The sequence below is a fragment of the Rhinichthys klamathensis genome, unplaced genomic scaffold (assembly GCF_029890125.1).
Source record: "Rhinichthys klamathensis goyatoka isolate OS25496 unplaced genomic scaffold, OSU_Roscu_1.1 h1tg000070l_1, whole genome shotgun sequence".
Classification (NCBI taxonomy): domain Eukaryota; kingdom Metazoa; phylum Chordata; class Actinopteri; order Cypriniformes; family Leuciscidae; genus Rhinichthys; species Rhinichthys klamathensis.
Window position 1 is genome coordinate 967,045 of NW_026606613.1, and position 60,948 is coordinate 1,027,992.

The 60,948-nt window shown below is 39.9% G+C and overlaps 1 protein-coding gene across 1 annotated transcript; it reads left to right on the forward strand.

Annotated features, from left to right (window-relative positions):
• The first annotated feature begins 11,247 nt into the window (after positions 1 to 11,247).
• On the forward strand, positions 11,248 to 60,698 carry LOC130084978 (uncharacterized). Its single transcript, XM_056250519.1, has 14 exons — positions 11,248 to 11,306; positions 11,462 to 11,595; positions 12,113 to 12,157; positions 19,391 to 19,497; positions 29,156 to 29,328; positions 29,481 to 29,605; positions 45,114 to 45,324; positions 48,745 to 48,900; positions 49,002 to 49,282; positions 55,952 to 56,089; positions 56,321 to 56,521; positions 57,176 to 57,322; positions 60,038 to 60,148; positions 60,486 to 60,698. The coding sequence occupies exons 1-14, from the start codon at positions 11,252 to 11,254 to the stop codon at positions 60,696 to 60,698; spliced, it is 2,097 nt and encodes a 698-aa protein (XP_056106494.1). The 5' UTR covers positions 11,248 to 11,251.
• Positions 60,699 to 60,948: the final 250 nt, after the last annotated feature.

Sequence of the window (60,948 nt, forward strand, 5' to 3'; positions counted from 1 at the left end):
TCTATACATGACTCACAGACTCCCCGTCAACCAATCTGCTACTTACCAGCTTCCCGATAGGGCTGGGCGATATATCGCACGATATTGTTATGCGCGTCTCTTCAGTAAAGCCGGTTCTTTGATTAGTAGTAAATCGCCTTCACCTGCTTTCAGATGGAAGATATGACGCAGATATGAGTGTTAAATTAACACTCAAGAGTGTTAAAGTTAATGAGATAATTAAGTGATTAATTTAGTGATGAATGAGCATTATTGAAGACACCTGATGATAACGAGCAGAATCACTGAAGGAGAAAATCTAAAATTGTAAGCCACCGTTATGGCGATCAGTGTTTGCTTTAGTTGGGCTCTTGATCCTTATACTTTAAGTTTAAATTTTGTTTGTCTGCTGTTATTGATTTATTATAGTCAAATGAACAAAGACAAGTGTGATCTGATAGTGTTGGTTATGTTTTGACATAATCATGCTGTGATCTGAAAAATGAAACTCATTCAGATGATCTTGTTTAACATGATAGCAACAGTTAAGTGGTCCTACAGCATAATTGTATGTTTCTTATATTCCAAATAGAGTTGTGACGTTCGCGAACGAACCGATTCTTTTGAACGGCTCATAAACATGAACGATGGGAGCCGAGTCGCGGCTGGAGGGGAGCCGTTCTTTCTGTCGTTCTTTTTTCATGCGTGTTTCACACAGATGCACACAAATTAGCTCCTCAGTTATAGGGTAAGGGGCACACCCAGCGCAGGGGTGCTACTGCCTTTACAGCATGATGATAGTTGTGTACGCGCGCGCATCCTTTACGTGAGTACTCCAGTGGGAAAAAACCCTACGTGCTGTCATTGGGTAGGAGCAGAGCCAATGACTTATGCCGTCACATGGTTACTCCAGTTAAAAAAACAAAACAAAAAACACTAAAGTAACACTAAGTTCCTTTGTAAATAAATACAAAGGAACTGCTTTGTATTTATTTACATTGCATTTTGTGTTCATGTTATTGTATCTACAGTATATATTTACAACTTTAAATAGTTTTTGTTTTTTATCAAAATGTTCTTGTGGTATTGTATGAATAACATAAGTCAACATAGCTTTACACATACACATACTTTGTACTAAAGGTAAATCCAAAATAGTGATATCACTTTCTAAGCAGAGGGATGTTGTGCAACCCTATGGAATATAGTCCACACATGACAAATGAGGTAATAATCAATATTTCAGAATAATTCAAACTCAGATATTGGTGTGTGATATCTGAGTTTTAATTAATTGACTACAAATCTCACCTCATCATTCCTCCCAGTGATTATTTCCAGGATAAACTGAGATGCCCCCAAGCTGGCTTCTTAAAACTGACTAAATATTTAAAAAGAGCCAAAAGAGCCGTTCTTTTGAACGGCTCTTTGAAAGGAACGGATCGCAAAGATCCGGATCTCCTCAAAGAGCCATAAATCCCATCTCTAATTCCAAACCATTTTATAAAAATTGTTCTGATTAAATCACTTTCAAATGCATCTATTTAGAAACACAGACATCAATAGTCAGCCTGTGAATCTCAACCGTGGTGACAATAATAATCCTTGTTGCCACCAATCACAACTCATTAATGGCTCCCATCATGCATTGCGGTATGAATAAATTATGATCTGAATTGTCTATGTAATTTACTTTTCCTAATTTAACATTCTGCTCATCACCATTGTTGAGATGCATTGACTGAATCTTGATATCTGTGTGTGCCTAAAACAAAGATTTTTTTTTTTTTTTCAAGAAATCTTTTATATTATATCACAAATTCTGGACATTTATGCAGAATCTCAGTTATGCTGTAACCAACAGCATTAATCACAAACAATTAGCTCAAATGATGAATGTCATAATATAATCAATACCATTAGATCATTGTTTTTCTTTGTTCATCTGGCAGGTATAACTCAGATACAACAGCTGAACAAAAAATAAAGTTATTAATATAAGGGTCAAGAGCCCAACTAAAGCAAACACTCATCTCCATGATGGTGACCTGAAATTCCTGTTTTCTTCTTCAGTGATTCTGCTTTAGGTGTCTTCAATAATGCTCAATCATCACTCAATTAATCACTTAAATATCTCATTAACTTTAACACTCTTGAGTGTGGACTCATATACACTCCCAGGTGTGTTCATTTAACACTGAGTTTTTGCTGTGTAAAGAGCCGTAGTTAACTGACAAGCTGAGCCATATCGCATTAAATATCGCTGGCGATACGTCCGCGATATTAGTGCGATTTGGCTCAGCTTGTCAGTTAACTACGGCTCTTTGTAGTAAATGCCGCTCCATCTGAAAAACAGGTGAAGGTGATTTACTACTAATCAAGGAACCGGCTTTACTGACGAGATGCGCATAACAATATCGTGCGATATATCGCCCAGCCCTACCATCTATCTTCGGTGTGACTGCATCCTACCCATCTGCAAGAGAGAAAAGGACATTATCCATTCAGCTAAGCCTGTTTAATGTTTCAAAGTCATTTGATCCTTACCTGTTATCTCTGACTGAATATCCATCTGCACACATAAACTTTATAACTTACCATCCAGTCTGTTCCTTCTGTGAGCCCTGACAGAAGACCAGACCAAATATGATGCAGAATCAGCCGGAGCCTGAGGAGGATCTTCCTCTCCGTCAACCACCAGCAGATGCAGCGATCAATCCACCACCATCACTTCCGCAATCACCTGCTGCTTCGTTCACTGCCTCCGCGAGTCCCATGGGCCGGCCAGCGACATTCTCTGGAGAGGCGGAGAACTGCAGTGGGTTTCTATTGCAAGTATCGCTATACATCACTATGAATGAGCATCAGTTCCGTACTGACGAAGCCCGTGTGGCCTTTCTGATTTCATTGCTGTCCGGTCCAGCGCTTCGGTGGGCTAGGTCATTGTTTGATTCTAATTCACCTGTGATAAAGTATTTTAAGGCCTTCAAACAGCACTTCAGAGAGGTATTTGAGCAAGCCGTGTCCGAGTTGTCCATTCATGACCAGCTGTTTAATCTTCGTCAAGGTAATTCATCTGTAAGCGCATATGCTCTGCAGTTTCGCACTCTCGCCGCTTCCTGCGGCTGGAACGAGAGTGCTTTGATCTCCGCCTTCCGTCATGGGTTAAACTCGAAGATGCGCCATCAGCTGGTTGTATATGATGACAGCACGGGTCTGGAAAACCTGATCCAACTAACGCTTAGGATTTCTCAGCGTCTCACTGCCTGCACCCTGAGCGAACCCACTGTCAGTTCTCCGCCTCCAGCTCCATCCGTCACTCCTCCAGCACCCATACCAATGGAAGTGGACTCCACACATCTGTCCGCCGCGGAGAGACAGCGCCGAGTACAACATTCTCTCTGCCTCTACTGCGCCTCCGAGAAGCACCTCATCAGTTCCTGCCCAGTGCATCCACTGCGTCAAGCGGTAAGTGCCATCCAACTTGCTCCGAGGGTAGAACGTTTGACACGCACCAGTGTGCATATTCTGACCCCTTGTGTCTGTCTCCCAGCGCAAGCCCTCGTTGACTCTGGATCAGCGGGGAACTTCATCTCCAGCCTCTTTCAAAAGCTGAACATCCGTCAACGGCGCTTATCCCAAGACCTGCACATCCATACCATACAAGGCAAGCCATTAGGAAGAGGTCGTATTCGCCACTTCACACCCACTCTCATTCTTCGAATCGGATGCTTACACTCGGAGGAGATCTCATTTATGGTGCTGGAGGAGTCCACCGCAGACATCATCCTGGGATGCCCGTGGCTAATCCAACACCAGCCAGTACTCCACTGGGCAACCGGTGAAGTACTCCAGTGGGGTGAGAACTGTCATCATTCCTGTCTCGGTTCCGTTCAGAAAAGCCCTCATTCTCTTCAGTCCATGCCAGTAACGGGCGAATTAGAGATTCCAGTCTGCTCTACATCAGTGGAAAGCCCAGAGGTCCAGAGCCAGGTCGAGATCCCAGTGGAGTACCGGGCGTTCCAGGATGTCTTTAGCAAGCAACTGGCAACCAGATTACCACCACACCGTCCATGGGACTGCGCAATCGACTTGCTACCCGGAGCTACCCGGAGCAAAGGTCGTATCTACCCTCTGTCCATCCCGGAACAGAAGGCCATGGAGGAGTATGTGGAAGAAGCACTCAACCAACAGTTTATTCGACCATCGACCTCCCCTGCTGCTTCGAGTTTCTTCTTCGTGGCCAAGAAGGACGGAGGCTTGCGGCCGTGCATCGACTATCGTCAACTCAATTCCCAAACCGTCAAATTCAGTTATCCCCTTCCTCTGGTCCCTGCCGCTCTGGAACAGCTACGTGGAGCTCGCATTTTCTCTAAGTTTGACTTAAGAAGTGCATATAACCTGATCCGTATTCGACGAGGTGATGAGTGGAAGACCGCCTTTGTGACCCCTACAGGCCACTACGAATATCAAGTTATGCCCTTCGGATTGGCCAACGCTCCTGCCGTCTTTCAGGGATACATGAATGAAGTCCTCCGTGATTTCCTCAACCGCTTTGTGGTAGTCCATATTGATGACATACTCATCTACTCTTCATCCTTGGCTGAACATCATCAGCATGTCATTCAAGTTCTGGAAAAGTTAAGAGAACATCAGTTGTATTTGAAGTTGGAGAAAAGCGAGTTCCACACCTCCACGGTCCACTTCCTGGGGTACGTGATCTCCCAACACTGGGTACAAATGGACCAGAGGAAGGTGGAATCCATCTAGAACTGGCCACAACCCAACTCCATAAAAGAACTCCAACGCTTCCTTGGTTTCGCGAACTTCTATCGAAGATTTATCCGTAACTACATTCTGATCAGTGCTCCTCTCACCTCTGCTCTCAAAGGCCGGCCCAAGTCTCTGTCCTTGTCCTCAGATGCTGTCGACTTCTGGTTCCATCAGAGCGAGGGGGTATGGGACTCAACTCACGTTAGGGCTGGGCGATATATCGCACGATATTGTTATGCGCATCTCGTCAGTAAAGCCGGTTCCTTGATTAGAAGTAAATCGCCTTCACCTGCTTTCAGATGGAGCGGCATTTACTACAAAGAGCCGTAGTTAACTGACAAGCTGAGCCATATCGCATTAATATCGCGGACGTATCGCCAGCGATATTTAATGCGATATGGCTCAGCTTGTCAGTTAACTACGGCTCTTTGTACACAGCAAAAACTCCAGTGTTAAATTAACACTCCTGGGAGTGTATATGAGTCCACAATCAAGAGTGTTAAAAGTTAATGAGATAATTAAGTGATTAATTGAGTAATGATTGAGCATTATTGAAGACACCTAAAGCAGAATCACTGAAGGAGAAAATCTAAAGTTGTAAGCCACCGTTATGGCGATCATTGTTTGCTTTAGTTGGGCTCTTGACCCTTAGATTAATAACTTTAGACTTTGTTTGGCTGTTGTATCTGAGTTATAACTGCCAGATGAACAAAGAAATAAAAGTATCTAATGGTATTGGTTATATTATGACAATCATCATTTGATCTTTATGTTTGTGATTTATGCTGTTGGTTACAGCATAACTGTGATTCTGCCTAAATATCCAGAATTTTAGATTTAATGTAAAGGATTTTTTGAAAGTTGTTTAAAAAAAATCTTTCTTTTAGGCACACACAAACCTCAAGATGGAGTCAATGCATCTCAACAATGGTGACGAGCAGAATATTCAATTAGGAAAAGTAAATTACATAGACCTGTGGTTCTCAACTCCAGTCCTCGCGACCCACTGCTCTGCATGTTGTGTATGTCTCCCTTATTTAACACACCTGATTCAGATCCTCAGCTCGTTAGGATAGACTCTATGGCTGCATTTACACTTGGCATTAACATGCGATCACCGTGATCCGATCAAGCAGATCGGATCATTAGCCAATCAGGACATGGTGCGTTTATATTTGTTCACATTAAGCAGCCTCTGTGTCTGGATAACCGATCGGATTTCTGTTTCCGCATAATATTTAAATCAGGTCTGTGGCACGACACCAGATTAATAGTAAAGATGATACAAATTAAACAACATCACAATTGCTTTCACTCACTCACTTTACTTTCATATGCAATCTCCATTAATTAGATCAAATTATATTTTTTGAAAGAAGGAATACTTCCAGAGTTGATCTTACAAAAATAACTGGGTTGATCATGTTAAACAAGTCACATCATCGATCATCTGGGTTTAAGGTTGCGTGCAATGACTATATTGACAGAAATGGGAGATTGATAAACATGCTGAAACAATAAAAACATTCAACATTTAAAACATTAAAAAATTCCGATTCCGATTATTCCTCTGGCAAGTGCAGCTCTTCATTAAGATCATGACTGACTGTGAGTGTACAGGCGATCGCCTCGTTCAGATAATGTTGCACAATTAAAATGAGAAATGACACACATAAATAAACTGTTTTAAAGATTGACGTTTATTGTTCAAATAAGTTTAATTTCGTGTCTAAACTGCGTCTGGCCATTACTTTCTGACAGTCACGCGGGGAGACTGGGCGGGGATTTAAATTACGTTCACCTGTGAATGCAGACACGATGGCTGGATTGTGTTTACATTACACTGAGATCCGATCACAATGCCTCCTCGACTACCTCCGAACCGGGACACGCTGATCGGATAACATTCCGATCAGATGTGCGTTTACACTTGTCTTTTCAATGTGTATGTGGACAACATCCAGATACAGGTCGCATGTTAATGCCAAGTGTAAACGCAGCCTATGACAGGGGTCCTCAACTCTGGCCGTGAGATCCACTTTCCTGCAGAGTTTACCTACAACCCTAATCAAACTCACCTGAACAAGCTAATCAATGTCTTCATGATTACTAGTCTACACCTTAAGAAAAGAGAAACCCAACTACAACTGACTTCAGCCAGAGTTTCATCAGTAGATGAAATCAACTGAAGACATTAAATCTCTGAAGATCTCAGCAGAGGAGGATTAAACAACTCCACAAACAGCATTACCAGCTTCACTTATTACTAACCAGACTGACTTTATTTATGTCAGACTTCTACAGAAGTTTTATTGAGAATTAACAGAGGTTTAACTCTTTCATTTGAAGTCACTATAACAGTGATTAGTGTTTCCATTAGTTGGGCTCTTAACTCTTAATGTATCTTTGTCTTTATTTGGCCGTTGTGACAGTGTATTTAGTAAAACACATTTGCAGCAGCAAATAAAGCTAAAGCAAAGTGAGATCAGGTTATAATGGTTACCTGTTGATGGTTTAATAATCATCATGAAATAATTTGATTCACTGAGGTATTTGCTATTTTTTTTAAAACACTGTTCGATGTTTATGAGTCCACACTCAGGGACTGTTAAAGGAACACTGAAGCAGTGCTAAAGTTAATGAGATATTTAAGTGATAATTGAACATTATCGAAGACACCTGATGTTAACATCAGAATCACTGAAGGAGAAAATAGTAATTGGTATGTTACCATTATGGAGATCAGTGTTTGCTTTAGTTGGGCTCTTGACCCTTAAGTCATTAACTTTAGATTTTGTTTGGCTGTTGTACCTGAGTTATAACTGCCAGATGAACAAAGAGAAAAGGTGATATGATGGTGTTGGTTGTGTTTTAACATAATCAGTAGTTGGCCTGAATCACTGAACTCATTGAGGGCATAATTTCAGAGTTAAGTTTTGTAGCTTATGGATTATAGCAGCACTGTTGTTGTAGAGTATGCATTTTCTAGTCTTTTCTATCAAATCCAAATGATCAAATCAATTACAAAAAAAAAAAAACCTTAAAAAGTTTCTAAGGTAGGCACATACAGACATCAAGAATTAGCGTATGAATCTCAACAATGGTGACAAAAAGATGACCTCTGAACATAAGTTCATTATTTATTCATACAGCAATGCATGATGGGAGCCATGAATGAGATTTGATTGGCGGCATCCAGAATACACTGCAAAATGCTTTATAATTGTCACCATTGTTGAGATTCACAGGCTGATTATTGATGTCTAAAAAAAAGTTTTGAATGTGATTAAGTTTATAAGAAATTGTTTGGATTACATTGTGAAAGTTACAAATATTATTATTGTCAAGGACAGTGCTGCTATAATCAATAAAGTAAATTTAACTCAGAAATTGGGCTCTACTTAGGTAAAATGATTGAGAAATAATGATAATGTTAAAACACAGCGAACACCATCAAAAAACCTTTTCTCTTTGTTCAGCTGGCTCTTGTAACTCAGGTACAGCAGCCAAACAAAAATCTGAAGTTAATGACTTAAGGGTCAAGAGCCCAACTAAAGCAAACACTGATCTCCATAATAGTAACATACCAATTACGATTTTCTCCCTCAGTGGTTCTGCTTGTTAATATCAGGTGTATTCGATAATGCTCAATTATCCCTCAATTAATCATCTCATTAACGTCAGTGTTCATTTAACAGTCCCTCAGTGTGGACTCATAAACATTGAACAGTGTTTTAAAAAAAAATAGCAAATACCTCAGTGAAACAAATTATTTCATGAAGATTATTAAACCATCAACAGGTAACCATTATAACCTGATCTCACTTCACTTTAGCTTTATTTGCTGCTGCAAATGTGTTTTACTAAACACACTGTCACAACAGCCAAAAAAAGACAAAGATATATTAAGAGTTAAGAGCCCAACTAATGGGAACACTAATCACTGTTAAGGTGACTTCAAATGAAAGAGTTAAACCTCTGTTAATTCTCAATAAAACCTTCTGTAGAAGTCTGACAGAAATAAAGTCAGTCTGGTTAGTAATAAGTTAAGCTGGTAATGCTGTTTGTGGAGTTGTTTAATCCTCCTCTGCTGAGATCTTCAGAGATTTAATGTCTTCAGTTGATTTCATCTAAGACTCTGGCTGAAGTCAGTTGTAGTTGGGTTTCTCTTTTCTTTAGTCATTCTGCTTGCTAACAGCAGGTTTTCATCATTAATGCTCAATCATCCCTTAATTAATCAGTTAATTATCTCATTAACTTTACCACTTTTAACACTCTTTAGATTGGGACAATATGTACTCTGAGCAGTGTTGATTTAACACTGGGGATTTTGCTGTGTTCCTGTTAGGTGTAGTAATCATGAAGAGATTGATTAGCTTGGTCAGGTGAGTTTGATTAGGGTTGTAGGTAAACTCTGCAGGAAAGTGGATCTCGCGGGCCAGAGTTGAGGACCCCTGGTCTATGTAATTTACTTTTCCTAATTGAATATTCTGCTCGTCACCATTGTTGAGATGCATTGACTGAATCTTGACGTCTGTGTGTGCCTCAGAGAATAAAAAAAAAAAAAAAACTTTTAAGAAATCCTTTATATTATATCTAAAATTCTGGATATTTATGCAAAATCACAGATATGCTGTAACCAACAGCATAAATCACAATCATACAGTTCAAATGATGAATGTCATAATATAACCAACACCATTAAATACTTTTTTTCTTTGTCCATCTGGCAGTAATAACTCAGATACAACAGACAAACTAAATTTAAAGTTAATAATCTAAGGGTCAAGAGCCCAACTAAAGCAAACAATGATCGCCATAACGGTGGCTTACAATTTGAGATTTTCTCCTTCAGTGATTCTGCTTTAGGTGTCTTCAATTATGCTCAATCATCACTCAATTAATCACTTAAATATCTCATTAACTTTAACACTCTTGAGTGTGGACTCATATACACTCCCAGGAGTGTTAATATAACACTGGAGTTTTTGCTGTGTACAAAGAGCCGTAGTTAACTGACAAGCTGAGCCATATCGCATCAATTATCGCTGGCGATATGTCTGCGATATTAATGCGATATGGCTCAGCTTGTCAGTTAACTACGGCTCTTTGTAGTAAATGCCGCTCCATCTGAAAGCAGGTGAAGGTGATTTACTACTAATCAAGGAACGATGCGCATAACAATGTCATGCGATATATCGCCCAGCCCTAGTCCCACTCTACAAAATGTTGAAGTAACACTGAATCATAGTTAAAGTTAATGAGATAATGAAGTGATTAATAAATTCATGATTGAGCATTAGTGATGAACACCTGCTGTTAACAAGCAGAATCAAGGAAATAGAAACACAAGAACTACAACTGACTTCAACCACAGCCTTATATGAAATCAACTGTAAATAAAAGCAGACATTAAATCTCTCAAGATTTCAGCAGAGGAGGGTTAAATAACATTATCAGCTTCACTTATTACTAACCAGATTGACTTTATTTCTTTCAGATGTCTACAGAAGTTATATGTAACGAGTTAGCTCCAATGGAAAATATTAATAATAATTATTTATTTATAATGATTAATTAATAATAATACATAATCATAACTTGGTATGATTAATTATGAATATTTGGGTCAGTTAATTGGATAAACTTGATGTAGCTAAATTAATATTACAATCATTAATCAGTTCGTCCAACGAACTCTTTTGATAATTAATTTATTCTAAGGGGGTTAACTTAGTCATCAATATGATGTAATTGATTAGTTAATGTACTACTCATTTGTCCTGCATTAATTCCCGTAGAGTTACTGATTTTGTTTGAATTGAAAATATAAGATTCTGCATCTGTGCAATCTATATGTAACATGGTTCATCAGACAATTTAAGCATCTTCAGGTAATTAAACCTCTCCTGACTTTTAAAAACAGTTGGGTTTACATACAAGTATGGCTCAGTGATTATTGTCTTTGTTAACACAGGCACATCTAAAAGCTCTGGCAAAACAAAGAGCTTGCAAATGAGGATTACAGACTCTTCTGAATGAGTTTTTTTTTTCAGGAAGCTGCTAATAGATTGGTGTGTTTGGCTGAGAGGAGAATGAAGGCCCTGGAGGTACAGTATCTGACGCTGCACTGAAAACTGCTTTTGTACTCATAGCCCTGAAGCCCTTTCAGGGGCTTATCAGAATCTCAAAAACTAAAGTTTACACAAAATGTGGGCTGAAATTTAATATGAGCTGGCTTAATTTTGTTTGTTTTTCTGTACTTTGACGTAGTATTCAAAGAGCTCCTAGCCTTTAAAAAGACGACTGATGCTTGTTCATATAAAGTGGTGACAGCTGATGTTTGTGACATTTTCGGAGAATTCAATAATTTGTTCACATTGGCAAGGAAAGGTAAAGTTTATCAGTTTCTTAAAATTTTTCTTAAAGATACATACAGTATGCATATAAGAGACGTTTGAATATAATACTTTTTTGTTGTTTGTTTGTAGGTTCTGAAATGGTTCTTCGACACAGGATCACTTTGTTGCTCCTCATCTCTTCATGTCTGATTGGTAATCTAATTCTATTGTAATTTTGACATTATGTGGTTGGTTAAACATTTTACAATTCTTCGATGTGTTGAGGATTCTCAAATGATTTATATAGACTTCTGCAATACCTTTTAAATTTAAAGTAAAGTTTCTAACATGTTTATCTGGTCTAACAGTCTTGACAGATTCATGTAACAATCGATGTCTGGCAAATATAATAATTGCTAAGAAATTGAAGAGCGCACCACAGGGTAATGATTGTTCTGTCAATGTAACCATCACTTCAATGAAGTATGAGACAATGTCTTTTGTAAGTAGCAGATTGTTTTTATTGTTTTATCATTCTAATTTCTGTCTTTTTTTCAAGCTCGAAAAATAATATAACACAAATGCCGCTGTTAATATATGTATATACAGTATATATTGTAACACTTTATTTCAATGGTTTATACTTTAGACATTCTACTAACTATAACTTTGCAAATAAATGTCAACTTATTTTACAAACCTGAATACTAACAGCTAATAACCTAACAGTATACTAATACTCTAATGAGAGTTAGTTGACATGTAGTTGCAAAAATATTTATAGTTAGTACAATGTCTAAAGTGGACCATCGAAATAAAGTGTAACCAATATATTCTATAGACTCAAATGCTTTAAGAATTACTCGCTTTTTTCCATACTACAAAAAAGTTGATTTGACTTATTTTTATTATTATACAATTAAAATAAATTCGAAGTAAATCTTACTATTCATTTTTTTCAATGTAATAATTTTTACATGTTTAAAATGTATAACCTTGTCAGTTGTCACCATGTTTAGGATACAAAAAACATGCAAATGAGCAGCCGTGTCAAGGTGAACATGGTAAGTATATATACATTTTTGATGTTCACTTTCAAAAGAAAAGAAGAAAAAAACGTTTGTATCTCCTCTAAAAACTCATGAAGCAGCAATAGAAGTATATTTGGTTACACTTTATTTCGATGATCCATTAGACAGTCTCCTAACTAAGGCCCTGTTTACACCTGAACTTAACCCAGCTAACAGACTTTTGTTATAAGGATGTTTTCCAAATATTCAGTGTTGGTTCTGGGAACGTAAAAAAATTCCAGTTTTCTTGATGTTGGATGAACGTGTTTTAAAAGGTATAATGTTCCTCAAACGCTTTTTCAACTTAATTTCGATTTAAAAATTCAACATTCTAGGAACGTTGATTTCTAACATTCCAAGAACATAAAAATGTCCAGTTTCCTGTATGTTTCTGGAATGTTATTTAAAGTATGCAATTTATTATTTAGTATGGAATTATGTTCCTGAAACATTCTTTCAATCATTCAAACACCGGCTGTGAACAAGCACTGAAAGAGAGAGATATAAGAACACAAATTACAACTTTCTTCAGCCACAGCCTTCGATAAATTGAAGATAAAATACAATAAGATCTGATAAAACAACTCCACAAACAGCATTACCAGCTTCACTTATTACTAATGAAATGGTTTGTTTGAGGTCACCATCATGGAGATCAGTGTTTGCTTTAGTTGGGCTCTTGACCCTTATCTTTAATTGTCTTGGTGCTTTATGAGCAATTGGAGGTGTTTGTGGAGAATATTTCTGCATTGATAAAGCAGATCAACATGTCTGTTTTAATAGCAGACAAAGGACTGCAATTAAACAACTGCTTTTACTGTAGTTTTCTTACTGTAGTTTTGCTCACTTTTGGAATTTTATTTGAGAAGAAAGTAAAAAACTCAATTAATGTGATCAAAGTCTTTTGTAACACTGAAGAAAGTTGTAGTTTGTGTTCTTATTTCTATTTCTCTCAGTGCTTGTTCACAGCCGGTGTTTGAATGATTGGAAGAATGTTTCAGAAACATTATACTAACCTTTAAATAACATTGGACATTTTTATGTTCTTGGAATGTTAGAAATCGAATCGGTTACCTAACGTAACCTCGGTTCTCTCTAGATGAGGGAACGAGTATTGCGTAAGCTAGCTTACGCTATGGGAAAGAGTCATCTTTTCTGAGAAATTGAAGCCAAAAAATTATCCTATAATTTTGTATCCATTGTCAACGCAGTTCAGCTGCAGCAGACCATGAGCGGGCTAGCTAGCAGCTCATTGGTTCGCTCACAGAGAACTGCTTAAGCCTATGAGGAGACGCGAATGAACTCTCAGCCAATGAGAGTCTGACATGCTCTCATTGCGTCAGAGCCCGCCGAAACGGGCGTGGTCAGAGAGTATAATATTGGCGTCCTAGGCTGTAAACTCTGGTTTTCATAGAATGAAGCGAGAACGCTAGTAGCACAAGCACGGCCAGGAACGCAATACTCGTTCCCTCATCTAGAGAGAACCGAGGTTACGTTAGGTAACCGATTCATTCTCTAACGAGAGGTTCTCTCGTATTGCGTAAGCTAGCTTACGCTACGGGAACACCTGGTCAACGCCGTGCGTGCTAAGCATCCACTATGAGTCCCAGGGGAGACCCCAGGGAACCCTTATGAGTGGGAATAAATATATGTACATGTGACAAAGGCCAGCAGAGCGGGCCGGAGATTGTGTAGTACATAAGCAGATGATAGAGAGGGACAGAGCGAAACCGGTCTGTGTGAATAACTCCCTATAGTGCAGCTCAACCAGAAGAGCTGTAACATACTAGACAGCTAGTAGTTTAGCCTGCAAGGCGGGAACTTCCAGATTGTAAAATCTGACAAAGGTGGAGGGGGAAGCCCATCCCGCTGCCACACAAATGTCATGAATGGAAATTCCGCTGGACCATGCCCACGATGAGGCCATGCCTCTAGTGGAATGAGCCCTGATGCCCAGAGGGCATGGCAGGTCTTTTGATGCGTATGCGGCTGCAATGGCATCAATTATCCACCTGGATAGAGTCTGTTTCGAGGCGGCCAACCTTTTGGTGCGCCCACCGAACGAAACAAAAAACTGCTCGGATCGTCTGACCGGAGCAGTGCGAGTAATGTATAATCTCAGGGCCCTGACCGGACACAGGAGATTAGAGTCAGATTCGCTATCGGATGCAGGCAGAGCCGATAGGGAAATAACTTGTGCCCTGAACGGGGTACCAATCGCTTTTGGGACATAACCATGTCTAGGTTTGAGAACGACTAAGGAGTCATTGGGCCCAAACTCGAGACAGGAAGTGCTAATGGACAGCGCATGAAGGTCTCCCACACGTTTTACTGACGCGAGCGCGAGCAGAAAAACGGTTTTGAGCGAAAGTTATTTGAGGTCCATGGTGTTTAGCGGTTCGAATGGGGGGGCTTTTCATTTCCCAAATCGGCACCGAAGGGGGGCGTGGGGGGTTCATCCTTCTAGCTCCCCTGAGGAAGCGGATGACCAAGCCATCTTTGCCCAGTGACTGGCCGTGCCGGGGTTCAACGAACGCTGCGACGGCTGCCACATACACCTTGAGAGTGGACGGGGACCTGCCCTTGTCCAACATCTCTTGGAGAAAAACTAGCAAGGAAGGAACCTCGCATGACCGTGGGTCCAAATTTCTGTCGGTGCACCATTTTGAGAACACAGACCATTTAGACGCATAGAGCCTTCTAGTAGAAGCCGCTCTAGCCTGCATGATCGTGTTTAACACTCCCTCTGGCAAAGCAACGGGTAGTTGTTGATCACCCACGCATGTAGCGCCCAGCGCTCTGGGTGGGGATGCCAGATCGTGCCGCGAGCTTGGGAGAGGAGATCTGCTCTGACTGGAATGGTCCAAGGGGCTGTCTGAGACAGCTGAGTGAGCTTCGGAAACCAAGTCTGACCCTCCCAACGCGGGGCTATGAGGAGCACCGAGTGGCGTGTTTCCCTGATTCTCTGAAGCACCTGTGGTAGCAGAGAAACCGGAGGGAATGCATAAAGCGGGCGTCTGGGCCAGGTCTGGGCTAGCGCGTCCTCGCTCTTTAAGAAAAATATTGGGCAGTGGGTGTTCTCTTCGGAGGCGAAGAGGTCCGCCTCTGCTCTGCCGAATATTCGCCACAGCTTTTGGACTGTAAGAGTGTGCAGGGACCATTCCCCGGGGGGAATGAGGTTCCTGGACAGACTGTCTGGACCGTCGTTCAGATGGCCCGGCACGTGCGTCGCTCTGAGCAAGAGCAGGTGACACTGAGACCAAACTAAGATGCGTTCTGTCAGCCGGAAGAGATTCCTGGATCTGACTCCGCCCTGACGGCTTAGATAGGAGACCACGGCTATATTGTCCGAACGGATCAGCACGTGGTGACCGTGAATGCGTGGAAGAAAGCGCGTGAGCGCGTTCTCGACCGCCAACATCTCCAAACAGTTGATGTGGAGGAGGCTCTCTTGAGCTGACCAGGGGCCGAAGGCCGGTGAGCCCTCGCAGACCGCACCCCAACCCATGTTGGATGCGTCTGTCGAGATGACTTTTCGGCGAGAAAGGGTCCCCATGGAAACGCCCTGCTGAAACCATTTTGCCAAAGTCCATGGCTGCAGAGCTGTGATACAGGTCTGCGTTACTTTTATCAGCTGGCGGCCCGTGGTCCACGCACGGTGAGACACACGGCTCTTCAACCAGAGCTGAAGCGGGCGCGTGCGCAGTAACCCCAGCTGGAGCACCGCGGAGGCTGAGGCCATGTAACCCAACGCCTTCTGAAAAGTAGTCCGAGTCTAGCTCTATACCCAAGAAGGAGATAGTCTGACTGGGTTGTAGTGCGCTCTTTGTCCAGTTGACAGAGAGGCCCAAAGCTTTCAGATGGTCGAGGAGAACTGTACGATGAGACAGTAGCTCTCTCTGTGATTGTGCCAGAATCAGGCAGTCGTCCAAATAGTTCAGTATTCGCAGCCCCTGACTCCGCAGGGGGGCGAGCGCCGCATCCATGCACTTCGGGTGCTAGGGATAGGCCGAACGGGAGGACGGTGTATTGATAAACCTGGCCTTCGAAGGCGAAACGTAAGAATGGCCTGTGAAGGGGATTTATCTGAATCTGAAAGTAAGCATCTTTCAGATCTAGTGAAATGAACCAGTCCCCCTGGCGCACATGCGCGAGGAGTTTTCTGATAGTGAGCATTTTGAACGGTCTCTTCATGAGAACTTTGTTCAGAAATCTGAGGTCTAAGATTGGTCTGAGGCCGCCGTCTTTCTTGGGAATCAGAAAATAACGGCCGTAAAACCCCGACTCGCTCATAGACAGAGGAACTCTCTCTATAGCCCTTTTGCACAATAGCTTTGCTATCTCTGAACGGAGCAGCGTCACTGCGTCTGGGTTCACAATAGTTTCTAGCCGCGCTCGAAAACGTGGAGGGCGGCGGTGAAACTGTAAGCGATAGCCTAGTCTTATCGTGTTAAGCACCCACTGGGAAATTCCCGGAATAGCTTCCCACGCTTTGAAGCGTAACGCTAGGGGGTGAATGGCTACATGGTCCCCGTTGCTGCACATAGCGGGCTGCGCGAGCGCGCTCAAAGTGTTTATAACAGCGGGACTTACACTCGGAGAGGAGTTTATGGGCCGTGTAACAGAGTGAGCAGAGGTGGGACACGCACACGGGCTCATGGGCGCGTTTATGCACTCTGAAACTCGAGCAGGTTGGAACCGCTTTATGAGAGTGGACTCTGTGTGAGACACGGGAACTGAAGTGCTTTTGTGTATGAGTGAACACAGTGTTGTGGGCACATTTTCTACACAGGAGGCTTTTATGCTCTTTATGAGATTTCTCTGGGTCGCCGTGAAAACGGCGTTTGCGCTCATGCAAGCGGGAAGGGAGACCGGCTTGGTAATGGCGGAGTACACTGCTGTAGTAGCCGCGTGAGCGGGGACTAACAGAGGGCGAAACATTAATGGCGGTCCGGCCGCGGCCGGAGAGCGCCGTCTTTTTCTCAGCTGTGCTAGGCATACTTCGAGTGATCAGGTTTCAGCGCGATCCTAGGCCGAGGCCCCCGAGGAGGCGGCGGTCTGTGGCGGCTGTCAGAGCGAGAACGAGGGTGGCCGCCCTGGCGTCGCTGAGAAGTCTGACTGTGCTGAGCTGGGCGCTGGGGTGGGGCTCTTGCAGGAGGCTGGTCACGTGAGTGGCCTGCAGAGGAGCTAGCGCGACGAGGCAGAAAGAGATTCATGGCCTGGGAGGCTTTCTGCACTTCGGAAAATCGGTCGACGATACCCGTGACAGCAGATCCGAAGAGGCCGGACGGAGAGAGCGGGGCGTTGAGAAAGGCGGCGCGCTCAGAATCTCCCATGTCGGCGAGTGTGAGCCACAAATGTCTCTCAGACACACAAATGGCGGCCATGCATTTCCCCAGGGCTTGAGCAGCAGATTTTGTAGCGCGAAGGGCAATGTCCGTGGCGCTCCTCAAATCCGCGACTGGAGGGGGATTTTTTCCGCTCTCGTCCCATTCACGAAGTAAGTCACCCTGTAGTATCTGAAGGACGGACATGGAGTGAAGTGCAGAGGCTGCTTGGCCGGCGGCTGAATAAGCGCGGGCGTGAAAGCTTGAAGTCGCTCTGCAGGCTTTAGAGGGAAGCACAGGTGATGAGCGTCATCTCGCGGAGGGCGGGCATAGATGTGCGGCGACCAGGTCCTCTACAGGGGGAATGGAGAGATAGCCCTTCTCTGCGGCTCCGTCCACAACGCGAAGCGGGGTGGAAGAGTCAGATTGAGTTCTAGCAGAGAGCGGGGCGTTCCAGGACTTCGTGAGTTCCGCGTGCAGTTCAGGCAGGAAGGGCGTGGCCCGTTTGGTGGCGGGAGTCGAGCGCTGGCGGAAGTAGCTGCCATCCATACGGTTGATGGTCTGCTCGGGGGGAGGGGACCAATCGAGCCCGAGGCGTTCGACGGCCTGTGAGAGGAGGCGCACTAATTCCTCCTCGATTCCAGCGCGGGTCCCGGTGGATTCTCGGGCCGAGGAGGCGTGAGAACCGGACCATTCCTCACTGTCTGAGGCGAGAAGCGAACATGTCTCCTTGATGTCCGCGGCGTCATCGAAGGCGACAGAGCGGCCACTCGGCGGCAACTGCATGTCCGGAAGCGGCAGAGAAGGAGAGCGGGAGGCGACAGGCTCGGGCGGGATGAACGCTTCTGGCTGGGGTTCCGGCGGCCTCTGAGAGCGGCGTTTCTTCTTCCGCGGCGAAGTCAGAGGCGGCGCGGAAGCAGTGGCCTGAAGTCGAGCCCGCAGGGTCGACAACGGCATGTCTTCACAGAGATCGCAGCCGCCATCGGCGAGGGCGAGCTCGGCGTGCTCCAATCCGAGGCAGAGAGCGCAGATGACGTGGCGGTCTCCATCCTCGAGGGGAGCGCGGCAAGAACCGCAGGAAGATTTACGAGACATCTTGAAAAAGACGCTCGGCTCTTTTAGATACAAAATGTACAGGAAGCTTTTTGTAAAAAGGATACAAATCCGTCGGATGGCGCTAGCTCGCAGGACGGCTGAAGGTGGCGAAGACGGCTGGCTTCCTCAGTCTCCCAGATGCTCGCTAGAGTTGCCTTTTCGACGACGGCGGCTTCTCTCATGATCAGCAGATGCGTGTAGCCTCGCTGAAGAGATGAAACTGAACTGCGTTGACAATGGATACAAAATTATAGGATAATTTTTTGGCTTCAATTTCTCAGAAAAGATGAATCTTTCCCGTAGCGTAAGCTAGCTTACGCAATACGAGAGAACCTCTCGTAAGAGAACAACGTTCCTAGGATGTTGAATTTTAAATCAAAATTAAGTTGAAAGAACGTTTGAGGAACATTATACCTTTTAAAACACGTTCCCCTAAAGTCAACTGGACATTTTTTATGTTCTCAGAACCAACACTGAATATTTGGAGATCGTTCTTATAACAAAAGTCTGTTTGCTGGGTTAAGTTATTTTATATATATAGCCACTCTGGAGAAAACCATGTCATCGTCCAGCTCAGTTCAGTTCTCATATGATGGTGCCAATGTAGACAGAATATTTTTGTTGAATATTACATTAAATGTAGAATGTAGAAGTAGAATGTTTGTCGGGAGAATCAAAATAAAGAGTTAGCAGATATTAAGCAGAGAGTCTACTAATCCACCTAGACTATAGTTACTTAGTAGTTAGAAGAATGTCTAAAGTGGACAATCGAAATAAAGTGTTACCATTTATTTTTTCTCCGTAGGTGTGGAGGGATCTTGAACTACAGTGGAATGCAACAACATCTAATGCTTCAGCCGTTATGTTACCAGTTGACAAAATCTGGACTCCTGCGTTGGTTTTGGACAATGCGTAAGTGACCTCAGAACAGTTTTTTTTTTTTTTTTTGCATGGCATGGCATGGCATGTATTTTTTCGTTTAGTATATGCAAACACAGCCTGTCCAGTAGGGTAAGATGACCCTCCACTTTAATTTTTACTCTTGACAACAGACGGCACAAAATCTCATCTCAACTCTTTTGATGAATGGCTACGATATTTTTAATTTTGTAATCTGAATATCAACATTTGTGAGAACATTTGTAGCCAGTCGAAACAGTTTTGGGGTTAATTGATCTAATTTTGTTTCTCTGGAAAATAGTGATCTGTGACATTGTTTTATGTTGAATATCAAAGTTTTTTTTCTAAATGAGGGATTTGTAGACACATTCATTAACCTATAGGCTCATTGAGTAAAATCATTTGATTTTAAGTGTTGCTCTTATGACACATATAAGTCATAAAATAGCCAAGTCAAGTCACCTTTATTTATATAGCGCTCTTTACAATACAAACAATAAAATAAAACTAAAATAAATCTAACGTTCAGATTAATCTCTTTTATTGAATCTCTTTTAAGTTGTTGACTCTTACTGTATATAAATAATAATAATGACACTTCATATATATATATATATATATATATATATATATATATATATTATTCATAAGAATGATATCAAAAGTCAATGAAATACCTAGGGTGAAAAAAACAAAACATTTTTTTTATTTTATTTTTTTATTAACCCTCTGGGGTCTGAGGTGTTTTCGGGGTCCTTGAGATGTTTTGGCATGCTCTGACATTTGTGCTTTTTTCAGTTGCTTATAAACATATTAATGGCACAGGTGAAATTACACTCTATATAGCACACACAGGGCTACCATAATATGTGAGCAACATGTATGTACATGTTTGTATTTTTGAGAGAATATTGTTTATGCGTGGTTATTGAAAAAACAAAAAACTAAAAAATAAAGTTTATAATATAAGGCCACAAATAACATACTAAATATTTGTCCACAAGACTTTTGACTAGTGGATGTTATCGCCTAGAGTTTTTGCTTCAAATTGATCTGAAAATCATTCTGCCTTATCATTCACATAAAACAATAGATTGTTTTAAATTGTGAAAAACATTTTTTTGTTTGCAAAGGCAATATGCGGATGGGCGGAACGGCCCAACCCCCTCATGAATAATTAGGCAGTTCTCACCTGAGCAGACTGCATACTAATGAGCCTTTCATTCAGGGGTGTCACACAAGAAAGAATGCAAGGACAATATATATACACTACCGTTATATATACACTACCGTTAGATATATTCTGTTAAAGGTTCCTTTAATGAAGACAGAGTTTGGAAAAACTGCTTTTATTTATAGTGCATCAGCTGCTTGGAATGAGATCCAAAGTTCATTGAAACTTGATAAACTTATTTCAGTACATGTGTTCAAGTTACATTTAAACAAATTATTCAAATCTGTCTGCACTTGCTCTTAACGTTTAATCTTGTTTTATTTTTATATATGTGTGTGTTGTGAAATCTGTTTTATGTAGTTATGTATATTGTGTGCTGCTATTTTGGCCAGGGCTCACTTGTAAATGAGATATTTATCTCAATGTGTTTATTTCCCTGGTTAAATAAAGGTTTAACCCCCTGGGGTCGGCTATCGCGCCGGCGCGATTGTCTCGCTTTTTTTCTTATCAGTGTAAAAGAGACTCAAAATACTCTGTTAATTTTGATCTTACATATAAGTGTTGTACATCATTAGATCCTGTTAAGTTTCTATTTTTTTTGTGGATACTCACAATAAAAACAAAGTGTTGTGCTTTTCACCAAATAAAGAAAAACAAACATGATGCGAGTTCTGCGTTCTCTCTGTCAGTGAAGTCCATTCTGAAACGCGTCCTAAGATTAACTGTAACTCCGCGATTACTTGTCACACAGGCACGAGAGGTTTTTCTTTATGAAGCTTAAATTCTCTTCTTTTAAATGAAGTAATTTATATAAAAAACAAATATTCTCAGTTTATGCAATCTGTATGAAAAGAGAGTGCTGTCAGTATTTTTTCCCCCAGCTCATTACACTTCATTACGCGTTAATCTGACACGCCCACGGAGGACGCGCGCTATTCAAACGCAAATGTGAGGCAAGCCATGACAACGCCCACATCAGCTGTTCCACCGCGGCGGTAAAATGTGTGGTGTATTTGCTGCCTTTTACCACTAGGAGGCGCTACAATCATAGACTCTGAAAAGTGTTCGTTTATTCCGGTTTATTCTCTCTAATGCGTAATCTGCTGCCGCACCGCGCTGATTCAGAGCGATTGAAAGCTGGTAGCAGAAGAATTCAACAAGTGAAACGTAGTTAAAATAATTAATAATCACAATACTGAAATTAGGCTACTGAAATGTAATTGAATAAATAATGAAAACATTTCAACATAAAACATTGCAATAAAAACATTTAGGCTACATGAATGAGGCTTTACGACTTTAACAGCGTACAGAAGACAGCTCAGTGATCAATTCAAAGACACGAGCTTCGAGGAGCTTCTTTCGACCCGAGATCGAATCTCAATGCATAGGCCTACATGTTGTTAACCGATGTTGTCCTACGTTTATATTTTCCCACCTTGATGCTTAAATGGGTAACTGTTTATATCTGTTTACTTATTTAAAGTCAAGAGTTTTGTTTGATTATCATTACAACATAAATTTGCTACATTCCTGTAGAACCGCAGCCGCTGCACAAACGACAAAAACTGATGAAGGAAGATTGTCAGCCGATCAGAAAATGAAAATGAAGAAGCTCGTCTTTAGTCTGCTAAATTATTGTGTAATGTAAAAGAACACTAAAATTACTTAAGTTTGAAACCAAGTTCGAACATTTCAAGGTTTAAATTGTTTAATTTAAAACAGGGTTGCATCTTGTTTAGAGTTTATTTCTTTTGCGATGCAAAATAAGAAACACTAGGCTAATCTTATTCTTGCGACATTTTAAATTTGTATTGCCAAAGAAATTACAGCTAAATTAAACAATTAAAACAGTAGGCCTACAAAACGAAAATTGTCCAAAGAAACATAATTAAATTAAAAACATGCGTTTCTCTTTGCCTCTCTCGCGCTGGATCTCTTTTTAACAAGTTTATTTAGTCTCCCTCGCTGCGCGCGCGGGTCTCTCTCTCGAAATTAATCATTTCAGGGTAAAAACACATCATACAGCTGATAATACTGTATATGTCGCTGCGTGTCAGCCATACAAATCACGAAAAAATGATTTAACCTTTAATTGTTGCTTCAAAGACACAGCATGCCTTGTTGAATTCACCTTACAATAACTTCAATTGAAATTTTGTGTGAAAAAAACTTTAAATAGGCTACAATAAATAAACTACAATATTTATAATTTAATAAGATATGGGGCCTACATTTGGACACAGATTTATCCTTACAATAATTTTGCCTGCTCATCAGGCTGGCTATCCGACACTCTCCATATGAAAGAGGAACATTAACACCTTTGTCCAGCAACTGTCCCTCCAACCCCCCACAGGCTATCGGAGTCTGAGGCTGACTTAACACAAAGAGAAGTCGCAATTCACACTTAAATCGCCATTCTAGACAGTGTTGATAATGAAGGAATTAAATGATTTAAGTTACATGTAGCCTAGTGATATTTCTGTCATAAAAGTTTATTACTAAATATTTCATTATTTCAATAATTGATGAAATAAAACTGGTTTGGGGCAGCTTTTTCCAAGCAAAACTAAATATAATCTGAAAAAACGCTTGTTAATTTGTTGTCATGAACAAAATGTTCAACTTAATATTAAAGTCTACAGGGATCTTTGGATCCTTACAACCAGGCATGCAATTTGTGAATTAAGTTTTTATTTTATTTTGTATTATTCAAATAAATATCGAAACACGGTGCTTCGTGGTAATGCTGCTATTTATAGAATAATTATGAACTTAAATGAAACAATATCGCAACATTTCGACAAATACATTATTATGTTTTTACATTTTAATTCAGGGCGATTTAGCCTACATTTAATTAGAGCGAGATTTTCACCCATGTCTTGTCATTTTCTCATTGGGAAGCGCATGTTTGAGTAGATCCTCTGTACCTCTCGTTTTCATATGGATTAGCCTACATAATCAGATAACATTTATTAGCCTAAATATTTAGACATTTAAAGGCTTTAGACATAGCCGATTTCTTATCGTGACTGAGCTGAAGTGGCTTTCGGTTCATTTTTGTGACGCGCAGTTCCCGGAGACAGAGTTTACAGTTTTGAACGATGTAAGCTACTCTACTCTTATCTGTATGACCAAAAAATTACGGAGTCGCCTATTAAGTTATTTTAGCTGTAATAATGAGATAAATAAATTAATCTAAATGAACGCTCCGCCGCGTTTGTCGAACACTAACTCACGATGCCAGAATAAAACCCGACTTTAGAAAAATGCATCGGGTCACTCGGCGTGGTGTGCCAAAACACTTAATTATAAACTTCAATATTTCATTCAAAATAATCTCAACACGCTTTGTGAAATTTTGAAAAGCCGTGCATGCATTAAGGCCACTGGAACTAATGAACAACTGAAACGCTGGTTTTGATTTTATTGTTTTTCGTTTAAACGTGCCTGTTGCATATCTCTATTTTATATTTGATATTGGTGAAGTAGCCTATAGCATTGATTAGCTGTGGAGGGAGGGGTGTGGGGATTAAAATAATTCAGCAGAAGTAGGGATGTTTAGACCAGAAGGAAATCCCAGTCCCCCCTGGCAAATCACACTTTACTTAAAACCATGTTTTTAAAAACTCTAGGTTGTAGGGAACAGACCTCTCTGCCATGCGCGCGCACGGTTTGGAGCACAATATCTGTCTCGCATGCACGCTCGCTCTAAATAGATTACGGGATATTTTAACTAATTTGCGGTATAACTAGTCGATCACGAGTGGCTCAACAGGTAGATCTATAGATAAACTATATCTTTCAGGAATTTGACCGACCGGGTTGACACTTCAGCGTGAGAAATCGGGGGTGTGGCGTGAGAGCCTGGAATAAATAAATAAAAAATATATATAGCCTATATAAAACAAAACTGTATGGTGTAACAGAGTTTTAGAGCTAGACAAATCTCTCTGCAATAATAAATATAAAATATACAGCAGACCATGTTTGTGCGGGATTTGAACCTGTGTCATCTTGATGATGAACCATAAGTTCTACCTCTCGGCTATGAATTTTGTTACTGAGAAATAACCAAACGTTTGATTCTCACATGAGCGAGAAAACGTTTTTACTTTAGCCTGTGAGTGTAGGCCTACTTTAGCCTTTTACAGTTTTAAAAGATTATATCTTATCTGTATGACCAACAATTTGTTGTAGGCTTATTTGGAAATTACCATAACTTGTAGTATTTCATCCTTAGGCTACTGTTAATAGACATTAGCCCCACTTACGTTTTGCTAAATGTCCCTTTGCGCCACCTGGCGGTCATTTCGCGTACGACTTTGAAATGCGACTGGTTTATTTTTACCGCGGTGGATGGCTAAAAATGGTATGTGGATGGCTAAAAGGTGTGACTAAAAATGTGCTTTTGGCTTTCATTTATATTTTGATTGTTTGTATATATATATATATATATATATATATATATATATATACTAATGAGCCTTTCATTCAGGGGTGTCACACAAGAAAGAATGCAAGGACAATATATATATATAAATAAATAAATATTTATACACACACACACACACACACACACACACACACACACACATATATATATATATATATATGTGTGTGTGTGTGTGTGTGTGTGTGTGTTTGTGTATATAAATATTTATTTATTTATATATATATATTGTCCTTGCATTCTTTCTTGTGTGACACCCCTGAATGAAAGGCTCATTAGTATGCAGTCTGCTCAGGTGAGAACTGCCTAATTATTCATGAGGGGGTTGGGCCGATCCGCCCATCCGCATATTGCCTTTGCAAACAAAAAAATGTTTTTCACAATTTAAAACAATCTATTGTGTTATGTGAATGATTAGACAGAATGATTTTCAGATCATTTTGAAGAAAAAACTCTAGGCCACAACATCCATTAGTCAAAAGTCTTGTGGACAGATATTTAGTATGTGTTTTGTGGCCTTATTTCAGAAACTTTAAGTTTTAGTTTTTTCAATAACCACGCATAAACAATATTCTCTCAAAAATACAAAAATGTACATACATGTTGATAACACATTATGGTAGCCCTGTGTGTGCTAAATAGAGTGTAATTACACCTTTGCCAGTAATATGTTTATAAGCAACTGAAAAAAGCACAAATGTCAGAGTATGTCAAAACATCTCAAGGACCCCAAAAACACCTTGGACCCCAGAGGGTTAATCACGATTCTAGTGACTTCAAATGAAACATTCAATGAAACATCAAACCTCTGTTAATTCTCAATAAGAGCTTGTCTATGTAGATTCATGATGTCTAAAACATCCACATGTTCAAACAAACTCTTTATTAAACATCACTGGACTACATAAACACAAGTTAACAATACGTGTCAGTGTTCATCCAAACACTCAGTTGTAAAAACACAGGAAGTAACTCTGGCAAATACACACCGACTACAGTCACATGTGACACATATCTGACACAAGTTGTGTAACTATAACACATTAGTGTGTAAAAGGTTTTAACACACTTCTGTTTAAGAGGAATAACACATTAGTTGTGTGTTAAAGGTAACACAAAATGTGTAGTCCTTATAAACCCAGAGATGTGTTAAGAAACGACACAGGTTGTGTGTTAAATTTGACACAACATGTGTTGTCCCTGAGCACACACACTACATGTGTTAAAATCTACACAACATGTGTTAAAATCTACATAACATGTGTTGTCCCTGAGCACACACACTACATGTGTTAAAATCTACACAACATGTGTTAAAATCTACACAACATGTCCCTGAGCACACACACTACATGTGTTAAAATCTACACAACATGTGTTGTCCCTGAGCACACACACTACATGTGTTAAAATCTACACAACATGTGTCATCTTTAACATCTCTTTTTACAGGTTGTGTTGTTTTCAACACATCATTGTATAAGAGCGTGTCGACACTCACCATCACTGTGAATAGTATGCAGTGTTTGCTATGTTTATCAAACAAACAGGCCTGTGCAAATAAAAGTTATTTATATAACATTTTTTGTCAGTTGCTACATTTTAATCTAATTCAAAGTGCAAACTCGGTTAACTGTTATCTCTTCATATTAGGGGTTGAAGCGTGAATAATGTACAGTACAGTGAGTCTGTCCAGTCATTGAGCTTCACACATTGTCTTGTACTTTGTGTGCACATGCATTCTGTACTCGACTATTGATTAAATGATTAATATTTTTACATCTGCCCCTTTCGCTTTATTATTTAAAATGACACAATTTGTGTGTTAAAATGACTTACACATTTATTGTGTTAAATTTGACACAACATGTGTAGTCCCTGAGCACACTCACTACATGTGTTAAAACTGACACAACAAATGTCATTTTTAACGCATCTCTTTTTAGAGTGCAGGTTTTGTTACAATATGTATACTCAAAGATGATGAAGAGTCAGACAGGTTCCAAATACTAAATTATTTAATGATAAAATAAACTCAGAATAATCCAGTATGTACAACAGTGTGCTCTAGAAACAAACAACAACCGACCAAGAACTGAGGAAACAAAGGAACTAAAGTATACACTGATAACAAACTCAAGTACCAACAGCTGTGATGATTAAATTAATATCCATGATAACAAAAAAGTGGTGGAAAAACATGAACAAGGACAAAAGGAAATATTGATAAGCATTTCTAAAAGTCCATTAGAACGAAAACTTAACTGACAGTTTGTGACAGGTTTACACAGTTCAACATAATGAATAGACACCCTCACAGACTTGTTGATGTGTCATTGTGTCTTTAAACAGATTTGTTTGTTCTGGGTTTTTTTTATGTGAAACTAGCTGTACATATTTATACTAGAACATTTTCAGATGAAGAGATTCAAAAGTTCATAAATTCACAATTCTGAAATTCAAAATTCAAACATTCAAATAATATATAGATCTCCCATTGTGAGGGAGAAAAGGACAGTTAAAAAAAAAAAAAATCTAAATTGCATACTAATTTTGTTCCAGACAAATTTAGATGCTTGTTTTATGTGGAAAAAAAAAATTAACAATATTTCTTCATTATTATTTTAATTACATATTTAGATATACCCCATGGCAACTGAGATTGCTTGATGTAAAAGTAATTGTAGTTCAATTGCTGGGTGAGTGAAGGAGACTTCATACTGGCTATATATTTGTAAATGTCTCTATAATTTCCTGGTCAAATTCTAAACCACTTAAAATTAAAACAACAGCAGAAGAAAAATATTATCAATGTTACACTTTACAATAAGGTTTCACTAGTTAACAACTTTAGTTAACATGTACTAAGAATGAACAATACTTCTACAGCATTTATTTATCTTAGTTAAATGTTCATTTCAACATTTGCTAATACACTATTTGCCACAACCCAGTTGCAAAAACAATGACAAAGTGGGTCTAAATACAGCAGCATTCGTTTTATTTACATGAACTCAAGAATTAGAAACAGAGATTAACCAGGTAACACAGAACGAGAACTAACAAAGAATTTAACAAAACGCAGGTCTTAGGCCCCGTTTACACGAGAACGATTCCAGGGGAAAACGTACAAATATTTTAGCGGATGTGCCTTTCGTTTACACGGCAACGGCGTTTTGGGGGCTAAAAAACGCAAAAAAAGTGCAACCACCCTCCAGAGTGGAAATCTTAAAAACGCTCCACCGTCGCGTTCCCGTCTAAACTGTAAAAACGCAAATCTGCTCACGGTGGCTCTCGTCGCGTACGCGTTTACATCACAGGCATGCGCTAGTACAGGAAAATAACAACCAACATGTCAGATTATTTCCATACGTCGGACCTTCAAGTTGCCCTAGCAGCTCTGAAAAACATACAAGAGTCTTTTTAGCAGTTGTACAAAATATTCTAAGATATTGGTGTTGTTGTGTGGCAGTGCTTCACATTGCCACCTAGCCGCCTGGAGTGCATACTACATCGAATTTCACACACTTTTGTGTCACCATATGCACGCGGATTTCCCAACCATAACGCTCGTCTAAACGCAGATTAAAAAGTGATAATTAACGCAATGCCACTTTTGCGTTTTCTCTTCAGATCGTTTCCGTGTAAACATAGCCTTAAATAGACAAACACAAAATGATTAAAGAAACGAACAGCAGGTGGGCAAATTAAATCAAACAATGAGTAACAAGGAAACTAACTGAAAACTAGGTCACAGAACAAAAACACGTGACACATTCACCCAAAACCAAAACAAATACAGATAAACCCTAACATTATTAAAGTGAATCACTTTATTATCTCATTAACTTTAACACGGTTTCAGAGTTACTTTAACTTTCTGTTGAGAGGGACCAAATGTTCTCTGAGCAGAGTTAATTTAACTCTGGGGATTTTGCTGTGTACAGATGAACCAAAGCTAAAAATGACAACAGACTCATGTCATAATTGGTTCCCAGCTTGGGTGAAAGTCATATTCTCTCTCTTTATGAATTCAGGATAGATGTAACCGTGAAGCCTTACACTGATGATGTACAGGTGAGCCAGGAAGGAACCGTGGACTATGCCGTTATCTTGTTCATATCTGTGAGCTGTAATGATATCAACCTCTTCAACTACCCGTTTGTGAGTGGAGAATGTTCTGTGGCCATCAACGGATGGAACCAAAGCAGTAAGATAACATTTTTAAGAGAACAGAAATTGATAATTTGTTGTTAACCAGGGACATTCTTCCAGAGTAAATGATTTATAAGGACAACATGTAAAAGATATCTGAATAAGTCCTAAACAGCTAAACATTCTTTTGCTTGTGTTGATCTACAGAATGTGAGATTAACCTCAACCATCCATCTAACATATCTAATGTTGGAGGCATTCAAGGAGAGTGGGAGACTGTGAATGTGATAATAAAACAAGACCAGACGTTTCAAAACAGTAGATATCTCTCGGTAACTACTGACTTCATTCTGATTCTTGCTTTTACCCCCAGTTTCACAGACAAGGCTTAAACTATAGTCCCAGACTAAAATGTATGTTTAAGCTGTTTTAATTGAAAGAAACTTGCACTGGCATATCTTAAAATATGTCAGTGTGATTTTTTTCTCAAGATGCACACCAGTAATGTTTTATTCTAAGGCACGTTTAAAAAAGCTACTACTAATTTAACGCCTAATCCTGGCTTAATCTAAACCCTGACTGTATTACCTTAAAGGGATAGTTCACCCAAAAATGAAAATTCTGAATTCTGAATGAAAATGCATCACACACATGACCAGCGTCGGCCAATAGTGAGCCTACGTCAAGTCACCTTTATTTATATAGCGCTTTTTACAATACAGATTGTTTCAAAGCAGCTTTACAGAGATAACAGGAAAATAATGTTGTAATAGTATTGTTAAATACAAAATTAAATGTCCCCAACTAAGCAAGCCAAAAGCCAATGGCGACAAAGGCGAAGAAAGGCGAAAAGACAACAGTGGCAAGGAACCAAAACTCCACCAGTGACAGAATGGAGAAAAAAACCTTGGGAGAACCCAGGCTCAGTCAGGGGGCCAGTCCTCCTTTGGCCAATGAACCAACAGTGTATGATTATGATTCAGGCAGCATTATAGGTCAGAAGTCAGATTGGATCCGAGCTTTCACCATATTTATCCAGTTCCATCTGGTTGGGGGTCCGAGTCATCACACCGGTATGGAGACGAGTTTGTTGAGGTGTCCATGAGGCCTTCACAGTGTTGATGAGGCTGGCACTTCAGGGATGCGTTGTCGTCGTGTCCATGCGATGATCCTTCATCAGATCTGGATACGGCCTGGATCCGGCGGACTGTGGTAAACCTCGGGATAAACAGAGAGACTAATATTAGCGTAGACGCCATCCTTCTTATGATGTAGCAAGTACATCAGGATTTATGGGAATTGTTCCCAGTTCCGACTGATCTAAACTATGCAGCCTAACATTGAATTATAGAAGTCTATGTGTTATGTGTATGCTAAGCCAAAGAGATGTGATTTTAGTCTAGATTTGAACTGAGTTGACAGACTGTGTCTGCTTCCCGGACAATGGTAGGAAGACTGTTCCAAAGTTTTGGTGCTAAATAGGAAAAGGATCTACCGCTAGCAGTTGATTTTGATATTCTAGGTATTATCAACTGGCCAGAATTTTGAGATCACAATAGACGTGAAGGAGTATAATGCGTTAAGAGCTCGCTCAAGTACAGGGGAGCTAAACCATTTAGTGCTTTGTAAGTAATCAGCAATATTTTAAAATGTATACAATGTTTAATAGGGAGCCAATGCAGTGTTGACAGAACCGGGCTAATATGGTCATACTTCAAGGTAGGGCTGGGTGATATATCGCATCACATTGTTATGCGCATCTCTTCAGTAAAGCCGGTTCCTTGATTAGTAGTAAATCACCTTCACCTGCTTTCAGATGGAAGATATGACGCAGATATGAGTGTTAAATTAACACTCAAGAGTGTTAAAGTTAATGAGATGATTAAGTGATTAATTTAGTGATGATTGAGCATTATTGAAGACACCTGATGTTTACAAGCAGAATCACTGAAGGAGAAAATCACAAATTGTAAGCCACCGTTATGGCGATCAGTGTTTGCTTAAGTTGGACTCTTGACCCTTATACTTTCACTTAAATTTTGTTTGCTGTTATTGATTTATAACATCAAATGAACAAAGAAAAGTGTGATCTGATAGTGTTGGTTATGTTTTGGCATAATCATGCTTTGACCTGAAAAATGAAACTTAATGAGATGATTTGGTTTAACTTGTTAGCAACAGCTTTGTGATTCTACAGCATATGATAATCAGTATTTTTTTCTTATAATCCAAAATATTTTCTAAAAATTGTTCTGATCAAAACACTTCCAAATTGAATTTGTTAAGAAACACAGGCATCAATAATCAGCCTGTGAATCTCAACAATGGTGACAATAATAATGCATGTTGCAGTGGCTGCCACCAATCACAACTCATTAATGGCTCCCATCATGCATTGCGGTATGAATATATTATGATCTGAATATTCTGCTCGTCACCATTGTTGAGATGCATTGACTGAATCTTGAGGTCTGTGTGTGCCTAAAAGAAGTTTTTTTTTTTTTTTTTTTTAAAGAACTCCTTTATATTATATCTAAAATTCTGGATATTTATGCAGAATCACAGTTATGCTGTAACCAACAGCATAAATCACATACATAAAGTTCAAATGATTATTGTCATAATACATCCAACACCATTAGATACTTTTGTTCTTTGTTCATCTGGCAGTTATAACTCAGATACAACTGCCAAACAAAATCTAAAGTTAATAATAATATAAGGGTCAAGAGCCCAACTAAAGCAAACAATGATCGCCATAAAGGTGGCTTGAAATTTTTTATTTTCTCCTTCAGTGATTCTGCTTTAGGTGTCTTCAATAATGCTCAATCATTACTCAATTAATCACTTAATTATCTCATTAACTTCAACACTCTTGAGTGTGGACTCATACACTCCCAGGAGTGTTAATTTAACACTGGAGTTTTTGCTGTGTACAAAGAGCCGTAGTTAACTGACAAGCTGAGCCATATCGCATCAATTATCGCTGGCGATACGTCCGCTATATTAATGCGATATGGCTCAGCTTGTCAGTGAACTACGGCTCTTTGTAGTAAATGCTGCTCCATCTGAAAGCAGGTGAAGGCGATTTACTACTAATCAAGGAACCGGTTTTATTGATGAGATGCGCATAGCAATGTGATGCGATATATCGCCCAGCCCTACTTCAAGGTTCTGGTAAGAACTATAGCGGCTGCATTTTGAACTAGCTGTAGTTTATGTATTAAACGTGCAGGGCAACCACTCAGTAGAGCATTACAATAATCTAGCTTTGATGTCATGAACGCATGAACCAATTGTTCTGCATTTTTCATTGAGAGCATATGATGTAATTTAGATATATTTTTAAGATGAAAAAATGCAGTTTTACAGATGCTAGACACGTGACTTTCAAATGAAAGATTGGTATCAAAGAGCACACCCAGGTTCCTAACCGACGACGAAGACTTGACAGAGCAGCCATCAAGTGTTAGACAGTATTCTAGGTTATTACGTGAGGAAGTTTTTTGTCCAATAATTAGAATCTCTGTTTTTTCAGAAGGAAAATTGCTAGTCATCCAGTTTTTTATATATGCATTCCGTTAATTTTGTGAATTCGTCCCCTTGGAATTATAAGGTTCTATCTGACATTTTTGTCAAAATTGAGTTATTCACATATTCTTATTCTGTGACAACTTATTTACATTATGTGATGTGTTTTTTTAAATTGTGTACATTGTGGGACTTTTTATTGAAAAAACAAAAAGGTTCTATCTACAAAATCAAACTCTAACTTGGCTCTATAAGGTTCTATCTGCGTGAGCCAATCAGCACTTGGAATGCACAGAAGAGGACCAATCAGAATCAACTTTATATGTCATGTCGCCAACTTTTCCTTGAAGACAAAAAGAAACCCCATAAAGGCAAAATGCTATACATTTACAGTAAATTAAATATTCACTAAATTGTGTAGTGTTATGAAGTGGCTTCAATTTGGCCATTTTCTTTATAGTGTATTGGTTATTATTATTAATTATCAATGAGGTTATTATTAATAACTATTATTATTATAGTTATTATTATCTGAATTATACAAATATGCAGTGAGTAAATTGAATATTTAAAAAAAAACATTTAACATGCAAGAGTGTGTGTGTGCGCGAGTGTGTGAAAATGTGTGTGTGTGCGAGTGTGTGTGCGTGTGTGTGTGTGTGTGTGTGTGTGTGTGTGTGTGTGTGTGTGTGTGAAAGTGTGTGACTGTGTGTGTGTGAGTGAGAGAGAGTGTGTGTGTGTGTGATTAAAAAATTAGTCTGATATTTTTTGTGATCATATAGTCAGTGAATCATTTTTCAATGATTATTAAACTTTATGAATTAATTTGCTGAAGCATGTCGATTTTCTTGTAGTTTTTAAAGTCTTAAAATGTCTTCATTTTTACAATTTTAAGCCTTAAAGGTCAAATAGTTAACAATTTCATTGATAGGGTCTTAATTACAACAATAAACGTTAGCATGTTATTTCAGCCATACTGATGTATAGAGAGAAAGCCATTTCACCTGGCCCACTTTAGCTGGAATAAAGTCCTGCTCAGATGTATTACAGTAGCTGCTTTCTGTCTAAACAAAAGAAAGATTAAAGTAACAATTTCTGCAATAATGTGTTTAATTACCTACCAAATTGGTAACGGAAATTAAGATTCTGCACTGGACAGAATATTTAGACCTACCTTGCTTAATTTGAAATGTCCTAAATACACGGAAGTGCTAAAAAATATGAAATAAATGTCATAGAAAGGATAAAATTTTACTTTCTAACACATGTTGAGACATTGTTACAACATTAATTTTATATTTAATGTTCAAATAATGTTTTGGCAGATAGAACCTTATAAGCGAAAAGTGTTTTTTTAGAATTAGAAGGTTCTATCTGCGTTTGACCCATTCCAAAAAAAACCATTTACAAATTTGAGAGGATTTTGATATTTTATATTTAGAATACATTTAGGGTCCCTGTTATTTTCATGTTTGAAAGAAACTTGTTCCCCATATAAAGTTTCCTATATGTAATGCAAAAACTTTGAAGCTCAATATCTCAAAACTGCTCAGAACGCAGATAGAACCTTATAATTCCAAGGGGACGAATTGGTAAGTTTCATCAGGGAGTGAAAAAATATAAAGCTGAGTATCATCAGCATAACAGTGAAAACTAATGCCATGCTTCCTAATGATATCTCCTAATGGTAGCATGTACAGAGTGAACAGCAACGATCCTAGTACTGAGCCTTGTGGTACACACCATACTGAACTTTTGATCGATAAGACATCTCTTCATTTACTGCTACAAACTGATAACGGTCAGATAAGTATGATTTAAACCATGCTAGTCCAATTCCACTAATGCCAACATAATTTTCGAGTCTATTTAAAAGAATGTTGTGGTCAATAGTATCAAATGCAGCACTAAGATCGAGTAACACTAATAGAGAGATACAACCATTATCGGATGATAAGAGCAAATTATTTGTGACTCTAATGAGAGCTGTTTCAGTATTATGGTACAATCTAAATCTTAATTGAAAATCCTTGCAGATATCATTTCTTTCTAAAAAGGAACATAGTTGTGAAGATACTGCCTTTTCTAGTATCTTTGACATAAAAGGTAGATTCGAGATCGGCCTGTGATTGACCAATTCTGTAGGATCAAGTTGCGTTTTTCAAACAAGCGGTTTAATCATAGCCAGCTTAAAAGTTTTTGGTACGTATCCTAATGACAAAGATGAATTAATGTTATTAAGAAGAGGATCTTTGACCTCTGGAAGCATCTTATTCAATAGTTTAGTCAGTATAGGGTCTAACATACATGTTGTCAATTTAGATGATTTAACAAGTGTATAAAATTCTTCCTCTCCTATAGCAATGAATGAATCAAATTTTTTGTCAGGGAGACTACAATACACTACCTGATGCAATAGTGTAGTAGACGGTTGCATAGTTATAATTTTCTCCCTGATATTATCAATCTTGTAAGTAAAGAAGTTCATAAAGTCATTACTGTTGTGCTGCTTGGAAACGTCTGGGCTTGAAGCTTTATTTTCCGTTAGTTTAGCCACTGTTTCAAATAAATACCTAAGGTTTTGTTTATTTTATTCTAAAAGATTTAAAAAACAAGCAGATCTAGCAGCTTTTAAGGCCTCTCTGTATGCAATCGTGCTCTCTTTCCATGAAATGCGAAATACCTCTAGTTTTGTTTTCTTCCAGTTGCGCTCCATTTTTCTGGCCGCTCTCTTTAGGGCCTGAGTGTGCTCGTTGTACCACGGCGTTGGACTATTTTCTTTAATCTTCTTTAAGCGCAAAGGAGCAACTGTGTTTAAAGTGCTGGAAAAGAGAGAGTTAAATGTTTCTGTCGCAATATCGAGTTCTTCTAAGCTATTTGAGATGCTGAGATGAAGAATGTTCATGATGATGAAGGTTATGTTTTGGCATAATCATGCTTTGACCTGAAAAATGAAACTTAATGAGATGATTTGGTTTAACTTGTTAGCAACAGCTTTGTGATTCTACAGCATATGATAATCAGTATTTTTTTCTTATAATCCAAAATATTTTCTAAAAATTGTTCTGATCAAAACACTTCCAAATTGAATTTGTTAAGAAACACAGGCATCAATAATCAGCCTGTGAATCTCAACAATGGTGACAATAATAATGCATGTTGCAGTGGCTGCCACCAATCACAACTCATTAATGGCTCCCATCATGCATTGCGGTATGAATATATTATGATCTGAATATTCTGCTCGTCACCATTGTTGAGATGCATTGACTGAATCTTGAGGTCTGTGTGTGCCTAAAAGAAGTTGTTTTTTTTTTTTTAAAGAACTCCTTTATATTATATCTAAAATTCTGGATATTTATGCAGAATCACAGTTATGCTGTAACCAACAGCATAAATCACATACATAAAGTTCAAATGATTATTGTCATAATACATCCAACACCATTAGATACTTTTGTTCTTTGTTCATCTGGCAGTTATAACTCAGATACAACTGCCAAACAAAATCTAAAGTTAATAATAATATAAGGGTCAAGAGCCCAACTAAAGCAAACAATGATCGCCATAAAGGTGGCTTGAAATTTTTTATTTTCTCCTTCAGTGATTCTGCTTTAGGTGTCTTCAATAATGCTCAATCATTACTCAATTAATCACTTAATTATCTCATTAACTTCAACACTCTTGAGTGTGGACTCATACACTCCCAGGAGTGTTAATTTAACACTGGAGTTTTTGCTGTGTACAAAGAGCCGTAGTTAACTGACAAGCTGAGCCATATCGCATCAATTATCGCTGGCGATACGTCCGCTATATTAATGCGATATGGCTCAGCTTGTCAGTGAACTACGGCTCTTTGTAGTAAATGCTGCTCCATCTGAAAGCAGGTGAAGGCGATTTACTACTAATCAAGGAACCGGTTTTATTGATGAGATGCGCATAGCAATGTGATGCGATATATCGCCCAGCCCTACTTCAAGGTTCTGGTAAGAACTATAGCGGCTGCATTTTGAACTAGCTGTAGTTTATGTATTAAACGTGCAGGGCAACCACTCAGTAGAGCATTACAATAATCTAGCTTTGATGTCATGAACGCATGAACCAATTGTTCTGCATTTTTCATTGAGAGCATATGATGTAATTTAGATATATTTTTAAGATGAAAAAATGCAGTTTTACAGATGCTAGACACGTGACTTTCAAATGAAAGATTGGTATCAAAGAGCACACCCAGGTTCCTAACCGACGACGAAGACTTGACAGAGCAGCCATCAAGTGTTAGACAGTATTCTAGGTTATTACGTGAGGAAGTTTTTTGTCCAATAATTAGAATCTCTGTTTTTTCAGAAGGAAAATTGCTAGTCATCCAGTTTTTTATATATGCATTCCGTTAATTTTGTGAATTCGTCCCCTTGGAATTATAAGGTTCTATCTGACATTTTTGTCAAAATTGAGTTATTCACATATTCTTATTCTGTGACAACTTATTTACATTATGTGATGTGTTTTTTTAAATTGTGTACATTGTGGGACTTTTTATTGAAAAAACAAAAAGGTTCTATCTACAAAATCAAACTCTAACTTGGCTCTATAAGGTTCTATCTGCGTGAGCCAATCAGCACTTGGAATGCACAGAAGAGGACCAATCAGAATCAACTTTATATGTCATGTCGCCAACTTTTCCTTGAAGACAAAAAGAAACCCCATAAAGGCAAAATGCTATACATTTACAGTAAATTAAATATTCACTAAATTGTGTAGTGTTATGAAGTGGCTTCAATTTGGCCATTTTCTTTATAGTGTATTGGTTATTATTATTAATTATCAATGAGGTTATTATTAATAACTATTATTATTATAGTTATTATTATCTGAATTATACAAATATGCAGTGAGTAAATTGAATATTTAAAAAAAAACATTTAACATGCAAGAGTGTGTGTGTGCGCGAGTGTGTGAAAATGTGTGTGTGTGCGTGTGTGTGTGCGTGTGTGTGTGTGTGTGTGTGTGTGTGTGTGTGTGTGTGTGTGTGTGTGTGTGTGTGTGTGTGTGTGTGTGTGTGTGTGTGTGTGTGTGTGTGTGTGTGTGTGTGTGTGTGAAAGTGTGTGACTGTGTGTGTGTGAGTGAGAGAGAGTGTGTGTGTGTGTGATTAAAAAATTAGTCTGATATTTTTTGTGATCATATAGTCAGTGAATCATTTTTCAATGATTATTAAACTTTATGAATTAATTTGCTGAAGCATGTCGATTTTCTTGTAGTTTTTAAAGTCTTAAAATGTCTTCATTTTTACAATTTTAAGCCTTAAAGGTCAAATAGTTAACAATTTCATTGATAGGGTCTTAATTACAACAATAAACGTTAGCATGTTATTTCAGCCATACTGATGTATAGAGAGAAAGCCATTTCACCTGGCCCACTTTAGCTGGAATAAAGTCCTGCTCAGATGTATTACAGTAGCTGCTTTCTGTCTAAACAAAAGAAAGATTAAAGTAACAATTTCTGCAATAATGTGTTTAATTACCTACCAAATTGGTAACGGAAATTAAGATTCTGCACTGGACAAAATATTTAGACCTACCTTGCTTAATTTGAAATGTCCTAAATACACGGAAGTGCTAAAAAATATGAAATAAATGTCATAGAAAGGATAAAATTTTACTTTCTAACACATGTTGAGACATTGTTACAACATTAATTTTATATTTAATGTTCAAATAATGTTTTGGCAGATAGAACCTTATAAGCGAAAAGTGTTTTTTTAGAATTAGAAGGTTCTATCTGCGTTTGACCCATTCCAAAAAAAAACATTTACAAATTTGAGAGGATTTTGATATTTTATATTTAGAATACATTTAGGGTCCCTGTTATTTTCATGTTTGAAAGAAACTTGTTCCCCATATAAAGTTTCCTATATGTAATGCAAAAACTTTGAAGCTCAATATCTCAAAACTGCTCAGAACGCAGATAGAACCTTATAATTCCAAGGGGACGAATTGGTAAGTTTCATCAGGGAGTGAAAAAATATAAAGCTGAGTATCATCAGCATAACAGTGAAAACTAATGCCATGCTTCCTAATGATATCTCCTAATGGTAGCATGTACAGAGTGAACAGCAACGGTCCTAGTACTGAGCCTTGTGGTACACACCATACTGAACTTTTGATCGATAAGACATCTCTTCATTTACTGCTACAAACTGATAACGGTCAGATAAGTATGATTTAAACCATGCTAGTCCAATTCCACTAATGCCAACATAATTTTCGAGTCTATTTAAAAGAATGTTGTGGTCAATAGTATCAAATGCAGCACTAAGATCGAGTAACACTAATAGAGAGATACAACCATTATCGGATGATAAGAGCAAATTATTTGTGACTCTAATGAGAGCTGTTTCAGTATTATGGTACAATCTAAATCTTAATTGAAAATCCTTGCAGATATCATTTCTTTCTAAAAAGGAACATAGTTGTGAAGATACTGCCTTTTCTAGTATCTTTGACATAAAAGGTAGATTCGAGATCGGCCTGTGATTGACCAATTCTGTAGGATCAAGTTGCGTTTTTCAAACAAGCGGTTTAATCATAGCCAGCTTAAAAGTTTTTGGTACGTATCCTAATGACAAAGATGAATTAATGTTATTAAGAAGAGGATCTTTGACCTCTGGAAGCATCTTATTCAATAGTTTAGTCAGTATAGGGTCTAACATACATGTTGTCGATTTAGATGATTTAACAAGTGTATAAAATTCTTCCTCTCCTATAGCAATGAATGAATCAAATTTTTTGTCAGGGAGACTACAATACACTACCTGATGCAATAGTGTAGTAGACGGTTGCATAGTTATAATTTTCTCCCTGATATTATCAATCTTGTAAGTAAAGAAGTTCATAAAGTCATTACTGTTGTGCTGCTTGGAAACGTCTGGGCTTGAAGCTTTATTTTCCGTTAGTTTAGCCACTGTTTCAAATAAATACCTAAGGTTTTGTTTATTTTATTCTAAAAGATTTAAAAAACAAGCAGATCTAGCAGCTTTTAAGGCCTCTCTGTATGCAATCGTGCTCTCTTTCCATGAAATGCGAAATACCTCTAGTTTTGTTTTCTTCCAGTTGCGCTCCATTTTTCTGGCCGCTCTCTTTAGGGCCTGAGTGTGCTCGTTGTACCACGGCGTTGGACTATTTTCTTTAATCTTCTTTAAGCGCAAAGGAGCAACTGTGTTTAAAGTGCTGGAAAAGAGAGAGTTAAATGTTTCTGTCGCAATATCGAGTTCTTCTAAGCTATTTGAGATGCTGAGATGAAGAAACTGATCAGGAAGATTATTAATATAGCAATCTTTAGTGGCAGAAGTGATATGTCTAACATATTTGTAACACGGAGTCGGCTTTGCAGCCTTGGCTACACTGAAAACCCTAATAAGTTGATTGAACTCAATTGATTTGAGTAAACTCGTTCCCTCAATTTAATTGAGTAATGGGGTCTCCCAAAACGTGCATATTTGTGACCCGTCACGGAAACCAGGGACACAAGTCGGCAGCACAACTTGCGAGCAAAATGAGAAAGAAGCGTTTTTTTCCAAAATTGGTGATTTCCGCTTTTTTGCAGAATCTGTTAGTTGAGATCATGAAGAAGCCTCTACATGTTTGAGATAACAGTATTGGTATATTTAAAAGCGTACATTTTGAGGTTGAAATCGGCTTGTTTTTCGGAGATTCTAGCATGCAGTAGGGGCGTGTCATTGTCTGTGTGTATTTCCATACTGAATAGCCGCCGGCGCTTTTGCCCCCGCCCCCCAACAGCGTGGCTACTTAATATGCAGCGCTCTGGCCGGCTCTATCTGATATCAAAATTCAATGAAGATGGACGCCGCAAAGATTGTCGCAGACGAGCTGAAGCGTGGCAGTTACACCGAAAATGTTTTCGCCGCACTTTGTGGGCTCGGGAAACTGAACCGGAGGTATGGGCGCGGCGCGCGCGCCCTCGGTGCTTGAATACGGCGGCTCGGCTCGCTGACAGCGGTGGCTAACTGTTTCATATGTGATGTCCCGATTGCTTTGAATGGGGAACGTTTTGTGAACAGGGAACAGACTTAATGGACTGGCAACAATCTCCATAGAACATGAACTGGCACAGAGAATCGAAATAGAGGATGCAGTTAAGACCTTTGCTGCGATGAAGGCCTGCCGTGCGCGTTTCTGAAACGTAAGTTAAGCTTCATTTGCTCTCTAGTCGTTATTTAAGATGCTGAACCTGCTGATGATATAATGTGCTTGCGGACATTTCATTTGTGTGTGTATACGCACATAAGAAAGTGGTGTAAAGAGATTTGCAACAGTAATCTGAGGAGGAAATATGATTATTTGGAAAATTCCTGTCATGACTGCTTAAAGAAAAATGCCAGCAGGCATTTACCTCCTGCATAAACTTTAATATTGTTGACATTTTGGGCACACGCGCGTTGCGCACTATTTGCGTTATATGTAGGCCTATGGCTTATTGGTCTTTGTGTGTTGTTGCTGGTTTTGCGTTATATGTATATGGCATATTGGTCTTTGTGTGTTGTTGCTGGTAAACGTTGCAAATAGAGGGGCAGCACAATTGTTTTTCGCCTAGAGCGGCAGAAGTGCATTCGCCGGTCCTGGGGGTGAGTTTGCATTAAGCATTAAAGTTTGTCGTTTTGTTTTAATTCTAAGAACACGTACATGTTATCTCATGTTTAGTCTGTTTAGACCTTCCCATACCTACCTATTGTTATTAGCTAGCTCAGGAAAGAAAAAAAAGCTGTAAAGCACAGGGGGAGCTTTACAGGGGGTATGGCTTATCTAAATGAGATGTAAATGAGCCCTATTGTCACTCCCAGCAGGAGAGAGAGGTGAGAATGCACAATCTTTTGAGGCCGTTTTCTCCCATTTTACCTTTTTTGAGTTCCTACCTTCAAATGGCCACAACTTCTCCAAATATTATCAGATTTCCACGTGTTACACATCGTTGGAAAGCTTGGAGACTACACTTTCAGAATCTATGAATAACTCAAAATGCCGAAGAACCGACTTGTGTCCCTAGTTTCCGTGATCGGTCACATTTAAGTGTACTTAACTTGGTGCTTATGTAGACTGTAACACTGAAGCAGTGTTAAAGTTAATGAGATAATTAAGTGATTAATTGAGTGATGATTGAGCATTATTGAAGACACCTGATGATAACAAGCAGAATCACTGAAGGAGAAAACCATAATTTTTAAGTCACCGTTGTGGAGATCAGTGTTTGCTTTAGTTGGGCTTGATTGCTCAGATGGTAGCCTGGATGCCAGCCCGAACCCCGGCCACAACATTTTTTGATCGGGAAGTTCGGTCTGGACTCGCTCCATTGAGGAGTAATTATGATCGGTTCAGAAATCGTCGGGCCAATCAAATTGCCAGTGCGGGCTTTATACGATGATGGACAGATGATCTGCTGGGACGTAATCATCACGTTATCAAAGAGCGCTTGGGTTGAACTGGTTTCCCTCACAGATGACTGCCGCTGGAGAACTGAGATGTGTAGATCCCGCTATCGCATCTGTTGTAAAAGAAATCGACAGCGCATTCATTTTAAAAGACAAACATAGAACTGCAATCAAGGCATTTGTCGATCGGAAAGATGTGTTTGCCGTCCTTCCTACGGGATTCGGCAAAAGTTTAATTTATCAGCTGGCTCCGATGGTAACTAAGAAGATGGGACGCAATGAAAACCCTGTGGTCGTAGTAGTTTCTCCTTTGGTCGCACTCATAGAGGGCCAAGTAAAAGAAGCAACACTCGTTATTTTACTTCTTCCAGCGTGCGTGCATTTGAGTTCTGTAGTTGACAACTGTGCTATGCAAAGTAGTTGACTTACTGCGTTGCTCTCATTGGTTGTAGGTCTATCCAATTGAGTGCAGAGTTTTTTTTTTCCTGGTTCGGTTAAGACACGCCTCATAATCAAAGCCCTATGAAGCAGTATCAGACTCACATTCTGACTAGAATATGAGTATGACGAAGTCAGGCTACTCAGATGGCCCACTCTGCTATGATTGGTCTGCTCTGCTCTGCTCTGCTTGGTCAAATGGCCCAGTCTGTTGTGATTTGTCTACTCTGCTCTGATTGGTTAGTTGACCCAGTCTGTTGTGATTGGTCTACTCTGCTCTTAATGGTCAGATGACCCAGTCTGTTGTGATTGGTCTACTCTGCTCTGATTGGTCAGATGGCCCAGTCTGTTGTGATTGGTCTACTCTGCTCTGATTGGTCAGATGGCCCAGTATGTTGTGATTGGTCTACTCTGCTCTGATTGGTCTACTCTGCTCTGCTCTGATTGGTCTACTCTGCTCTGATTGGTCTACTCTGCTCTGATTGGTCTACTCTGCTCTGATTGGTCAGATGGCCCAGTATGTTGTGATTGGTCTACTCTGCTCTGATTGGTCAGATGGCCCAGTCTGTTGTGATTGGTCTACTCTGCTCTGATTGGTCAGATGACCCAGTCTGTTGTGATTGGTCTACTCTGCTCTGATTGCTCAGATGACCCAGTCTGTTGTGATGGATCTACTCTGCTTTGATTGGTCAGATGACCCAGTCTATTGTGATTGGTCTACTCTGCTTTGATTGGTCAGATGACCAAGTCTGTTGTGATTGGTCTACTCTGCTTTGATTGGTCAGATGGCCAAGTCTGTTGTGATTGGTCTACTCTGCTCTGATTGGTCAGATGGTCCAGTATGTTGTTATTGGTCTACTCTGCCCTAATTGGTCAGATGGCCCAGTCTGTTGTGATTGGTCAGATGGCCTAGTCTGATGTGATTGGTCTACTCTGTTCTGATTGTCAGATGGCCCAGTCTGTTGTGGTTGGTCTACTCTGCTCTGATTGGTCAGATGGCCCAGTCTGTTGTGATTGGTCCACTCTGCTCTGATTGGTCAAATGGACCAGTTAGTTGTGATTGATCAACTGCTTATAGCATGTGTTGGAAATGAAACACCTATCACCATATTTTAATTTCAGCCCTTCATCAGTACGACGGTTCCATGTGGAGTCGAGGGAGTTATGAGCCATGGTGGAGCTAACTCGACGGGTCGAGGTGGAGTAATAGGTTCGGAGGCCGACAAAGGAGACCTGGAGCTGGGCAGAACTAGTGGCGACAAAGAAGAATGGAGATTAGTGATTGGACAGGGCCAGCGAAGACTGGAGACTTTGAGATATGACAAAAATTAAATTCATCATACCATTTAATGGGGATCGGGCAGCACACCCTCAGTGACAAGAGTATGGGCGAGGCTCCACTTCATGCAATTGTGAATGCCCTAGAATGCCCTCAATGATGGATGTTGGTGCAGACTCACGCACCTGGTCAAACTCTTATTCGCTTGGGCTTAAGTGGCTGAAGGCTGGCTGGTCTCTGGACATCTTGATGAATAGGAAATACAGATAATTTAATGAACACAGAGAACACATAACACACTACAGATGTAATATTAACAATGACAAACATAACTGGGAAAACTAAGGGCTTATATACACAGTTAATGATCATTAACAAAACAAGAAACAGGTACTAATTAGAAAGCATGGTAACAAACAAGGATGAGAAAAGTTCAAACAAAACCAAAACAAAATATGATTATTACAACTGTAAATGTGGCCTTTATGTGCACAATTTATTAACAAAACTTATTTTAAATTCATCATGTCGTGTTTGTATTGTACTTCCTATGAATTTAATATGACATGAGCATTTTCTACCCTGTCTTTTACCTTCTGAATGAAACCAATAGTAAACACCCACTATTGTTATTGGCAAACATCATTTACAGCAGAATTCCATCCATATATGTTTAGGAGAGAACCTGATCCCAAATCAGTGTATGGATTCCTTTAAAAGCACTTATCCATAGAATTAAAGCTTGCATGGCAAAATAGTGCAAAGTTAGTGCTAAAACAACTACAATGAGTACAAAATAAAAGATAGTATCTTTATTATCTTTAAATCAACTTTTTCTTCTTTTCATATAATATAATAATATTTCCCCAAACAAGTCTTAGTCCTGAGCTTCACCATGACTCTACATGCCTAACAAATACTGGCAAATTAATTATTATTCCAAATATTATTTTTACTTACTGCCATTGCTGTTACTGCAGAGTGGGGGGAAAAAATGTTGTTTTTGGTCTACAGATGAACTTTTGAGTATTAAAATGTACTTTTTTTCTAATTCAGTACACAGAATATTGTTAGGTGTTCATCTGTGTATGTTTAAAGTGAAGACATAAATATAAAACTGATATGTATTCTTTCTCCTGTCTGTTAACAGGTCTCTTTATCCATCAGTCCTTTCAGTGCTGTTGTGACCCTGATCCTGCCCAGTGTGTTAATAATGCTGGCTGACCTGGTGACATTTTCTCTGCCCGTTCAAGGAGGAGAACGCAACAACCTTAAGGTCACCCTGGTCCTGAGCTTCACCATGTTCCTCCTCATCCTCAATGATCACCTAAGCAGTGGTGGACGATGTAGCCCAATCCTTCGTAAGAGAAAAAAATAAAAAATAACAAGCCTCTGTTAGTGTAGTCCTGGGCGGCAGTAATATTGTGATGCAGTACAACAGAAATGACCTTTACGCATACTTTACGCAGGTTTGCACGTTGTGTTGAATGTACTTAAAGTTGGCATAAAATGAAAGTTGCATCCGACAATACACTATGCAGCGTGGAATGATGGCCCTTGGGCGGCTCACTCCTGTTTGCCAGATCTGGGCCACAAGCAGGCCATAGCAATGCCACATGTCAGCCAAGAGCAAAGAAATAAACCAGAACTGGACCTTATATGAGCCACAAAGTCTGTGTATATTAAATATGGAGTCATCTCAGCCTTAATAAGCCTGTTAACAAGCAGAATCACTGAAGGAAAGAAGAGAACAGAAAAAGAGACGAGCAGAAACACAAGAACTACAACTGACTTCAGACACAGTCTTAGATGAAATCAACTGAAGATAAAAGAACATTAAATCTCTGAAGATCTCAGCAGAGGAGGATTAAAGGGTTAGTTCACCCAAAAATGAAAATTCTGTCAGTATTTACTCACCCTCATGTTGTTCCAACCCCGTAAGACCTTCGCTCATCTTCGGAACACGAATTAAGATATTTTTGATGAAATCTGAGAGCTGGATCACTCCTCCATACTCCTCCATAGGCTTCAAAAGGATTGAAACTTGCCGGCCTCGAAAAGTTATTAAAGGTCCCCTGACATGAAATTTTCACTTTCTGTTTTTTTTTAACATTAATATTAGTCCCCCTAGCCTGTATTTGGTCCCCTCGTGTCTAGAAATTTCAGTCGGTGTAAACCGAGTTTTGGCTATCTTTCTCTGCCTGTGAGAAAATGAGATCTCAGACGCGCTGATCTTGAATCTCCCCCGTATGACGTCATATAGGGGAAAGGTTACCTCCCCTTCTCTGCTTTGCCCGCCCAGAGAATTTGGCTCGCCCATGAGAAAACGAGCTAGGAACAGGAAGTACGAACGCGCCTGCGCGATTTTAGTTTTTCCTAGAGAAATAACTTTGAGATTTGAGTTTTTCCTCGAGAGATATCATGGCTTGCAAACGAGTGAAGCATGGCAGTTGATCAGTGTTCGGATGTACAAATGAACACAAAAGTATTTTTTAGTTCCTTCATCCGAGCCTCTGAAGAAACAATGGGTTCATTTTATTTTCTCTGGAAATGCGCCGACAAATTGTGTATGGTCCAAACATTTCACCGACGACTGTTTCCTCAACTCGATGAACGTCTGAAAATAAATCGATCGAGCTACCAAGCAACAATTTCTGATGTGTAGCCTAATTGTTCAAGTTCAGACAGGTAAGTTAATCTTTCTCTCAAAATCGTTCAATACTGTTTATGCATCAGTAAGTCAAGCCAGTGACTAAAATATCAACTTCACATCGTTTCTTTTAGTAGGATGAAAATAATCGTATTTAAATTCTGAACAAATTATACAGAAAGCGATCAAAGAACAATATTTCCACACAGTGCAAGTTTATCTGGACAACTCGTTATGAAATCAAGGACGCACGTTACACTGCACAACGAAGCTCTTACTGTATTAGGTATTTACATCATCGTGTTTGCATTGGTGAAAGCATTAGAGAGAGCAGAAACTGAGTTGCAATGATAAGATCTTCATTCTCGCGATCAACAGACTGTCCTCTGCTTGCTCAATGCTCATCACGGCAACATTTTATGTGATGGGAATAGATCTAAATACTTTAAAAACTTCTCACGATTCGTAAATCTCGATAGCTGTAATAGTAAAAACGTATAATAGCGGTAGTAAAAGTATTCGAGAAAGTTTCGCATGTAATACATTTCATATGCAAGCATGTCAGCCAATCACAGCAGTGGCCGGTTACACTGAATCCCACAGAGACACGCCCCTTCAAACAGAGCGTTCAAATCAGAGGCTAAAATCAGGCTAGGAAAATTGCCTTTTATTTCTAAATTATGTCTATTTTTGATCTAAAAAACATACTAACATTATAAGGGCAACCCAGGAAACATTTATAAAATAATAAAATAACGTCATGGGACCTTTAGAGACATCGTTAAAATAGTCCAAGTGACTACAGTGGCTCAATCTTAAGTTTATCAAGCGACGAGAATACTTTTTGTGCACAAAAACAAACAAAAATAACGACTTTATTTCAACTATACATTTCGTTCTCTGTTGGCCTCTAGTCAGTTAACTTAGTGTAATAGCGTAGAGCTACGTCACATGTAGGCTCACTATTGGCCGACGCTGGTCATGTGTGTGATGTGTGTGACGTACAACAACAGAAGCTCTACGCTTTTACACTAGTGAACTGACTTGAGGCCCACAGAGAAGGACATGAATAGTTGAAATAAAGTCGTTATTTTTGTTTTTTTGCGCACAAAAAGTATTCTCGTCGTTTGATAAACTTAAGATTGAGCCACTGTAGTCACTTGGACTATTTTAACGATGTCTGTAATAACTTTTCGGGGCCTGCAAGTTCAATCCCTCAAGAAGCCTATAGAGGAGTGATCCAGCTCTCAGACTTCATCACAAATATCTTAATTTGTGTTCCGAAGATGAACGAAGGTCTTACGGGGTTGAACAACATGAGGGAGAGTCATTACTGACAGAATTTTTGGGTGAACTAACCCTTTAAACAACCCCACAAACAGCATTACCAGCTTCCCGTATTACTCACCAGATTTACTTGATTTCTGTCAGTTCTTATTGAGAATTAACAGAGGTTTAACTCTGTTTCATTTGAAGTCACCATAATGGTGATTAGTGTTTCAATTAGTTGGGCTCTTAACTCTTATTAAATCTTTTGTCTTTTTCTGCTGCTGTGACAGTGTGTTTGTCAAACACATTTGCAGTAGCAAAGGAAGCTGAAGTGAAATCAGGTGATCAGGTGATGATAGTAATAAGTGAAGCTGGTAATGCTGTTTGTGGAGTTGTTTAATCCTCCTCTACTGAGATTTAATGTCTTCTTTTATCTTCAGTTGATTTCATCTAAGGTTGTGTCTGGAAGTCGGTTGTAGTTCTTGTGTTTCTGCTAGTCTCTTTTTCTGTTGTTTTCTGTTGTCTTCTTTCCTTCAGTGATTCTGCTTGTTAACAGGCTTATTAAGGCTGAGATGTCTCCATATTTAATATACACAGATTTTGTGGCTCAGATAAGGTCCAGTTCTAGTTTATTTCTTTGCTCTTGGCTGACATGTGGCATTGCAATGGCCTGCTTGTGGCCCAGATCTGGCAAACAGGAGCGGTCCGCCCCAAATGCCATCATTCCATGCTGCATGTGGGCCAGATCAGTATTCAACAAGTGCAAGATGTGGGTCGGATCTGGGACAAAACAATGTTGCTATCTGGGACAATTATGCAATGCACAGGTAAATTATTAATTGCTCTGTATTTTGCTCCAAAGATTATCATTTCTGCTTCTGTCTGGTCAATCTGGTGTTGAGCATGGTGGTGTCTATTGTGTTGACACGTCTGACGTTGAATGACGGAATCCTGTCTTGTAAATGCTCAAAGAACATAAAAAAAAACAAAAAAACTGCCAGCCTGGGTCAGGATGAAGGTAAAAGAGTACTAAATACAGCAAACATAAATAGTTAATAGCTTGATACTGACTTGTAGTGTGTTCATGCATATATATATATTTTTTTTTTTCATTATTAGATGCTGTGGTGATTGCAACAATAAAGTCCAGCGATCTGCCTTCAGAGGTGGCTTCCCTCCAAAAAATAGTGAACTTTTTGGAAAACGTTGACCAAAAACAGCAAGTGGCAAGCAGCAACGAGTCTTTTGTAGATCGCTTGGATAAAATCTGTTTCTGTTTTTTTTTATTCCTTGACATAATTTATATCATTGTTGTTGTCATTGTCACCAGAACAGACTTGTGCAAAGAAAAAAAGAAGGAATTATGGGATACAGAAGATTTTTATGATTCTTTTTCTTATGTTGGTCCTGCTTTATATTTTAACAATGGCACAGAATATTATGAAGGTATTTATTAAAGAACATATTATGATTTGATTTTTGCAAAATTGACATTGGTGATTTGGATCTACATAATTTCTGTATGCGATTTCCATGAAACAGAATTTGATTTTAAACCATTACGTATTTTTATTACATTTTTAACAATATACTATATTGTACATATTCATTTACACATTTGAGGAATTTTATTAACCGTGTCATCGATAAAGGGTATAACAAGGAAATCTACTTTTATTTACTATTTATGTTGGAAATTAAAAACCTATATGTCGTCATATGTTTATAGGGGATTTGGGGTAGAAGGCTCCTAGTAGCGTATTGTTGCTCGACCCTTTCTTAATATTATTACACATTGAAGTTTTTAAATAAAAAATGTGCATGTTTTCAAACCTTTCCATATTTCATCATCATAATGTTTTAGGCCAGTTGAGTGGAATTTTTATTTATTTAGCGTATATGGTGTAAAATGCAATATAAAAGAATTGACCCTTCGCTAAGCCCCGCCCTCCTTAGTTACTGTTGCTACGCCTGTCAAGCTTTCGCGGCTGCCACGTCTATTACAGTGTGAATGCACCGGTGTCAGACATTCCCAAGGAGATATTTAGTCATTTTTGGCGAACAAGTGAAATATCTGAGAGAGCAAGACAAAAGGGACAGCAGTATGCATTCGAGGGATATATCCACGACATAATATGCAACCGATTGAATAATTTCATCAAAATTGAAGCTAAAGCCTATAACGTTAGGTCCCAGCGCAAGCCGCAGCCGCCTCCTTAGCAGACCATTCACATGGGAAACACACAAATTGAACAGCTATGTTCATGCACAGCAGAGTAAGTGAAATGTGAAAATAATCTAATATCAAATCAATTTAAATCAAACAGTTTATCCATCAATCTAACACCGGGAGAGCCGCGATCGGATTGGGGTAAAGTTACAGGGGTAAAGTTAACGTTAGTAGGCCGTCCGCCGTCGATTAACACAATGCTGAAACACATTTTAAAGTATGTCAGTGAGCCTCCGTCTTGCCTTTAATCGTCTTATTTTACGTTCAAATATATTCATTATGAACAAAGAACCGCCATTATTTCCAAGCAATAGGCGGGGTTTTTTTTGTTAATCCTGTCGACAGTTGTGAATGGGTCTCCACACTGCTTGATCCACGCCCGGGATTTCTCCCCTTTGGCTTTTAGGTTTCGGGAAGAGAAAAAATGCCACCCCACCGTCCAAACTTTTAGAATACCGGGTATCAGATTTGCACAATCCATACGCACAACGCGTCGGCATGTTTGCCTCGCTCGAAAGCTTGACAGACCTCCCGCGCCTAGTTACGGTTGCTAAGCCACGATTGGCCAGTGGTGGTTTTCGGGCGTGGCTTAGCGAAGGGTCAATTGAATGAAACATGTGATCACATAAAATTCAAATAGGAAATAGGTAGCTTGAAACAGGGAGTCTTACATATTTCTGGCATGAAACTTTGAATGTTGCAGGCTGATGAGTCTTTAACATATTGGTAGCAATCATGTCGTTATCTACATAGCAGCTAATTGGTTGCTGTTGCATCAGCGGCCAATGAGCTTGCTGCTCAAACATTCAAATACTTGGCATTGTTTGCTGTTAACAATTTGCAGCGCGCTTTCAGAACCCTCCCCCTTCCCCAGCTCCACCTGTATAGATCTGCTACAGGGTTAATTCATGTATGATACATGTGCAGCAGCAGCAGCATGTCTTACATGCTCACAGCAACGTCTGTGAATGTGTTCGCAGTAGCAAGTCTCGGTACTTGCTCTGCATCCATTACCATGACAATCTCTATTACCATACGAATCTCCCGAGAGTTGTCATGACAGAAATACAGTTGTTGTGTTCAGTTGCAGTGAGCGATTTCTGAGAATTATTGTTAAACACTGTTGATATTTTAAATCAACCCAAACAAACACACCCCTCCCTTCATTGCTCCGCCACCAAAATAACAAACGTGCTATGCAAGAGTGTAACTGATGTCTATATCATAGCAGAAGCGAAGCAATGTACAGCTTTGCGAAAAATAAAGCGAAGATGCCGAAAAAAAGACAAGGAAGAACTAAAAATGAATATAGAGTACATGAGTACAAACAAGAGTTTGTTGTTAGTCACCAGCAGCACACACTCAAAACCAATGTTAATTAAGGATGGAGCAGAAACAACGCAATCTCGGAATCCATTTTTAGGACTTCCCGCTTTGGACTCTTCAGCGCTGGAAAGCTTTTCTAATATCAACGCGGGTCCTAGAGCTCCAGCCTGATCATAACCCTTTTTTTTACAATGATATTCCTCTGACCTTTTCTCTTTTGTAATGTCTCTCAGCCATCTCCCTTTCAATGGTCTTTCTTCAAATATCCCTCTTGCTTTCTCTCTCTCCTCCCCCATCATGAGTGGACAGAAATCACTTACTGCACCTTTTATACTCTGCTATATTTTACGAATGCATTGGCATATCGTTCCGAAACTCGCTATGTGTGTTCAGCACCATGCCCTGAAGGTACTCAAAACGTTTTTGGGCAGCAAAAATTACAAAATAGCTTTTGATTAATTTTGCCTATTGTAATGAATCTGGTCTTATTATATTCCTTGGGTCATGCCGAGAACAGAGATACCAATTTGGCATTGTCTGCCAAACTTCCTGTCCGCCATTTTGATTTTCTTTAAAAGCCTATTTTTTTCGAAATCCTCTTAGACCATTGCTATGATTTGAACAATTTCATTCTATCATCTTCAGACCATGCCAACAAAAAGTTATGGATTTCGTGTCGATAGACAAAACTGTTTTCGTATACCCCATCAACAAAGTTGTATCCATAGTTGATGCCAAAACAATGCTGTATCTCTGCAATGCTTTGCCACATTGACACCAAACTGTGCATGAGTCATTGTAACCTCACTCTGACCACAACACATCAATTTTGTCACACACTCATCAATCTATTGTCTGCAATACAATATTGAGGTATTAATCTAGGAGCAAAACACAACTAACAAACACAACTTTGAACATAAACGTTCATCACAAACATACAAGCAGCTCATTAAAACTAAATGATCAGGTGTTACCTTATGAATGCCTTTCTCCAAGAATAATATATGCGATGGACAATGCAAATTGGCAACTAGACTATCACAGACCAAAACAAAAACAAACATTCCAGCCTGGAAATGCACATTTCACAGTAAAATAACCGGCTGTATAAGTGTTTTTCAGAGAAACGAGTATGTGAACTTAGCATGTTTCCTCAATATATGCAAACATATTATGGTATTTTTATGCTTTAGTAGAGTGAAAAAGTTACATACAGCACCTTTAATCACGATTCAGTGTTGAATTCTGTCTGGTTAGTGGTGATTTCTCTATTGGCTCCTGTCCTGACTGCAGATGGCAGTACAAGCTCAAAGCTGTGTGTGTAGAATAGAAATAACTGGAGAGCTGTAAATGAACAATCCCATTCATCTCAGGAAAATCATGGATATAATGACAACACTGTTTGGCACGCCACAAACACACATGTAGCCTCAAAGCGCATATATAGTCATTATCCTCTGAAAAAAAATGTTTAGTCAGTTCAACTTAGAAAATGTACTTCATGTGGTAACATCTACAATTACTGGGTGTGTTGAAATGAAATACAGTAGTCAACATTCAAAGTGGATCAAAACCTTTAATCAAAGTTATACATGAATTTTGAACAATACCCGTTCTATAGGACAACTTTGATTAACTTTTTTGATCCACTTCAAATGTTGACTACTGTATTTGATTTAAGATTACTGATTATAACTGAATTCAATCAACCTGAAAAAACTGAGTTTTACTGAAGCATAACTGTCAGTAGATATAACCTAATTTCCCAGATAAGTGAAATTACTTATTTTGTAACTTCTTTTTTGTTTTATAAGATGAAAATCCTTTTCCACCTTATTGGAAATAGACTCAAAACATAATTCATTATCTTTGTGTTATTGAAGACATGTTTCCTTAACAACTTAATTTAGCTTACTCCAAATTAAATTAGTGTTGGGTCAACAGTGTCACTCAACATCATGTATTTAATGATTTACTGAGTAAAGCCTTGAGTCAGCAATGAATGTAAATCTCTGAATTCCCACAGCCTGAGCACAAGCGCTACTCTTCAACACAACGTTCAATAACAGAAACTCCTCCAAATGTCCAACTGATAATTAAACATCGACATAAACTACCAACATCTTTCCCTTTACTTAACAAAATTGTACCCTTTAAAGCATGCTGGGAACTACAGATCCACTGTCCAGGGCATCGTAACACTAAGTAGATCTTAGACTCTTTGCCACCAATGGTCTCTACGCTCAACTGAGCTCACGATGCTTTGAGAAACGTAGCCCTGGATCTGTAGTTCACGGCATGCTTTGTAAGGGATTGCATTAAGAGAGTAAATTTAGGGATTAACCCAGATAACAGATTTTTGTTATAAGAACATTCTCTAAATATCCAATGTTGGTTCTGGGAACGTAAAAAAACATCCAGTTTTCTTGACGTTAGAAGAACGTGTTTTAAAAAGTATAATGTTCCTCAAACGTTCTTTCAACTTACCAAATGTCTGAGGAGTGCTTCCAGGACTCAAAATGTTTGCTTGAGGTGCTCTTTGGATGGGATAATCATACGTAGCAAAAAACTCCAAGTCATTCTCTTTAGAAAGATTAAAAAGCCTTTATTGTTATGGCTTGGTCATCTTAAACCTTTGAAACACTCCTACAAGCCTTTGTTAGGGAGTCAACCAAGTAAGTTTTTTCAATTTAATTTTGGTGGAAAACCTCAACACTTGAGGAAAGTTGATTTCTAACATTCCAAGAACATAAAAATAACTATTTTCTGAATGTTACTAGAAAGTTATTTAAAAGTTAGTATGATCAAGAATCAACATATGAATCCCAACAATGGTGACATGCTTCATGCAGCAACGCATCCTGGGAGCACCATAGTATAAAACTCATGACTCCCAGCATCCATTGCGGCATAAAGTATGTTACCATTGTTGAGATTCATGCTGATTCTTGATGTGTATTATGAATGTCTGATGCAATATTGTTAAGGAAGCTTAATGTCAGTTTTACAAAACTGACATTAAAAGCAAAGAATTAAACTGCCCGATTAAAAGAAACACTGATCACCATACATTTTCCATAAAATCAACATCTAAATATCTGTTCATTCTCAAAAAGAGCTGTAGATGAATTACAGAAAAACATTTTTCCTGGTTAGTAATAAGACTGCTTTAATGTCTTTTCTGTTGATTTCATCTTAGTCTGTGGCTGAAGTCAGTTGTAGTTCTTGTGTTTCTCTTTCCTTCAGGGATTCTGCAAGTTATAATCTGGTGTCTTCAATGTTGGCAATCAAAACTAAACAGTTATTAATTCATCTTTAACGTCTGTATTTTTGTTAAAATTTTACTCATTTTAAATGGCTGACTTTTAAGGAATTAATTTGATAAATTCTTACTCACTTCTTATTTATTACATTTAATTAATAATATTGCTTGTAATGTGTTTTGCCACAATTCTATTAATTTTTACAGTGCGCTTTAGACCATGCGCTTAGATCCTTAAAATAGGGCCCTAAGTGTTATTTTATGTGTTTTTCAGTGAAAGTTATATAACTTATATAAATCTAGGTCTATTCGGCCATAGAGATAATTAAACAAATATTTGTGTTATTATCACAACATAATTAGACATTTTAAACAAAAGTCTTTGTCAATAAAAAAAGTGTCAACTCTTCCTGGAGGTTAGAAAATAACCTTAAAAGGCAAAACAAGGAGAACAGCACATGTAAAACTTCATTCGTTTTCTTCTATTGTTGCAAAAATAGAGGTGCAGTAACAGTATCTTTGGACTGCATTCAAAGAAAGAAACCTAATTGTTCTTTTTAAGCCACAGTAAATAAGGCAATTAAAAACGTCTTAAGGCTGTTTGAATACGCCTTTCACAAGAGGACAATGTAAGTATTATTCTCTCGAGAAAGAACGGGATCAAACTAAACTAAATGTTGGCAAGTTCATTTGTGTAACAAAAGGGGAAAGAATTAAGATGGTCTTTACTTACAGTACAAACATAATTTACACAAAAATATTTATATTGTATCAGTCTACTGTTATTAGAGTATTACCCAAATTATTTTATATACTAAAAAAAATCAAATAAACAAAAATATATATTGATATATATATACACTAACGGTCAAAAGTTTTGGATCGGTACATTTCCATGTTTTTAAAAGAAGTCTCTTCTACTCACCAAGGCTGCATTTATTTGATTTTAAAAAAAAAAGATAAAAAATTATATTCTTGAATATTATGACAATTTAAAATAACTGTTTTCTATGTGAATATATAATAAAGTATCATTTATTCCTGTGATCAAAGCTGAATTTTCAGCATCATTACTCCAGTCTTCAGTGTCACATGATCCTTCAGAAATCATTTTGATATGATGTTTGATGCTCAAGAAACATTTATTATTATTATCAATGTTGAAACTGTCAGAGTCCCCACCTAATGGTCACTGTCACTGTCATCGTCTCTGTCACTGTCATGTGTTAGTCCCCATCTGCACTACAGTTTCCAGCATCCTCCTTGGCCCACACCTGCACCTCCTTCACCATTACCCGCATTATCATTTGTCTGGAGAGCTTCATCCCTCAGTACGCCGTTCCACAGTCTGATCTTTACGTCAAGCCTGTCCAGCCTTATCTTCACGTCATGCCTGTCCAGTCTGATCTTCACGTCATGCCTGACCAACCTTATCTTCACGTCATGCCTGTCCAGTCTGATCTTCACGTCATGCCTGTCCAGCCTGATCTTCACGTCATGCCTGTCCAGCCTTATCTTCACGTCATGCCTGTCCAGCCTGATCTTCACGTCATGCCTGACCAGCCTTATCTTCACGTCATGCCTGTCCAGCCTGATCTTCACGTCATGCCTGTCCAGCCTGATCTTCACGTCATGCCTGTCCAGCCTTATCTTCACGTCATGCCTGTCCAGCCTGAGCTTCACGTCATGCCTGTCCAGCCTTATCTTCACGTCATGCCTGACCAGCCTGATCTTCACGTCATGTCTGTCCAGCCTGACCTTCACGTCATGCCTGACCAGCCTGATCTTCACGTCATGCCTGACCAGCCTGTCCTTCACGTTAGAGTCCTGCGCGGGACTGTTTTCTTCATCCCGCTCCCGCCCGCGCCCGCCGAATTTCTGACCATTACCGCCCGCTCCCGCAACGTATGTGTTACACTCCCGCCCGCTCCCGCAATATGTATGTCCACTCCCGCCTGCACCCGCAAAACTCGGAGAATTTATTCCCGCACAATAATAGAGATGCATTGACTTTGTGTCTTCTCCCGTCCCGCAGGAAAAAAACGCGTATTTGTATTGCTATTATTAAAGAGATTCATGGGGTTGTTGGTTTCGTTTCCCTGGCCTGCATGTATTCTGACGCACTGATCAGGAAGATGAATAGTAAATGTCAGACTTGCCTTGCTCAGGTTTTGTGCTGTAAATACCCTGTTTGAGGTTCTTTTCCACATCATTGACATCTCCATCATGTCGTTAGGCTACCTCCCGATCCCGCAGGTTTTTTTTTGGCTGCCCATTCCCCCCGCAGCAAAGTTCAAACCGCCCGCTCCCGCGAGATTTGCGTTGGGTCCCGCGGGACCCGGCGGGACTCAATCCCAATGCAGCCCTCTACTTCACGTCATGTCTGTCCAACCTGATCTTCACGTCATGCCTGACCAGCCTGACCTTCACGTCATGCCTGACCAGCCTGATCTTCACGTCATGTCTGTCCAGCCTGACCTTCACGTCATGCCTGACCAGCCTGATCTTCACGTCATGCCTGTCCAGCCTTATCTTCACGTCAAACCTGACCAGCCTGATCTTCACGTCATGCCTGTCCAGCCTGATCTCCACGTCATGCCTGACCAGCCTGATCTTCACGTCATGCCTGACCAGCCTTATCTTCACGTCATGCCTGACCAGCCTGATCTTCACGTCATGCCTGACCAGCCTTATCTTCACGTCATGCCTGTCCAGCCTGATCTTCACGTCATGCCTGTCCAGTCTGATCTTCGCGTCATGTCTGTCCAGCCTGATCTTCACGTCATGCCTGACCAGCCTGATCTTCACGTCATGCCTGACCAGCCTGATCTTCACGTCATGTCTGTCCAAGGCTGATCTTCACATCATGCCTGTCCAGTCTGATCTTCGCGTCATGTCTGTCCAGTCTGATCTTCACGTCATGCCTGTCCAAGGCTGATCTTCACGTCATGCCTGTCCAGTCTGATCTTCGCGTCATGTCTGTCCAGCCTGATCTTCACGTCATGCCTGACCAGCCTGATCTTCACGTCATGCCTGACCAGCCTGATCTTCAGGTCATGTCTGTCCAAGGCTGATCTTCACGTCATGCCTGTCCAGTCTGATCTTCGCGTCATGTCTGTCCAGTCTGATCTTCACGTCATGCCTGACCAGCCTGATCTTCACGTCATGCCTGACCAGCCTGATCTTCACATCATGCCTGACCAGCCTGTCCTTCACGTCATGCCTGACCAGCCTGATCTTCACGTCATGCCTGTCCAGCCTGATCTTCACTTCATGCCTGACCAGCCTGATCTTCACGTCATGCCTGACCAGCCTGATCTTCACGTCATGTCTGTCCAACCTGATCTTCACGTCATGCCTGACCAGCCTGATCTTTACGTCATGCCTGTCCAGCCTTATCTTCACGTCATGCCTGACCAGCCTGATCTTCACGTCATGCCTGTCCAGCCTGATCTTCACGTCATGCCTGTCCAGCCTTATCTTCACGTCATGCCTGTCCAGCCTGATCTTCACGTCATGCCTGACCAGCCTGATCTTCACGTCATGCCTGTCCAGCCTTATCTTCACGTCATGCCTGTCCAGCCTGATCTTCACGTCATGCCTGTCCAGCCTGATCTTCACGTCATGCCTGTCCAGCCTGATCTTCACCTCATGCCTGTCCAGCCTTATCTTCATGTCATGCCTGTCCAGCCTGATCTTCACGTCATGCCTGACCAGCCTTATCTTCACGTCATGCCTGACCAGCCTTATCTTCACGTCATGCCTGACCAGCCTGATCTTCACGTCATGCCTGACCAGCCTGATCTTCACGTCATGTTTGTCCAAGGCTGATCTTCACGTCATGCCTGTCCAGTCTGATCTTCGCGTCATGTCTGTCCAGTCTGATCTTCACGTCATGCCTGACCAGCCTGATCTTCACGTCATGCCTGACCAGCCTGATCTTCACGTCATGTCTGTCCAACCTGATCTTCACGTCATGCCTGACCAGCCTAATCTTCACGTCATGCCTGACCAGCCTGACCTTCACGTCATGCCTGACCAGCCTGATCTTCACGTCATGTCTGTCCAGCCTGACCTTCACGTCATGCCTGACCAGCCTGATCTTCACGTCATGCCTGACCAGCCTGTCCTTCACGTCATGCCTGACCAGCCTGATCTTCACGTCATGCCTGTCCAGCCTGATCTTCACGTCATGCCTGACCAGCCTGATCTTCACGTCATGCCTGACCAGCCTGATCTTCACGTCATGTCTGTCCAACCTGATCTTCAGGTCATGCCTGACCAGCCTAACCTTCACGTCATGCCTGACCAGCCTGACCTTCACGTCATGCCTGACCAGCCTGATCTTCACGTCATGTCTGTCCAGCCTGACCTTCACGTCATGCCTGACCAGCCTGATCTTCACTTCATGCCTGACCAGCCTGTCCTTCACGTCATGCCTGACCAGCCTGATCTTCACATCATGCCTGTCCAGCCTGATCTTCACTTCATGCCTGACCAGCCTGATCTTCACGTCATGCCTCTCCAGCATGATCTTCACGTCATGCCTGACCAGCCTGATCTTCACGTCATGCCTGTCCAGCATGATCTTCACGTCATGCCTGACCAGCCTGATCTTCACGTCATGCCTGTCCAGTCTGATCTTCACGTCATGCCTGACCAGCCTGATCTTCACGTCATGCCTTTCCAGCCTGAGCTTCACGTCATGCCTTTCCAGCCTGAGATTCACGTCATGCCTGTCCAGTCTGATCTTCACGTCATGCCTGACCAGCCTGATCTTCACGTCATGCCTGTCCAGCCTGATATTCACGTCATGCCTGTCCAGCCTGAGATTCACGTCATGCCTGACCAGCCTGATCTTCATCTTCAAATCAAATTTTGTGGCGGGCTATATGTCCTCTGCCAGAGTGGCCAGACCGTCTCCGCCATGGCCGCCCGAAGGGTCCTCTCCGCCATGGCCGCCCGAAGGGACGTCTCGGCCTTGGCCGCCAGAAGGGTCGTCTCTGCCATGGCCGCCCGAATGGTCGTCTCCGCCATGGCCGCCCGAATGGTCGTCTCCGCCATGGCCGCCCAAAGGGTCCTCTCCTACATGGCCGCCTGAAGGGCCGTCTCCGCCATATCCGCCCAAAGAGACGTCTCCGCCTTGGCCACTAACTGCTTTGCCCTGGTCTCCCGAATTGCCGGAACCGTCCTGGAGTCATCGGACCCTGGTGATCCTGGAGGACTCCAGGACGTTCTGTCACAGGGGAGTTCTGTCAGAGTCACCACCTAATGGTCATCGTCACTGTCATCGTCTCTGTCACTGTCATGTGTCGGTCCCTGTCTGCACTACAGTTCCCAGCATCCTCCTTGGCCCACACCTGCACCTCCTTCACCATTACCCGCACCTGCCAGCAATCATCATCATCACTCACCGTCTTCAACTGTTGTCTTCATTGTTTACCTGTATATTTAAGTTCCTCCTTGTCCAATGTTCTGGGTCGGTTATTGTTTGTGCCTTGCACGCTGTTTCGTATTGTTGGCTTTTGTATGTTCCTGTTATATAATCTTTGATATCTTCATCTTCATCTTCAGTGGATTCCGAACATTACAGAAAACAGTTGTGTAAAAATTTTTTTCAGGATTCTTTGATGAATAGAAAGTTCAAAAGAAATGAAAGCTTTAGCTTAAGTTCTGTCAGGAAGACTCAATCAGCTCGTCATGTATTACCTCATTTTTATCCAATCAGGTGTTAACAGTCACAGTATAAAAGATTGGTAATTACACCTGTCTGAGTTCGCAGATGCAGATGCTGCCATTCACCTCCATCCTCCCCAACCACCACCAAGATGGTACCTTCCCCTTCATCCTCCCCAACCACCACCAAGATGGTACCTTCCCCTCCATCCTCCCCATCACCACCACCAGGATGGTCCCTTACTTACCTCCAGGGGGTCGGCTGCGCCCCCGCCTTCATCTCAGGCGGGACATGCAGATTCGGCTAACCTCGCTTTGAGAACTCATACGCCAAAAGAACTCATAAATTTATGCTTGCTGAGCTGTCAATAAATGTATACAGCTTTTCAATTTGTCTCCCGAGTCTTTCTGGTAGAACAGCATTTATCTGAAATATAATCTTTTGTAACATTATAAATGTATTTACTGTAACTTTTGATCAATTTAATTCATCCTTGATAAATAAAAATATTGATTTGATTTTATTTATTTCCCCCCAAAATTAAAATAAAAATTCTTACTGACCCCAA

Bases quoted from the DNA above. Each gene is read 5' to 3' on its own strand.
- LOC130084978 (XM_056250519.1), top strand. From the start codon at position 11,252: ATGGTTCTTCGACACAGGATCACTTTGTTGCTCCTCATCTCTTCATGT. The intron at 56,522-57,175 runs GTTAGAGTCCTG...ATGTCTGTCCAG, and splicing joins CTGACCAGCCTGTCCTTCAC to CCTGACCTTCACGTCATGCC. The intron at 57,323-60,037 runs GTCATGCCTGAC...TCTGCACTACAG, and splicing joins CTGACCAGCCTGATCTTCAC to TTCCCAGCATCCTCCTTGGC.